The sequence below is a fragment of the Pinus tabuliformis genome, chromosome 9 (genome assembly GCF_031772625.1).
Source record: "Pinus tabuliformis cultivar Carrire ecotype Pingquan chromosome 9, CPIR1, whole genome shotgun sequence".
NCBI classification, from domain to species: Eukaryota; Viridiplantae; Streptophyta; class Pinopsida; order Pinales; family Pinaceae; genus Pinus; species Pinus tabuliformis.
In genome coordinates, this window is record NC_142307.1 from 537,926,625 (window position 1) to 537,998,713 (window position 72,089).

The 72,089-nt window shown below is 36.7% G+C and overlaps 2 pseudogenes; both read left to right on the forward strand.

Moving 5' to 3' along the window:
* Positions 1 to 30,006: 30,006 nt before the first annotated feature.
* LOC149149636 (coatomer subunit alpha-2 pseudogene) lies at positions 30,007 to 32,972 on the forward strand (annotated as a pseudogene).
* A 2,853-nt stretch (positions 32,973 to 35,825) lies between these two features.
* LOC149149637 (coatomer subunit alpha-1 pseudogene) lies at positions 35,826 to 37,221 on the forward strand (annotated as a pseudogene).
* Positions 37,222 to 72,089: the final 34,868 nt, after the last annotated feature.

Here is a 72,089-nt window from a genome sequence, read left to right on the forward strand (position 1 = left end):
TGGTATCGGAGCTATTTGAGGGCCGCGTCCGTTGGTGATCCAAATCTGAAGCCGGTAGAACTGCATGCGGCTGTCGTTTCCTAGATCTGCTGTTTCTGACTGCTTTCGGGTCGAAAGGACTGTTCTGTTGCGTTCGAAGCATCTGTTCCAGTGAGGAACCCCTTTCGTTTCACGCGAAAAGGTTTCCGGTAGCCCTAGCTGCGTCATTTTTCAGATCGGGAGGTATACAGTGTTTTTGCAGTTTACTGTTATTTTCTCTCTGCTTATTTCGGTTTCGGTTTATTTAGCCCTTTTTTTTTAACCGGATCTATACCTTTCATTTCTGCGTATGCTCTTTGCCCTGCGACTCTGTGCGATCTAGGCAAATAAAAAACAGAAAGGAAGGATTTTTCTCATGCGTATGCTCTTTTCCCTGCACCTTAGTGTGATCTCGGAAAATCAGAAACATTGAGAAAAATATTTAGTTTTTCGGCTAAAGCTAACTTTGAGATTTTTTTTTAAAAAATATCTAGTTTTTTGGCTAAAGCTAACTTCGAGCCGCAAGGTTCGTTTTTCTTTGCATATTCGTGTTGGGTTTTGTGTTTTGTGTTTTGTAGGGAAAAAGAGCTTTCTCAAGGCAAGCACGCAAACCAAGCCCCCCCCCCCCCCCTCTCTCTCTCTCTCTCAAATTTTTTGTATAGATCAATTGGTTCAAAGCTATTTTAAGAGAGTAGAGGTCTTGGGTTCAAGTCTCCATTTTGTGGGGGCGGATTTTTTGATTCCCGTACATTCGCGCACTTTGCCGGCAACTTCAACAATTTTTTTTTCAAAAAGCCATAACTTCTTCATCCGGAAGCCTTTTTCAGAGCCGTTTTTTTTAAAACAGCCTAATTTTTCGAGATCTATCCATTGGCACACTTACTTTTAGCATCTTCAGCTTCAGTGTTTTTAAAAAAATGGAAAGTCCATGCCAAGTCATTCTTGACAGCACTAACTATTTCCAATGGGTAGCCTACATGGAAGATTTACTTAGAAGTAAAGGTCTCTACAGAATAGCCACATACCAAGAGAAGAAACCAAAATATGAAGACAAGGCTGCCAAATGGGAAAATAGACAAGATCAAGCACGTGGTTTGATAGGGATGTCTATTTCTCCTGATCTTAGATTCCATATTGCAGAACTTGAGACTCCTCATGAAGCATTGGAAAAAATCGCTAAAGTTTTTGGGATTAAAAATGAAATTAGAGCCCATCAACTTGAAAATGAGTTGCTTACTTTGGATCCTAATAATTTTTCTTGCATTGAAGATTCCTTGTCCAAATTCAAGACCCTTAGATATCTCTTGGAAGGTGTTAAGGTTAAGAAAGAAGATGGTAACCTTATTTATTCCATCCTTACTAAGTTGGGACCAGCCTACTCTGTATTTGTTTCCACTTTCCATTCTACAAGGGAAGCTTTCATTTGTCAAGGAAAAGACTACAAGGCCCCTTCCTTTGACTCCTTTTGTGATTCCTTAATAAGAGAACAAGAAAAACTCTTACACCTTGGTCTTCTTAATCTTGGAAACTCTTCCAAGAAAGCGTTAGCCGCCCAGCAGCAACCAAATTCAAAGAATCCTAAGAAGTCATATCCTAAAAAGAATGGTCCTAAACCAAACAAGGGTCCTAAGCAAACTCAGCCTCAAAATGAAAGATCATTTCAGCAAAATGATAAGACCAATAAAAACAAATGGAAGAAGACTGATAGACATTGTAACTTTTGTAATCGAGATGGCCACTTAGAATCTAAATGCTTTAAGAAGATGGAAGCCTTGGAAGCCACAATGAAGAAACATAACATCCATGTGGAGCATACTTCAACTTCAACTTCTGGAATGGCACTTTCTGCATGTCGTTGTCAATCATCTCAGTCTGGTTATGCATTAAATGTATCTTCTTCTTCTCCTTCTCATGAGTGGCTCATTGATTCTGGAGCCTCTTATCACATGGCCAAAAACCAAGCCATGTTTTCTTCTTTAAATGATTGTAATACCAAAAATATATATGTTGGTGATGATAGATCTCTTAATGTTGTAGGGACTGGAACTGTTCATCTAGACAATGGTCAGTTTAATGATGTATTATGTGTTCCAACCTTATCCTGCAACCTTCTATCTGTATATCAGATAACTCATTCAGGTGAAGGTAAAATTGTTGAATTTTCACCTCTTGAGTTTTAAGAAGTATACCCAAGTGCGTCTGGAGAAATCATCAATGAAAGTTAAGAAATACTTGCAGCGAGAGAATGAAGCAACAGGAAGTGGACCACATAAATCCTTCTCCTATTGTGTCATATTTGTAAATCCTTCAATCCTATCCCAAGTTGTTCTTAAGGGGGGATGTTAGGATATTCCGACACATAGGAAATAGTTAAGTACAACTTGGTCTAGTTTAGAGTTAGGTATAGAGTTAGGTAAACTGTGTTTCTTTACCGTTGTACATTTTGTAACTTACAATCCGATGGTCATGATATGTAGTGATCCGACGGTTCACTCTCTCCTCGGTATTACCGACACTTGATCCGTGGCTTGACACCCGATTGGTCCATGAGTTCTATTTAAAGCGCATGGAGGGTCATTGTTCAGGTAATCCGTGCATGAGAGAAGCTTATGTAAATTTTCATTCTTTGATTAATAAATTTCCTGTAGTACCCACGTTGGGATAGGCCGTGGACTGTTTCCCTCTTTGAGGGTTTTAACCACGTCAAAAATACTGGTGTATTGATCTGTGATCTGGTTGTGAGCGGTGTCCTTTTGGTATTCTTTCTGAGGAACTTACCCTGTAAATTCCTACATCTCTGACCACTCAACTTATGGGGTTTAGGGTTTGATGGTGATACAAGCACCGTTATGAAGTGTTGTGTCTATGTATCAATTTCTGGGCATTATATTTCATAACAGACTCTAAGACGTTACTTATAGTGGACCACTATAAAACAATCAAGTTCCATCTTTATAATTCTCCTCACTGTGTGATCAATTTTCTAATTAGAAACAACCATTTGTGGGTATTATTGGTCTTCTGGATCAAATGTGCATGACCTTGAAGGCTATAATTTTTCAATGGCAATAGGATGAAGTTAAATCGACAAAAATGGAAAACAAAAGTTTTGTACCATTACTTGGGTCAAACTTATCAGTCCATTCATCACTGCAATTACACAATATTAGAAACATCCAAACACCTCAAGTCTCTAAACAAAGAAACTGGTGTAAACTCGTTGACTCCAGATGACAACAATACTAGAGGTGGGCATCAGGAATACCATGTAACATCCAATGGGAAAATATGTTTTATACACGAAATCAAATGCAGTCAGAGTATTTTCTAATGTTAGAACCTTGGAAAATTATGGAAGACGTACTTGTTCATTTTGATTAAAGGTAAATATACTGATTATAACATAGTGCAAGGAAATTCCAAAAATCTCTTAGTTGGAGACAGAATACACTTTCTATTAATATGTGTCCAAAGGTAAACAACTACATTCATACATGAAAGAAGGAATTCTCTGAACTATTCAATACTTCCTAAAAACTATAACCCATTCAAAAAATAAAAAAATGCCATTTCATCTAAGGATACTAAAAAGAAAATGGAATAAATAAGTGAGTGAACTGACAAAAACAATTATATTAGGTTCCCAATAAGATATTCTCAAAGGGAATGCAAGTTCATTCATATTCTCAAAGTAGACAATGCCATGAAAACTTTCTAGTTTGTAACTGAGGAATACCAGAGCACAATGAAGATGCCAAAGAAATATATTTTTAACTTGATATTTATCCAGTTTAAAGTGAATGATGCTAATCAGTACTAAATATAGAAGTGTAGGTTGTGGTAATTGTGTCAAAATTCCTACAGCAAGAGCATCAATCACACTAGTCGTATATCCTGAAAGTGCATGCCAAAAATACTTGCAACCCCTCATAACCGGCAATTTTGTATCATTTCCAAGATCCCTGTTCTTTTAGTAATCAGAACAGAGCACTAAAGCAAGGAACATCCCTGGAATTTCCTGCATTGTGATTTAATATAAAGTTTAAATAATGAGTAGGTGGATGTGAATAAGGTGCTCACTATTTATGAGTCCTCACTTTTAACAAACCGTGACATCCATAGAAATATTGTTCATAAGAACATTTCTGTAAAAAATAAACTAAATAAAGCGTTCAAACAAAATGATATCTTCCCACTAAAAATGCACCAACTACAACAACAACCTGATGATGGTTTAAAAAAACTAAAGAACATGTTAAATAGTTAATACTAACAGAGTTAATGACAGGATAAGAGAAAAGACTTCATTCTGGAGTAACAATGAAGTAAAGTAACTCTCTTTATTGGAGATCTTATACACAAAGTTTGGTGTACCTGAATAGGTATTGAATATCTTATAAATAAAGTTTGGTGTACCCAAACACGCCCAAAATGTATCTCATGTATGCATTTAATCTCTTACAAGCATCCTATGTCCATTGATCAAGTCACTGTAATACTAAAATAGTAAACAGTTATATCATGGCCAAATATGACATGTTAGGTCCCTGAACAAATACTATCTGATAAACAATGCTAGAATACAGTATTATACTGGAATATACTTGATGAAACAGCTAAAATCTGAAACCACCTGGTTGTTACATATTTATAAATTATTCCAAAAAAAATTATAGACAAGAACACAAACAAATAATTGTTTTGAAAATGGCGGAAAACAAAGAGGAAAAGAAACCCTAGCGGAGCTCTGATGGTCGGCGATAATGGAGTTATTGTGGCACTGCTGCTAGGCACCTGATGGTCAGGGTTAACCTCGATGACTCGCCAGACTCCATCCAACCTTACGTCCTTCCCACGAGCTCTCTGGAATTTTTCGTTCCTACGGTCCTCCCACCTTCCTCACAGTCCCTAATCACCATCGACCGTTTTCCTGTCAGTTGCAATGGACATGGACGAGGTGGACTATACTAAGGACCCCAATCCCCATGAGGTCATTTGGTCTCACCATCACGCCGTGTCGGGCTCTGGTCCCTTTGCCGCATCTCTGCGACCTCTATCAACTCCTAGCTCTGCACTGGACCGACCTGGGCCATTTGTGCCCCATCCTCTACCCTCTGTCAACATCGAAGATGCCTCCAACTTGGACTTACCACCACTTTCCCCAATTACCTTGAGCTACCTGCCTACAACCATCACCTACTTTCGACATGCCACTGGCCCATCTACCCCACATCTTTGCCCCGCCCTACAACCCTTCCTCCTCTAGCATCCCCCCTCCTAGGACTACTGCCTACCCTATCCCTGCACTATCCGGTACCACCCTTAACCCTAGTGGCCCATCTCCCAACACCCCTATCCATATTGGATGCTTCAGCTCCCCAGTCCCAAACCCTAAATCGACCCCATCCACCCCACAAACGGTTAACCAGGTCATATGGGGATATCTTTGGGACTATCTGATGGCTCGCAGATCTGACAAGTTAAAGAAAGGAAGGTGCCTAAAAGTGGTTGATAGGGACATCAACCTATCCTTGGGTGAAGACCTATCGATGGGGGAAATTGCTGATATAGCCAAGAAGGTCTTGGTGGGCCAAGTTCGAGGGTGGAACTATATTGTGGAGAGACTTCATCTCTAGACCTCAGAGATTTGGGGTTCTTTACTCAAAGAATTACCCACCATTTGGGTGTTTATGCGAGGATGGTTTCCCCTTCATTTCCATAGGGAAGAGTACATAGACTAGATACTCGCTAGATTCTCTCATATTGAATTAGCCCCTGTTCTACTGAAAATATGGGATCCCTTATATGATCCTGAGAGGGAATAGATGGGAGTTGGGCCAATTTGGGTTCGATTACCAAGCCTTACAATGCAATACTAAACTCCAGTCATTTTTAAGTGCATAGCCAACACACTAGGTACCTATTTGGAACTTGATCAGTCCTAGTCCTATGAAACGTCAGGGAATATGACTATGGTTCACATTCTAGTTCATTTGGACACCAGAGAAGGCCTGGAGGAAAATGTTACCCTACATTGGAGGCATTTCTCTTGCTGACAAAATCTTGATTACGAAGGCATTCCATTCAGGTGTAGACGATGCCATAAGGTTGCACATCTTTTCAAAGAATGCCCACTGCTCATGCCTACTACTCTGGCTGCTACAAAGGGAACCAAACATCACCAAGTGGAACACCCGATTTTGGATGATCATCCCATAGGTCCGGATAGTCCAAAGGATGTGGCTGGGGTCACTGCTTAGCCATCCAGTGCTTCCCAGATGCTGCCAATCTCCCCTCCTATGACTAGATCTCGTCTGCTGCAGAGGTTGCTCCTACAACAGGTACAGTTTCTTCTCCCTTATCCTCTGCACTGAATTTTAATCAATATTTTTTTCTCATTGGCATCATTTGCATCTTCACCTTGTTTGGTTACCTCTCCCATTACCTGTGCACTTGATCTCCCATTGTCTATCTTTTCCACCAACCCCCCAGTTGTCCTTGGACAGGGGCTCCAACACAATCCTATTTCCCCATTTGCTTCGGGTTCACATTCTTACAACCTTTGTTCCTACCACCAGGCAAACCCTAACTCACTTGGATTGGGTATCACACCCTCTAATGTTGAGCATAAACCCACCCGGGGGAGGCCTTCCAAGATGTCCAAAGCCAATAAGATTGTTGGGGATGATGTAGCTCAGGGCAGACAGAACACCATTGAAAGGGTACTTAGAGCACCAGACACCCTTGGAAATGTTCCCCCATGAAGTGGCTCTCCTTCAACTATTGGGGATTAGCTAGTCCCTCTAAAAAATTATCCCTTGAGACTCTTGAGTTGTGATCCTTGTGACATTATTTTTCTTCAAGAAACCCTAGGTAGCTTTGAGCTGATTGTTAAGACCCTTATAACTATCATGCCAGGTGGCACATTCAAGCCTTGTATGTTGCTGGGAGATCTGGGGGTCTAGCTCTCGGGATAAACCCTCAAACCATCAAGGTTACATCGACTTAGGAAGGTCAGGGTTTCTTGGGTATCGATATATTTTCAGCTAAATTGAGCAAAATCTCTGTATTATGAACATTTATGCATCCAATCATAGTATATTGGATTTCTTGCAGAAGCTCCTTGAGAATCCCTTGATAGAACAATCCACTATTCTAGGCGGAGATCTTAATTTCTCCATTGGACATGAAGAATTCTGGGGACACCACTCGTAGCTGGATCCACTCTCAGATCAGCTCGACATCTTCTTGGAGCAACATGGTCTTATTAATGTCCCTATGAACAAGAAGCTGCCACTCTGGCACAATATAAGGACTAGAGATGTAACTCTAGGGAGGAGACTAGACAGGTATCTCATTCATGAAGATCTGCTTACTTCCCTCACAAATTACAGACAGTGGGTGGGCACTAGAGGAATATCATATCATTCCCCTTTTTATCTGGAAGTGGCAGGCTCCTTCAAAAAACCTACGGCTCCTTTTAAGTTTAATTCGACCTGGTTAAAGGACCCTGAATATCTCAGGTTGGTTTCAGAATTTTGGAAGGCCCATCCCTTACCAAATGTCCAGAGGAAGGCTGAGGGTTTCTATAGTAACCTGATCAAACTCAAGTGATTATCCATAGATTGGGCCAGAAGGAAAAAGGCCAAGTAGGAACATACCCTTGGTGACATTGAAAATCAGCTGGCCACTATAACGGATGAACAGGGAAGAGGGTACACCTCTATAGCAACAAAATTACACCTTGTGGACTTGGAAACCTAGAGATCAAAGATTCTGCTGGATCGGGAAGAAACTTGGAGACTCAGAAGTAGGGAAATTTGGTTACAAGCGGGGAATGGCAATACAAAATTCTTCCATAAATTTGCAAATGGAAGGAAAGCCAGCAAAACTATTTAGCAGATGCCTATGGAATAGGGTCTAATTGCTAAAACTTATAATCAGTTGACATGGCTGGGTAACACTCACTTCATGCAGTTGTTCAAATCCCCACCAGGCACACCTCTAGCTGATATCATTCGCATTGCAGGGAATTTTCCTAGATTTGTGGAACCTGACTTGGTGGAGGATCTTATAAAACCTGTTACTATGGGGGAACTGGAGGGCACCCTGAAGTAGTTTAAGAAGGACAAAAGTTCGGGGCCAAATGCTTGGTCTATGGAATTCTATGTTATGTTCTTTGACATTATTTGACTGGATCTACCCGATGTGATCGAGGAATGTCATACATTGGGTAGAATGTGTGAACCTATAAACTCCACCTATATAGCCCTCATTCCCAGGACGGACTCCCCGCCATCCTTCAATGACTTCAGGCCTATATCCCTATGTAACTGCCTATACAAAATTATTGTGAAGATCATTGCTAACCGCATCAAGCTGATCCTATCGGGCACAATTGACAAATCGATGAGGCCATCGACATAGTACAAGAGGCGTTACACTTCATCAAACAGAAGAAGCTTAAAGGGGTGATGCTCAATATTGACCTCTCAAAGGCCTTTAACAGGGTTAGTTGGTTATTCTTAAGGATGATCCTTACTCACCTGGGCTTTCCACTGGTCTTTATCAGATGGATAATGTGTTGCATTACATCTGTATCCTTTGGAACCTTAAGCAATGGATCAGTCTCCCATTCCTTTTAGGCGGAGCGAGGAATCAGGCAGGGGTGTCCTCTCTCCCCATTTTTTTTTCATATTGTGATGGAAGGCTTAAGCAGGCTAATTGTGTCAGAAAAAAGAGCTGGGAGGCTAAAGGGTCTCAAGATCATGCAGCAATGCACTCTAACACATCTACTGTTTGTGGATGACATGCTCATCTTCTTAGATGGAGGCATTCAGGACAACGACACTCTCTCTGAAGTGCTTATTTTTTTTTGTGCCACAACAGGGATGGAAATAAATGGGGCCAAATCCACTATATCTCTCTTAGCTTGTACTCAATAGGAGACCTATCATGTACTCCAAAACTTCCCCTTCCAAAACCTGACAATTGAGGATGGGTTGAAGTACTTGGGTTTCAGGATAAAAGTAGATTGATACAAAATTGCAGATTGGACCTGGTTGATTGCCAAGGTGGAAAGAAGATTAAATATTTCGAGCCATCGTCTACTATCTAGAGCAGGTAGACTGGTGCTCATTAAATCGGTTCTAGAACCAACACCAGTCTTCTGGATGTCTCTGGCCTAGGTCCCCCAAGGTATATTACAAAGGATTCAGTGATTTTTCTACCACTTCTTATGGAAGGGTCACAAGGAGGGAAAACCCTATGCATGGGTCAAATGGAGTAGAATTGCAACACCCAAAAAATAGGGAGGTTGGGGCCTCAAGAACCTCTCTGCCTTTGCTCAAGCAGTTGCGGCCAAATTAGGATGGCTTCTCCTGAAGCACAAGAGCCTTTGGTCAGAGGTGGTTACCTATAAATACATATGGTCACGCACAGTCATGGACTGATTAAGGTAACCTGCTTAGAACAGGAAAGGAATATCAGTGATTTGGAGGGCTGTTATAAATACCCTTCCCATCATAAGAAGGGGTCTTACTTGGCGGATCGAAAAAGGTATGTCTACCTGCATTGGGACTGATCCATGGATTGGTTGCGCAACTCACACCATCTCCCTCTTGGATTTTTTTCCTTCCTAAATCATAATGGAGTGGAAAACATCACACAGATATGGGACTTATACAACACCACTACATATACCAGTGGAGGTCCTGGATATACCAGATCAATGGCATATGGAGTGGAGGAGATATTCTGCGGCTTTAATTGAATCCCATGTGAGAGTAAGGGATGAGGATGATGAACTAATTTGGGGTTTTGCACATAAGGAGATCTATACTCCAAAGGATGGATATCCTATTATCCATGCTAGCCATAAACCTGATTCTTTGGATAGCTGGTGGAGCAGCATATGGAAGCTAAAAGGCCCGCCCGATACTCATCTTTTGATGTGGAACATCATTATGGACAAAACCCTGACTGGAACTAATCTCAGAAAACAATATTTTCAGGGACCTACACGATGTGTATTATGTCGTGAAGAGGAGGAATCAAATCACCATCTATTTCTCTCCTGCCCTACAACACAACAGGTCTGCGTGCAGGTGTTACATACTCTTAATTTATCACTTACTTGGGCTGGCGATGGTATACTAAATGCCTGGAACCAGTGGTGGGCTGAAGCTCCAAACCCAAGATCCCAAAATCTTCCATTAATGGTGTGCTGGCACATATGGATGAGCATGAACAACAACATATTTTGTGGGAAGCATATAGTCTGGCCTTTGATTATTCCTAAGATTTGTAATAGTTATATGGAAATTCCGATTGATGAATAGGTTTCCAAGATTCGAACCATCACCACGGAGGTCACAGAAAAAGCGCACCCTTGGGCCTATTTTGGCGGATCAGCACAGGAACAGGGTTGTGGTGGTGGCATTATCCTCCATATATATGAGACACATTATTTCCACATTTGTATGGGGTTGGGAGATGGCACAAATAACTTTGCGAAACTCCTTACACGTCGTCATATTTTATATTTTGTTATAAACAAAAACTATAGATATTTACAAGTTTATGGGGACTCCAAAATTTTTATTAACTGGTTCAACTGAATTTCTACATGCCATGCATATACACTCATAAGCATATTGGATGATGTTTTGTTTTTAAAAACACATTTTGATCATGTTTCATGTGCTCATATCTACAGGGATCGCAATGAACCCGCGGACTGGCTTTCAAAAGTGGCAACGCATCATCCTAGAGGGGAATGGTTGATCAGGGAGGACACACCAGAACAGATCTACCAGTATTTCCGTAGACCATACATGGATCAAGAACTGCAGAGGGTTGACAAGCCCTAACTTATCTATTTCTGTTATCTATTTTTTTGCTACAGAACAGTAATCACCATGGGTGAAATTTTGAAAAAAATTGAATATGTAAATAATAATGTATATGATCAGATACCATCAACACACCCTTCTCTGGGTTTTTTATATAGATTTCTACAGTACAAAACAATTCTCAGATTGCCACGGTCACTTTTTTGCATATGCCTATGGCATTTACAACATGTAATTTTCCTTGGTAATGAAAATTATGATACTTTTCCCCGGGAAAAAAAAATGTTTTGAAATACCTGAAATCTGAAACAAAATTCTGGATTTTGGAATAAAACATTGAATATTTGATAATAAAGAAGAACAACATTCAAATATTTGTGGAAAACCCTCAAAATATTTTATTAATATGAAAAAGAAAATGCTTCAACATTATATAGGATAAAATGGCTTTTCCTGCCAATGGATGATTGACTCACTAGTGAGGTGAACAAGTGTTTTGTTGTCCACCAGGGTTCCATTCTCACTTTGATCTAAAGGGATTAGATTGGGTGTATGTCCTAAGCAATTTTGGCAAAATAAATACTTGTCAAGTTCACACCTTACGCCATTGAAACTTTGCTCCATGGTGCATGTCCTGAGCAATTTTGGTAGAATAAATACCCCTCAGATTTCACACCTTGAACCAATAAATACCCCACAAAATTCACACCTTACGACAATGAAAGTTTGCTCCATGGCGCAGCCACTTGAGGCACATTTTTTGAAGCATTACCCCAAAATGCTTTCCTAGATAGGTTTAGATGTGAATCCATTCTTGTCCAAGAGGAATATGGACACTACACTTGACCTAGGAATATGTTTCTCACATATTAGCCACATGAAAACATTCCCAAATATACCTTTGTATCAAGCTTAAGAGCCCGTCTGTTAGAAAATTATATATTACAGAGCAATGGAACACATAGAATATTGCATAAATATAAACACAAAAAACGCATAAAACCAGAGAGACACAGATATAGGTGGTTCACCCAGTTTGGGCTATGTCCACCTTGAAAAGCCAGTCCTTCCTTTCTATTATCCAGCAAAATGAAGAGACACAACCTACAACAGATCCACTGTAATATCCTCTGTTTTCTCTCACAGTCTCACCTCTCTGTTTCTCGCTCAGAGAATACACATCTATTACACAGCCTCAATACAATTCCCTCATACAAAGAGGGGGGTTGCCTTCAAGGGCAAAAAACCCTAAACTAAACATAAGTTCTACCGTCAGATCATCCGCCTAATGAATAGCCCAGATTGACTAGAAATTACCATATTTTTACAAGACAATTTTACATATGTTTTTAGCTTCGGGGGCACTGCCCCCGAAACCCCCACTGGGGGACCGCTGGCCCTCGGCCCCCTCAAACCCCCGCGAGGAGGACAAGTCCCCCCCTCACCCCCTCGTGTGGAGGGGTGTACAAACTTCCTAGGGTATACATCCGACTGAAACAAAGACCTCTAAATAATCATGCTCCACACCCAACACCGTCTAAAGCCTTCATGCATGCTCACTTATCTCTTGCATGTGGGATAACCAATTTTACATAATAAACTTTATTTTGTTAAAATTTCAAACTAATACCAGTAAATTTTGTTACCCTAAAGCTGCCATTCAACCTTAAATTTCTCTTTAAACCTAGTTGGCTCTTCTAACTCCAAACTAATTTTTCTTAAATCCATGAAGCTTATAAACATGTGGCATGAATAGTTCAACAACGTGTGAGAATTTGTCAATAGAACCCTAGAAATAACAAAGATGGAGATTTTCCCTCCAGCCTGAGGCAAACTTCTAAAGGAAATGTTAATGGATTCTCACCTTTTATTCGGAATGGGCAAGGCATACATTAGTCCTAGACTTCTCACAGTCTCTATTTTATTCCTCTAATAAGTCTCACATGAAGCAACAAATATTTTTCACCTCTTATTAGAGTCCATTTTAAAAGAAATTACTCTTGTTGTTATATGTCTTAAAGAAGCCAGTGTAACCAGCAGCGTGTGAGAAATGGCATTTTGCTAAGACCTTTGCTTTGATTTGGAACTAGGTACAAGGTATATAGGGTATGTCGATAAGTGTAACTCATGTAGGAACTTCTTACACATGTAAGGTGTGAATGTGTGAGAAGTGGTTCAAGATAACTTTTGGCGACCACCTAGTAAAACTGTGAAATAATACCATCTTGTAATTTCACTTAGTAAATAAAAGTGAAAGATCAATTTCACTAGATCTCCTAACTCTTCAAAATCTATATGAAATATTCTAGATATTTTCAGCATATTAGTGATTTGTATTTGATCTAATTGTTGAGAAAAGGTGGTTGCTATGATTAAAGAGATTAGTTGCTAAGATAGGGGAGATTAATTTTCTCAATTAGAGTCTAAGAGAATAAATAGAACAAGATGAGAGAAGTTGTATGCTAACATTTTTGGACATCAAAAAGACAAGAGATTAGAGAAAGATCAGTTGAGTAGATTCAAAGCACAGGAGAGGAGCCAAGGTCATATCAGAATCCATATTGAACAATGTTGTACAACAATTCAGTAAAGTGTGGGTTTGAGTATCTAGCAAGGAGATAGAGCAGATGTGAGTGTCCAGGAAACTGAAAACCTCAGCTTTGACGTGTCCTTGTAAGTTTTCATCATTAATGATAAGATTATTTGAAGGACAAAATTATGTGTGTACTTGGAAATCTATTCTGAGTCCACTGTTTAGGTTTTCCAGTTATATGTGTCACTATTGCATGTTCATAATTTTATTCAGTTATTAAAGTAATTCAAGATCTGAGTTATTTGAGAAAGAAACATAGGACAGTTGTCCTCTTGAATTAGAAAAATTTTACATGGTATAAGAGGATCATCTCTAATTGAGATCCTCAAGGGTTTATAATAATAGATCAACTACCAGAATCAAAGACCAACAGTTAGAGTGTTTCATTATTGTTGCTTGAAGGAATAACCACTCTTGTGGGTATGTTTTTGTTGTTTTATTTTCATATCTGAAAAGTTTGTAAAATAGATCTCAGAGATGGCAGCATCAAGTCTCAGATTTGAGGAAAAATTAGATGGTGCCTCCAAATAGGTGTCATCAAAAGCCAAGGTAACATTGGTTTTGAAAGAAAATGATCTCTGAGATATTGTCAAGGATGTTATAATTCAGTCTACAGATCTACATGAATTGGCATCACATAAAAATAAGGAAGTGAAGGCCCAAATTACTTTAGGAAAGGGTCCAAACCTTGCCTCAGGAAAAAATGACGAACTCTGCCTCAGGAAGGTCAAACTGCATATACGATTGTAGATGTTTTCATGTACAATTGTTGCAAATGCTGGTGTGGAAGGTGCAGTGGTTGTTGGGAAATTACTGAGCAATATAATCTTGACCTTGGCTACAATGTTGACTAAGGTGAATACATTGATAAGGTGAAGGCAGGGATTATTGATCCCCTGAAAGTGATCAGAGTTATTTTGGTTGATGATGCAAGTGTGTCTTCATTGTTAACCACAACAAAGTGCATCACTGTTATGATTCTGAAGGATAAGAGGGAAGTCCCAGGTATGAGAGACGGTATGGATGGCATGGACTACTAAAGATCATATCTAGACCAGTGTGCCTTCTGCGTGGTGTCCTGTTCCGAAAGTAGGGTTAAAGTTTAGGTTGTCTGGTGTCCTAGTTTTGAAGGTTAAACTTCGGGTCAATTAGTTTGACCCTTGTTATTTTCTCAAGCATTACATTTCCCATTACTAGGAGCAATTTCTTGTGTATTCAATCTAACTTAAAGGAAAATTTGTTGATTGAAGTGCCCTGCAGTTCTACCGCCTATCTTTTCGGTAGGGAAAAAGTGTAATCCTTATCAAGGAGAGACCGGAGAAATGTTTTTTGTTTTCACCTACTGGAGATGATAGTTTATTCAAAGAGATAATTTTTGAGAAGAAGAAAAAAATACATGTTTTAGGAAAAAACTATGGAAGATCGGGCCTTGCAAAATCCATGGAAGATCAGGCCTCACAGAAGGAATGGCTGTAACTACATAGCTTGTAAACATGTCTTATGGTGTGGAAGGGTTATTGCCAGAATCACCTCACCTGTTAATGCTCCACGATACTCCCCGAGGATAGTGGAGTTAATCATCTATCTGTAAATGTGTGCACCAGCTAATGCTCCTTGAATGGTTAATCTGTTTGCTGAAAAGTGTCCCAAAATGCTTCAACACCAAATTATTCCAGAAGCACTTGAAATTTGAAAATTTCTCACCAAATTGTTTGAAAAGTGCCCGATCAACTTTTTATTTATGTAATAATTACATAATTTTAATGTGTTAATTAGGATCTATTGATTTAATATTTATTAATTGTTTTGTTTTGTTTAATTTAATGTGTTAATCAAAATTTATTGATTCAATATATATTAATTATATATATTTAAAAAAAAAATTACCTTCATAATATAAATATATTTTTAGTAAAATATATAAATTAAAAAATTGAGATGTATTTTCAAAATTCTTAGATTTTTGGAGGGAATGAAAGCATTAGCCCAACTTTAAGTGCTTTTATGGGAGTTTGTTGGAGGGAATAATTTATGCTAATATTTATCATTGGATTTAGCATAAGTTGGAAGATGAATCAATCGGTTTGAGAATAGAAATGCACCAATCTAGACCTGTTTTAAACACTTAAACATCCACCATAATTGAGGTAATGTTGAGAGGATTACCGACTAAGTTGAATTTAGAAAGATCATTTCAAGGCTTGAGGTGTAAGTTGGAACAACCATTATAAGTAGAATCTAATGAGCTTATCATGACCTCATTATAAATAGATATGGATTTATTAAATGAGAGCTACCATTTTGGCACATGTTTCTATTTTAAAGAGTTTGTTGGATTGGTTGAAGGAATGTCCCACCTCGAGAGTATGTGGAAAGCACAATTGGTACATTGCACTCTGAGGTCAAAAAATCTATTTGGAGAACACTCCCTTATTCTCAAGGTGACCTTGGAGAGCAAATGAGCTTGTTGATATAGGCTATATGATGAGGGTTTGAAATTATGAATGATAAATAGTTTGGAAAATTAGTGCAAAATATCTCCATTACCTAATGACAAATCTGAATATCAACTTAGAAAAATATATGTTGAAACATATTGCAAGTAGTTTGTACATGTAGTTTTGCTTCCATTACTAACCATTATAGAATTATAGTGCTAGAGAGAGGGTCTCAGTGGACATGCAGGTGGAAAATACTTATCCATCACATAAACAACATAATCATGGGATTTGGTATGTCCAAATATGTATCAACCATTGTTGGAAATACTGGGGGGGTGAATTGATACTTCTTACTATTATTATATTATGTTAGTTAAAATGTTAAGCCAGAACATAAGAATTAGAACAAAAATAATAATTTTATTAAATATAGTGAGGAATTTGATTCTCCTTTATAAATATGGGCTCCAACTTGTAATATAAGTTCTTTAATTCTTCGAGGCACCAACCTTGAATGAGGAAAAAAATCCTCTTAGGCCAATCTAGGCACCGACCTAGTCAATATGAGGACATCAATCCTCTTAGGTTGAAGCCTTTAACTATACATAGGAAAAAAAAAAAACTTTATCAAAATACTTCAAAATCATTCCTTCAATATGTCTACCATATAAACCTCTTGTAAAAGCAGGGAATATTTTACACTCAAGATGCTCATGTCTATTGAACATAGGCTATTTAATGATGATATATGGTTTATGTAATTTGACAAAGACTTTATACAAATAGTGACATCCCCCAAACCATTTTTGGACAATGACATCCAACCATCATCATATAATGTGTTCACTACCTCAATTGTCATCTTCTATGCAAAGAATTTAGATGAATCGTGTAAGGTACAAAGTGTTTCTCCCGGATGCAGGTGTTTGATAGCATAGAGGGTATGAAGGTGGCGTTTCACATGGGCAGGTGTCAGCCCAAGCACGCCACGGGGTACCGCACAAGACGGGCGATCTGGTCTCGCACAAGCTTATTAATGCCGGCTCTTAACTCCTCCACCCGCTTCATGGTTAACTGTGCAATGGCGCTCCATATACTATCCATTCCCGCGGCTCCGTCGCTCACCTCTGCAGCCTTATGGATCACTGTGTTATGTGTCACTCTGAGCTACTCCATTAGCGTGCCTGAGTCCGTCCCCTTTCTAGGTTCAAGAGCGTTCTTCAAACGCTGGGCTCGGGTTCCAGGGGCCTACGATTCAGTGGGAGTTCTGTTTCCATCTCAATTTGGATACTCCCCTCCGTGTTTCTGCTCATTCGATAAACCTCTACACCTTGCAATGTCACAAGAACGGCTCAGGATGATAAGCAGGCGAGGTGGCTCTCGTGGACGTGCCGTCTCTCAGTGGTCAACCCCTATTTCACACTCTTCCTCGGATGTGCTGGAACCTGGGCGAAGCAGTCCCCCTGTCACCAGATCTGGTAGAGGCAGAGGTCGCGGGCATGGTAGGAGGGATGATTGTGAGCATGCGGCCCACCCCACTATTCGCTATCGCATCCCCTGTACTCTTGCTAACTCCACCTTTATTGTCTCAGTCACTATTGAAAAATGCGAAGATCTCAGAGGCCAGGGAGAAGCCCATCCTGAAATACCTGTAGATCAGAGGAGGGCGACTCCAATAGACAGTCAGCGCCCGGCCATGGGAAGCTCCTCTATGGCGAATCAGGTTGTCCCTGCAGGTCCAAGTGAGCCAGCTCAGGGAGAACCAATAGGCTCGGTGGTTCTTCACTCCGACTCGGATGACTCATTACAATTCGGGTGTAGGGTCGTTGAGGAACCTTACACCACTGATGATGATTGACCTTGCCCATTTTTCCGCTCTCGGCAGCTTCAGAAGTAGGAACACTACTCTGTTTTGTATCTTGAATTTTGCTTGTGTCAGGTCTCTGCATGTCTTTGTGTCATTTATGTATAGTTTTGTATCGTCTATGTTCAGCAATGTTTCGGGTCTTATGAGAAGCCAAAATACAGATGGAGGTCTACTGAGAACTGAGAATATGAACATTTGTGCAAATTGCCAACTTCTTGGCAAGATCTTCAAGGCTATGGCCTTGCTGTAACTTTTTGTTTCTTTTTGTATAATATTAGAAGTAGACAGATTGAGAAAAAAAAAGGTACAAAGTGTTTCAAGGAAACTTGAAGCCTCTAAGTCTTGTGATCAACCGTGATGACTAATGCTCCTCTGCCTTCACTAGGTTGGATCAAATACCCACTAGATAAGAGTTCACCATACACATCTTTGAGATTGTGATACCATATGCATACAATCAACACATAGACATACATATGTTTATTATTTATTGATCTACACACATGTTTACACTATTCAACTCTATTAAATTTTTACTATGCAATTGCTTCCTCGCATTATGAGAGCCTTGAAGCTTTTGCTTAGCACAATGTGTGATCCTGAATTCTTTTAGGCAAGGGATTATAGTCAACTTCAGGGGATAGTGAATTCCTTGGTGGCAGTCTTTTAAGGAGGCTCAAACATTTCTCAATCAAGTTTTCTAGACACTATCAGACAAGCTCCTCCAACCTCATAGTAGGGCCCTCTCTCCCCAAGCAACAACCTCCTTTTTCTAGTTCCTTGCCTATGTCTTATTGTGTTTTTGTGTTTTAGTGTCCTTCCATGAATCACTTCCTCCCCCTTGGATATTAGGGACAACCTAATTTTTATCCCAAGACTCTCCTTTTCTCTTTCCTCCTTGATTTTCTCCTTCGTCCCTTCCCTCCCCTCTATTTCCCCTTCTCTCCCTATTACTTTTGTTTCCCTACTACCCTCCTCCTCTTTAGCCTCGCCCTTTGTTACATTTTATGATGCTCTGCTCACCTTTTTGTTTCCCACTTCTTTGACTCGTCAAACATCCCTTTTTTAGACTCCGGTAGAGGGTTGGGGCCTCATAGCAATGATCATTGAAATATCCCCAAGAGGGGGAAAATCCTTTTTTTCAATGGAACATAAACATGCAAATTTTGAAATTTTCTCCATGAATATCTATATATATATATATATATATATCTATATATATATATATATATATATATATATATATATATATATATATATATATATATATATATATATATGTATATGTATATATATATATATATATGTATATGTATATATATATATATATATATATATATATATATATATATATATGTATATATATATATATATATCATTTTTCACTTTAGAGCGTCAAGCGTTGGATCTCTTTCAAAATGAAAATTGTATCCTTCAATTGCAAGTCCTTAGTCAACCATATAAAAAACATAGTTATAAACAGATTAATCAAGTTCACTACTCTCATATTGCCATTATACAATAATCAATGGTGGAGGGGGGAAAGGGGATCCAATTCTATAGAATGCTCTCCCTCATTGGGGAAAAATTTGAAATTCTTCACATGGTTTAATTCAGATTGCACAGTGATTTAGTGATTTGTGAAAATTTGACCAAATTCATAAATTTGGAGGCAATAATTCAAATTAGTAAATTTGGAGGAAATAATTTAGAATCATGATACTCTCCATTTTTCATAAATATAATTTATTTTTCTTTTACTCAAATTGTGGAGATATTGTGGTCACACAAGGAAGGTGCAAGAGAATCTAAAATTTTAAAATTTGAATTTTGGAAATATTATGTGTATTTTCTATTTATTTTTTGAAGTTTTTGACTATTAAAGAGTGCTTTATTTATTATTTATTTATTTTCAAGCTCATTGTCATTTAAGCAAAGATATGTTTTTAGGAAAGTCCATAAGGAAATGGGTTTGAAAGGTTGTATTCTTTGAGGATCGAATAGTTCTAATGGTCATTCATTGAGAAATGAAAACAAGTTTATCACATTAAAACCCAACCCATTATTCGTTACCTCACCTAATTTTACATCTAATTATTTTAAACTATAATCTTGAAGGATTGCAATGTCTAACATTCTCCCATTTAATTTGAAGGAGTTTTTGTTAGCCCAAGCATCAATTTGATCTTTTCGAATTTTTCTCTTCCTAGAGCTTTGGTGAAGATGTATACAATTTTCTTAGTCATAGAATAATGTATTGGATGAATAGTTTTGGCCTCTACATGATATCAAATCAAATGATATTTCATATTGATGTGCTTGGTTCGATCAAAATCGTGGGTTCATGGCAAACTTGATTCCATAAGTATTACCTAAACGTAAAGGAGTTGAGTTCACTTGTATCTCTTGCAAGCCTTCAATTATTTTGCGTGTTTTTCAATATGTAATCAAATTAGGGGTATCGTTTAGTATGCCACGAGCGCACGTGATATGTGAGAGGTTCATTGAGTGAAGCCCCGTGCAGGAGACCATTGTTGATCCAAGACTCATGAGATATCCTAAAGTTGATACTATGTTTTCCTTGTCCCCATTGAAGTATGAATTATATTGTGCAATATGACAAAATTCATCCCGCTTGGTGTACTTAATCCCATAATCTTGAGTCCCCTTTAAGTATCTCATGACTCTTTTTGCAGGTAACCAATGTCCCTTGCATGGTTTATACATAAATCTGAAAAATATGCTCACAAATTTGTAGATGACTCATATAAGGTATGAAGTGATTCAGGTACATTTGAAGCCTCTAAGTCATGTGATCAACAATGATGACTAATGCCCCTCTGCCTTCACAAGGTTGGATCAAATACCCACTAGATAAAAGTTCACCATACATAGATTTGAGATCGTGACACCATATGCATACAATCAATACATACGCATACATTTTTTTCCTCAATAAGCCCTCCAAAATTTCATGAGATTTTGATGGTGGGATCTTGAGATATCGCAAGCCATAGCTCGAAGACCAATTCTTTCCCTTGGTTTCCCTTAGACTAGAAACATCGTTGGTATCCTTGCATTGTCTTTCATTGAAAATTCATTCATTGATCCCTTTCCCCTCCTTAATTAGGTCAAGCATATCATTGGTTGCTAAATCCTATCCCCTTGACTGAACCTCAGGTCCACTTGGTCTCATGTGGTCCCATGCACTATCAAGGTTAATTCTTCAAAGATCACAGGGAACCCAAGTTTCGATAAGAATTATAGGGCTTAGGGATCTCCTTTATAAGGCACGTACTTAAAACCTAACCCTATAAATTTTCCCCAAGCCCTTCACAAATAGCCTTACATCTTGTCTTCCAAGAGAAGCAAGCCACATATTTGAGCCTCTCTTGTGAATAGGTTTCTAGGATCACCCCTCACCCTATTATTGGTCCATCCATTTTGTGATCCTTATCGCAATGGGTCTCCTCCCATCAGTGAAAACTTGTAAAGAGAAGGGAGCCTTAGCCAAGGTGACAATGGGCTATCGGTCCATTGTTGTGCTTAGGCTAGTAGTAACCCTTCAAGGATCCCCTTTTAGGACCCCCAATAGTTTGAGTGGTAACAGGTTACATTACTGTCAGTGGAGATTTAAATTTCTCTTTCGGGGGTTTTTAAGTTTGGGATCCATATGGCCAAGAAGACCCTCTCTTGAAGTTCTTTATAGACCTTTTTGATGACATTGGCCTTTGTGATATCCTCCCTACAAAGCCTATGCCAACTTGCCTAATGATATACAAAGAAATGCTCATATTACAAAGCATCCAGATCATTTTATTTTATTTGAAGGTCTCTTGGACACAAATCTAAAAAATTTCAATTCATGTAGAATTCAATATCTCTAAACATGTGCAATAGAAAATGGTAGAACTCTTATATGGCCTCTTTGATTTGAAGACTAAATTGCAATGATTAAAAATACTTCTCAACATATTAACAACTCAATATTCCTTTCTTTGCATTTCTCCTTTAAATTTCTTGCTTTCAACCAATTTATTTAGAGATTAGGGAGGCTCAAGTAACACCAACTACCTTGCTTCCATTGGATGGAATAAAATGAAATCTCTTTGAAATCCATAATATCTCATTCATGTTGCTTCCTATTTTTCCCATAATATTTTGGCATGTAATCCATGATCATGTTTGTGTCACTCTTAATAACACACTCCTTGGAGGGTGTCATAGAATATTTTATTGGGACTAAACTTGGACACCTCTTCTTTCATGATCTTTGATTCTTCATTCAATCCTACCACCCATTAGCTATTATTTTTCAATTTTTCTTATAATCATTTTGTTGTTGGGAAGGTGTTTTTCGAGTATATTCTCTTTGCACATAGATACACATAAAATATCATTATTGTAATCAAATGGATGGGTTGTTAAAATCACGAATATTTAATTAAATATGCATTGCTATACCCTTGCTCAAGTAAACTTCAATGCAAATTTTAGCACATGTGTGTATAACCTTCCTTGATTGGTTTGTATCTTGTTATACATCCCCAATATATTTATGTTGCCTTTTGAAAGATTGTCTCATACCAAAATAAGTAGGGGGATATTAAAATTCAAATCTAGAGTGGGGTTGAAGAGACAAACATTGAAGATGGATTCAATTTTAGAAACTATCCTTTAAAAAGAGGCTAGCTTTGCTCCAAATTGACAGTCCCTCCTCCAAGACCTTGCCACAACTTCCATAATTGTCAAATTTTACAATAATAGAACCTCTAAAGTACAAGCTTACTATATACTTAGAAGTTAGGTTGGAATTTATTTGATTCTTGAACTCTTTAGATGATGACTAGAGATCATTAAATATATAGATTGAAGCATTTCATTGTAGTTATTGATCAACTTGTTAACCATCCATAGATGAATACTTCCCTCTAACATGTACTTGCGTTTGTCCACAATGAAGGAATCCTACTATGTTTTTGGTATATTCGACAAGACTGCATCTTTAAAGTAATGAATATTCAATTCTTAATGTTTAGAAATCCTTTGAGAGGGAGAGATAATCAAAGTCACATAGGAGGAGGTATTCCCTTTGTTTAGCAAACCTCTATGGAGATAAAACACTAAATGCAAGATTAAACTCTTGTTTATGTGATAATTAGGGAATGTATACCCAATCTCTCAAAGATTAGTCATAGATAATGGGAAAGAATCTCCTATTTATTCTATAACTCTTAACTCTATTTATAGATTACTTTCGAGAGTCACAATAGTCATTTTTTAAGGAAAAAGCTACATCAAAACTTTTTGAATATGCAAATAGATAGCCTCCACACATGAAGATGAAAGCATATTTTAAACATGTTTAAAGCAAATTAAAATATAATAATAGAAAAATCAACAAAAATCTTGATACTATAATAATTCAAATAATTATATTTAAGAAAAATATATTAAAAATCACTATAAATTAACATTAATAAATAATTTATATAAAATCCCAATTTAATAATGAATAATTACCTAATTTATAAATGATTTATGTATAATCTTAATTTATATCAATTTAATGTGAGTTAAAGAATTGAGATAAGCCATTATTATCCCACACACGTTCATTCCTTTGCCCTCTCTCCATTTGTGAAGCCGAGGACTGTCACAATACTTGCAAGAAAGCATTTGACACATCAGCTAGATAGCCACAACAAGTGACAGAGCAAAGCTATCTGTGTAAATAATTGCTCATAGATTCTCTCACATTTGATTCAGATCAAACAATTCCGCAGGGGGTGAAATGGGAGGAAACCGAAGACGCAGCAGAAGCGACATTCCCAGGAGGAGCCGAAGCCCTCCTCATAGAAGATGTTACAAGGATTGCAGGGAGAGTGATCAATACATGGAGCAAGAAGAGTTCAGAGACATGCGCTCCACTTTGCCCACTATCCTTCTGGTCTAAAATATTTCTTTAGACGCGAGGTTCGTATATTCATGTTTTCTTCTTAGTTTGAGGTTTCATACCCAATATTTTTAATGAATTTGTCTTAAGTCAACCATTCCTAGCTATACATTTTAGTCATCGAATGATGTATTGGGCCCTCAATCTTATTTTTTAAGTAAAAAGACTATTCTGGAATAGACTATGGTTTTCCATGTGTTTTTTTCGGGGGTCTCATTAAAATCATCTGGGTCTAATAAATTTAGGGTTTGCAGTTTTTTGGTTTATTTTAAGCTTTGACAATGACAATGTCATTCTGTATGAAACCCCATGACGAAGAATAAGTTTCCATGTTGAGTAGATAGGGTCGCTTAACTGTCATTTTGTAGTGGTACTTTAATTAGATTGAATAACTTGGAAACTGGCCCCTGAACTTGGGGGTTTGCAAGGGTAAATAATTTTCTTAAAGAACCTCAGGGAGCGACTTCAAGGGAAATGTTTTTCTTAAAGAACCTTGGGAGCTATTTTAAGAGAATAATAAAATTTGCAGGATTTAAGACGAAAATTACATAACATCATGCAAAATGGATGGTTTCTTATAGAACCTATCTCATTTTACTAATTCAAATGACACTATTTGAAATAATCCTAAAATTTCCTTCGAGTATAAAACGACCATAACTAGCGTTTGCTAATTTTTTATTAAGCTTTTATTTTCAATTTCAGCAGGGGTTTCTTCTATTTCATTTCCAAAGTGGCTTAAGAGCATTGTCAAGACATGAATGGCTGGTAGGATCAATATGGTCCAAACTTTGAAGGGTTGGCAAAAATTTAGTAGGTTTTAGCTTTTTGTTATCCAGAGGGCTATCAAAAATACATTATCTTTTACCTTCTGTTGCTAGTTATCTAGATGCATTTCTGAACAACATTTTGTTTCCAAAGGGTTGTAAATGAATTTGAGGTTTTAACTGTGTTGTTAGTTATTTTGATATATTCTTGTACATTCGTCAACACTTATCTTATAGCAAAAATGTTGAGGATTTTGTGTATTATTTGACACTTGTTCCCACCGAAATAAAAGAGATCATTGTATGCTACTCACCAAGGAATTGATTGTTAGTTTCTTTCTTCAAGTGTTCCATCTTAGCAACAAAATAATGAGAAACCAAATGATAAACTAGCATGAAATATTGTAACAGGATTTGGGTTATTTTTAAGGGTTTACTATTAATGTGAAAGTTAAAAATCCCATCACTATACCCCAAATAAGTCAAAATCAAAATAATCAAGGAACTGAAGGAACTGAAGGAAATCAGAAGTAGGAAATGTTAAGCAATGAATTTCTGTAAATGGGTAGGGTAACAGTCCAAAAAGTGCCAGAAACTTGGGGTAGACTTTTATGAAACTGCATGAAATAGGGAAAATGACAAGAAGTTAATTCCAACAACTTCTGCAATTTCGACTTGCCCACCAGATTTTTCTGGAACTTCGACCTGCCCAACACATTCTTCTGAAATTTCGACATGCCCAAAAAACTCTTCTACAACTTTGACTTGCCCAACAAATCCTTCTGCAACTTCGACTTCCCCAAAAAATTCTTTTTCCCATAAAATGTAGAAACCCTAACACGAGAGAGAGAGAGGCCCAAAAACTTAGATCTAGTTCTTCGCCTTCCTTTTCGTCCTTTTACGAACTTCTATCTTGAGAAGATCGAACTTTCTTTTGGTGAGCCACAATGAGGTTGAGTTCCTTCTTATTTATAGGCTTGTGAGGGGTACAAATTGCTCTCTTTAGGCCGACTTGCCCCTTCATGTAGGTCAACTTGATCTTTGTGCATGGAGGATCTTTTGATTCTATTTTGAGGGCCTCTCAGGGATTCTTTTGAGAATCACTTTTTCAAAATCATCAAGAATGTGGTAGATGATTGGGGGTGAGAAGAAAAATTTATGTGATTAGTAGTTAATGGAATTATTACCGTCTTGGAGGTCAACAAAGCATATGACTAGGTTGCCTAATAAGAGGAGGCAACTTCAATTTTCAAAATCCATAGGCAAATTCGGTACATAAATCTATTTTCTCTCATGGAAGCTATGGGATATTTAAAATTCAGCATAGAAATCTAATTACTTTGGAATAATTGGTGAGAAACAAAAAAAAAGAGTGAGTTCTAAATGTTCAAATCCAAAATTGAGATTGCTATGGTCTTGTATTTCATTTGTATTTGTTCAATATCCAGAGAAAACTGGGAAGTGTTAATTAATGAGAAATGATCACGTTATGATCAACAAAGTAAAATTAGTTGTTGGGAGTAGGTTGCTTGAGCAATATTTTAGCCTTTTAGCTAAATAGGTCACAATGTTTACCATTATGAACATTAATGTAGGAAACATGCACCTTTTTGGTTATGCAAAAAAATAGATTTATAATTCAAAACCATAGAAATTTTATCATGTATATTGAGAATATTTATATTTAGATTTAATAACAAGGTTCCAAGTCATTATGACAAAAAAAATTCCAATTATTCAAGACAAACTCAATTAATTATGAATTTAATAATAAAAAATAATTTCCATTTTTTTTCTTATTACTTTATAAAAGGGATATTGTGTCCTTATTCAGTTTGTGGAAGGCAGGGAATATGATTCTCAATACGACTTAAATGAGCATTTTTCTATTGAATATGGCACTGAATGAGCTATAATTCCTTGTGATTTCCATTGTTTTTGTTGCAAACTCCAAAATTCCTACAAAGGTGGACGTTAAAGCTTTTTTCAAGAGATTTTTCATCATCCAGAAAAGGTAAAGGGTCTGCTGGAGCTAGGTGTATCAACCACTGGTATCAGGGTTAGGGATGAGATCCTGCCATTCATTTAGCTCTAGTTCATTATCTATTGCTTGTTGCTTCAATTCATTGTCCCAACCTGAAATAATCTAATGAGCCCGTGGGTGTGCATTAGTCTGATAAGGCTGAGTTTCTTCTAAGATTAAATCATTGTTATTTCTATGACCTCGATTTTGGGTGGTTTGAGGTTGAGCTTGAGTTCTTCCACAACCACAACCCTGGCCTTGGCTACGACCTTGACCACCCCTTGCATTTCTCCCTTGGGATGAAAGAGTGAGGAGAAATAACATTAGGGAAAATATTGGACTTGAGGGATGCACTTTGGAGGGAAAGTAAATATGATAGATGCACTAACAACCCAACAGACTACAGACTCAAAGAATTAGAGACCAAACGAACCATGAGATACTAAATGAAAATTCATTGTATGGCAATATTCCTAAATGTCTTTGTGTTAAGGGGAGAAAGCTCCTTGAGAATTAAACAAAATATACTGCCAGTGATGCCCTGCCAAAGGCTATCGAAATAAAGCATAGGAGTTTGTTGGCAAGGAAACATAACGCAAAGAGGTAAAGGGACTAGGCTAGGGGGGATTGGTCCTTCAACTTGCTTGGTTGTTATTGGGCAATATGCAAAACGTTTTCCCCTTCATGATTTGATAGTTCCATGCTCTTTAGCACAAATCAATAACAACAGAAAGAACATTCCCAAACACCTCCTAATATTCCCATAGAATACATCAGGATCAACACTATAATCAATGACATCATCAATTTTCTTCAGTGCTTTCATTATGGAGTGAATGCGAAGATATGATTGTATGCTCGAATGAAGGTTTACGCAAAGCTAATTCAATGCCATTTGCAAACTCTCCTTGATTTGATGAATTCAGTGATGCGTCGTGTAAGCCAACCTCAGTTGGATACAACTACCCAACTTTTTGAGCCTCTTCACTCGTGCCCAACATAACAGTGTGAAAGTATCACAATCTAAAAATTTGAAAATATGTATAGTCTACTATAAGGGGGGATTCTAATGCCCCCACAAGTTGCCACGACGGGGTCTCTTAATGCCCCGAAAAGTTAGTACGAGGGGGGACCCCAACGTCCCTAAACATTGCTACAAGGCAGTTTTAGACCACCCTAATAAGTTGCTACAAGGGGGGTTGTAGGCCACCCTTGTAGGTTGCTACGAGGGGGGGTTTTAAATTTCCCCCATAGGTCAATTTTCAAGGGGGTTTCAAATCACCCCCAAAAGTGAATCTTTGGAGGTGATTTACAACCAACCTTGAAAGATGACTTTTGAGGGCTATTGCAATCACCACTAAAAGTCACTTTTTGGGGCTGGTTCATATTTCTTAAAAGACCTTTTTGTTTGTCCTCACAACGCCCATAGGCTAGCCCGCCTGAAGGACCCTCATACCCAATTGACCCAACTTTTGAGCTTGACCCTGACGAAGCCAAGGAGAATTGAACCAACGTCTCATAAAATAGGGCCAATGACTTGGCAGGGGAGCTTCAACCAACCATTTGGGCTACCCATTAATGCTATCTCTTCAAATACCTTCCCTAAAAGGCTTGACATTTAGAGGTGATGCTTTGAAGGGAGGGGGGGTCTAAAAAATTGCACCCAAAAGTCACTTTTAAAGTTTGGAACCCCCTTTGAAAAGTGACACATTTGGGGGCAATTCATCTCTCTTAAAAAACTGCCCCTAAAATGCTTGACTTTTAGAGGTGATGCTTTTAGGGGCCGCCGGGGGGGGTGAGTGAGGGTTTAAAAAACTGCAACTAATGCTAAAACCGCTTCTAATTCCCACTTTTGGAGGCAGCGTACAACCCCCCCAAAAGTCTTTTTTGTAGTACTGGTAGTTATCATTTTTGTCTCTAGAAGTCATTCTTTTTTAATGATTAACTATGCTTTGCTTCTTTCTAGGATCTCCTCTCAAGAACATGTTTCAACCAATTCTCAAGTTTGTTCTTCAAATTACTTTTAATTTTTTTTTTTAGATTTATACTTCTCTAATCTTTTATAAGAAAAGGACTTTCATTTTATACTGTCAAGGTGATTCCTTGAGTTAGAGGAAAGGAATATCCTTCCCTCACTAGTAAAGGGATTTCCCTGTAGAAAAGGAAAATGATTTCCTTTATCGAGAGAGCTATAGAATTTTCCTTATCAATGTTGATTGCATTACCAACATATGCATCGTCAACATAAATAACACATAAATGATCATAACTTAAAGAGTTTCTTTTAATTCACTTAACTCAAGTTTCTATGAAGAGGAACTATCAAGGCAAGTGAGAGAACCCAACCTTAAGTTATCTTAAGAAACAATAATCCCCTAATTGACAAGCCAATCTAGAAAGTCTTCCTGCCCAAATAATAAAGGTCTCTATCTTTTCTTGATTAACCATGATGCATGTTGATGTAGTGACGATATCAAGACATTGTGTCATTCCCTCCACTAAACGACTAAATGAGCTTTGTAGTGAGAGCAAGGCCATCTATAAAATTCACATTAAGCAATTTCTCCCCATAAAGGAGGGGAATGCCTCAAAACATTTGTTATAAATAAGAATCTTAAAGGAGAAATAATAATGCATCACTACAATACCACATAAATATGGGGCAAATGGTTTGGATCATTCATGACATTGCATGTGGGGTTTGGTCTAGGGTTTGTACTGGTTATGTATGTTGATTCAACCCCTTTTATGGTATATAGGCTAGAAGATCATTTGTTATGTCGACCAAATTCGAGTCCTGGAGTAATTGGGTAAAGGGGTTGAGCTTTTATATGAAAAGGTTGTGGTTCTTGTCCAGTCTTCACAGTGGGGTTATTCAGTTATGGCATTATCAGATGGGAACATTGATAGATTTGATGATCATGATGGGTCGGTCAGAGGAGTACATTTTCACAAGGCTCAGCCGTGTTTGTGTCTATAGGTAAGCCAACTGGCTTGGATATTTATTGCATGTTTTATGGTCAATGTGAACCTCTTTTTTTTATGTATTTAAGAGATTGAGCTGCACTTTGAAAATGATCACCAAGGTTCATTTTTCAGTAGTTCCATCAATTCGACGATTGATATGGGTTTTAATGGATACATTTTTATATCCTGGAATTGTGGGTGTTTAACACCTTGGTGACATGGAGAGGGTCTTGAACACATTGGTGTTGTGTGATTCCCTCATGTATTTTGATAAAATTTTCATGGATCAAATAGGAGATTACCTTTACTTACTTTGTATTGTAAAATGTCTGGAAATCACACACGTCTAGTGGCAAGTTTTGTAGTGGTGTCAATTGGGTCTAGCTTGGGTGGTTGGGAGGAAAATGTTATCTTTCCCTGTTTGTGAGTCAATTGTTGTTTGGATCTCTTCTTCATGAGATATGAGGAATAAAGTCAATTGTTGTTTGGAGCTATGAGGAATATCTCAGTCTCACTACTAGATGGAGGGTGGGGTGAGAAATTACACGCAAGGAAAAATGTCTCAAGGTAATCAAACTAGTATACCTAGTTTAAAACCTTCTAAATGGGTGGGGATTAGGCCAGATGACAAGTCCTTGGTGATTTTGGCAGGCTTAGAAATTCCTCTCATAGTGTAGCCACTTAGCCAAAGGAGAGCTGCGAGAAAAAATCCCACCCTTTGCCATCCAAGGAACAAAGTTATTTTAGAATTGGTAGGTTTAGCGAAGCTTCCTAGCCATGTAGCTTCTTATGTAGACTTTGTGTGTGTATATTTAGGACATCTAAAGAGTAGTTTCTTCAATTGTAAATGATATTAACTACAAGTCATCTGACATAACTGTCAAAAATACAATTATGAAAAGTTGTTATAACTCCAATTTACTTGTTAATGTTACAAGGAATGTCTTTAAGATCAATATATGGAACTACAATATGCACCACTGCCTATATCCGGAGAGTTAAGTTCCACAATGAGTATCCTTAGATTGTCAGTGCCAATGATGAACAAACAATAACGATATGGAACTGGAAATATTGAACTTGTATCTGACATTACTAGTGACATTTTTTGTGTAATGTGTGTTTTTTTTCATCCTAAGGAAGATTCGGTCATTTGAAGCTCCTTGGATCAGACTGATTGTGTATGGGATATTTGTGCTCCAAGGAGGAAAACCGTCTACTGATGATATTAAGGTTAACACAAATGAACACAGGTATTTTTGGAGAGGGTGATGCTGTTGTCAAATATGTTTTGGAATCTCATGATCGTGGAGTGAACTGGGTTGCTGCTTTTCATCCCAGCTTGCCATTGATTGTGTCAGGAGCAGATGGTCACCAAGTAGATCGAATGGCATGCAGATTCAATTTCTTGGTGAAGTATATCTATTTCATTATAGATATATTAACTTCTTCTTCTTCTTCTTCTTTTATCTGTTACTCCTCTTTCTTGAGTAGCATCTCAGTTTGCATGTAATTCATTTGTGAAAAGTTAGTTTGTTTTGTTCTCGAATACCAAGGCCTAGCAAGTTGGATAATTTAAGAGGGCATGTGAAAAGTTTGTAGATAATTCGTTTGTGAAAAGTTAGTTTTGTTCTCAGAGATCAAGGCCTGGGAATTTGAATACTTTAGAGGGCACGTGAAAAATTGTAGATAATTCATTTCTGAAAAGTTAGTATTTTTTTTGTTCTCAGGTACCAAGCTTGGGAAGTTGGATATTTTAACTTTTAAGAGGGCATGTGAACTATGTCTCGTGTGATGTTCCATCCACACCATGAAATTATTATTAACATTTAGAGGAAAAAAGTATCTGAATTTGAGATGTATCCAAGTATTGTGGAGGTGTCCAAACATTTCGTAGAGACCATGATTGCTTCTGGATCCTTGTTACACATCTTGATATGAATCTTCTTGCTGCTAGGCATGACTGTGGGATGATTGTTTTCAAGTTAGAAAGAGAAATATCTGCTTTTGTTGTTTATGAGGGCACCCTATATTGCAAAAATGACCATTTTCTGTTTTCTCATCAATTTGCAACTCAATAATCCTCTCAACTTATACAGATAAGAAGGGTTGGATCCATGAAGTGGATCAAGGATGATGATAATTATTGTTTAGCCCCATGGAGAATGTTGTCCTAATACGTTTGGATGTTGATGGTGGGTGATATGAACTTATTCTTGGGCTAGATGATAGTGTTGGGACTTGGGAGAAGTGACACAATGCAAGAAGAAAAGACAACGACTTGGAGGACCTGCTACCTTTTTTGCTTGCAATCAATCGATAGTCACTGACATGAGTCATAACCAAGTGATAAAAATCACTGAAATAAGGTGATCAAGAAGTCTAGTTATCCAATAACTGTGGATACAATTTTTTGTGCAAGAACATAAAACCTTCTTCTTGGGCCAGAAGATAGTGTTGGGACAGAAGAGTGACACAATGCAGGAAGAAAAGACAACAACCTTGGTTTGCAACAGAGGATTGTACCTGGGGACCTCCATATTCCATTTGTTAAATACATTTAGTTAGATGACATGGAAAATGTAGCCTTGCTAAGCAAGCATGCAATCATCATTGGAAGCAAGGAGCTTGTACATTGTTCTCTGCATAAGATTATTTGTGTTAAAACTTAAGAGTGGTGCTCGAGGTGACAATTGTGCTTTGTTGTCTTCCAAACAGAAACGGTGGCCTTATTGGAACACTTGATGTTCAAGTATGTATAATGAAGGTGTCTGAGAATTTTGTCAATTGCATGAATGAGTTGGAAATAATCGTGTCATACAGATTGATGCATGAGTATATATTCAAGTTGGCACTGATAAAAATGAAGTATGACAATGTTATGAGCATGATTAGGAACTGATTTGTGGACAGGCAGTGATTGCTTAGCTACATCTGAAGGGCTCCCTGGAAGCGGATCTTCTCTTTTTCAAAGATGAGAAGGCATGATTTAACTTAGCAGTGTAGGGTGAAACTACTCCAATTGATGTTGCTTCTGCAAAACAGAGAGATGTTAAGGTCACTGGTATACACTTGGAACTGAGGCCCTTTGGTAAAGAAATGCTGCCATTATTGAACATGCTTACCAAAGATTAAAGAATTTTGAAAGGCTTTCATTTTGTATCTTGTCATGGACAATATTGATAAGTTTTTGAATAAATATAAAATGATGTTATTGGTCAGTTTCACAATGCCCATATGTGAGTGCAGCAATTCATGGGCTTACAGAGATTGCTGATATGCTTTTACTTAATAGTTAGGCGACAATCTACCCAATCTACCATCTAGAAAGAAATCATCACTTATTGTGCCTCCTCCATCAATTTATCACAATCGTGAATGGCTTTTATTGAGGGTTACCAAAGGCCTTTTTGAGGTTGGGTTGCATAATGCAGGGGTTACAGTTCATGAAGAAGAGGATGAAGGAGTTGCAGCCAATAGGGGTTAAGACCTTGACACTTCTGGTGGGTTGGATAATGTAGGGGGTGCAGTCCATGAAGAAGAGGATGAAGGAGCTGCAGCGAATAGGGGTTAAAACCTTGACACTTCTGGAAACAATGTAAACTTTGAAACGAGAAGTATAAACTCAAAACGAGAACTTTGCCCAAAAGACCCCGAAAAAACATGAAAAATAGTGCTAGAAACAAAAAGTGTGTATACTAGAATGATGGTTTTTTTTAGGGTCAATTTTGAACATGTTTTAAAAATGGCAATGAGAACGAATTTTTTATGCAAAAATTGTGCAAAGAAAAGCCTGAAAGTGAAAAATGCTAATAATGGAACGATGGACTTTTTTTTAGGGTCAATTTCCAACATTTAAAAAAAATACCAGTAAATTTGAGTTTTTATGTGCAAAAATTGTGCAAAAAACACCCTCAAAACAAAAAGTGTTGATGCTGGAATAACACTTTTTTTTTAAGGTAAATTTTCAACATTTTGAAATAATTGTGTAAAATATTTTGTTATGACGCCGAAAAACATTAAAATTTCAAAAAAATAATGAAAAAATAAAATTAAAAATAAAAACAAAAATAAAAACAATGAAAAAAACACAAAAAAAAAGTTTTAAAAAAATACCAAAACATAAATAAAAATATATATTAAAAAAAAAGAGTAGTGCAAAAAAAAGAAAAACAAAATTAACCTATAAAATATAAAAACTTAAAAAAAATTAAAGAAATAAATAATAAGAAAAACATATTTAAAAAAAAAAACATTTTTTTTAATATGGTAAACCATAAAAAAAAATTGAAAAAATTAAAAATTAAAAATATTATAAAATTAAGTAAAAATAGGAAATTTTAAAAAAGCATTAAGAAAAACTAAAAAAATTAAATTAAATTAAAAACAAACTAGATTAAAAAAATAAAAAAATAACACAAAAAAAGACTACAAAAATTAAGATTAAAAACATTTTCAAAAAACCCTAAAAAACAAAAGTATGCTGAAATTAAAAATAAAATAAAAATTGGAAAAACAATTAAAAAAAATACATATTTTCAAATTAAAAAATAAAATCAGAAAACATTAAAAAAAACAATATATTTTGATTTTAAAAAAATAATAAAAAATAAAAAATAAAATTTATATTAAAAAATTTAAAATTTGGATTTGACAATGATTCAAAATTTGGATTTAAAAAAAAAAAAAAAAGTAAAAACAAAAAGCTATTAAAATTAAAAAAAGCTAAATATATTTTTGATATTTTTTAAAATAACATTTAAAATATATATATTTTAGAAATATATATAAAATTAAAAAAAACATTTAACATATATATATAACAAAATTTATTTTTTATTTAAAAAACCAATTTTATCGGCCACCGCCCTCACGAGTGGCTGGGCAGTGGCTATTTGATTCCGAGAATCGAATAGCCATCGCTCGGATGCCCGTGGGGGTGGCTATCCAATTCTCGGAATCGAATAGCCATCGCCCGGTTGCCCATGGGGGTGGTTATCCAATTCTCGGAATCGGATAGCCACTGCCCAGCCACTCGTGGGGGTGGCTGGGCGGTGGCTATTTGATTCTTAGAATCAGGTGGCCACTGCTCGGCCACCCGTGGGGGTGGCTGGGTGGTGGCTATCCAATTCCGAGAATCGAATAGCCACTCCCATGGGCAGTAGGGCGGTGGTTATCTGATTCCGAGAATTGGATAGCCACCGCCTGACCGCCCATGGGGGTGGTTATCCGATTCTCGAAATCGGATAGCCACCGCCCGACCACCCGTGGGGGCGTGGCGCTAGGTGGTGGAACTACATGCAGATATATTTTTTAAAGTTTTAATCATAAATATATGTTTTTAAAGTTTTAAATGTTTTTTATTTTTTAAAAATTGAAAATATATGTTTTTTTTTTTTAATTTTTAAATGGTTTTTTGTTTTTAAATCATATATATATATATATATAAAATTTAAAATGTTTTTATTTATTTTTTATTTATATATATAGTTTAAATTTTAATTGTTTTTTTGTTTTTAGTATATTTTGTTTTTAAGTTTTTTTTTTTTAAATGTTTTTAATCTTGATTTTAATAGTTTTTTAGATTTTTTTTTGTTTTTTTTTTTTTTTAATCTAGTTTGTTTTTTATTTTTAATTTTTTTTTGTTAATGCTTTTTAAAATTTTTCTATTTTTAGTTACTTAATTTTATAGTTTTTTTTTATTTTTTTTTGCCACCCTTTTTTATGGTTTACACACACGCATATATATATATATATATATATATATATATATATATATATATATATATAAACACACACACACACACACACACATATATATATATATATATATAATGTTTTTTTTGTCCTTTTTTTAATATATTTTTATATTTGTTTTGTTTTGTTTTGTTTTTTATAAAAAAATTAAAGTGTCAAAATTTGTTAAATTTAAAAAATAATTATTTACATTTCATTAAAGTCAAAAAATAGGTCTTTTAAAAAAGGGGAATGATGCAGAATCACCACCTTTTTAAATTAGCATGCATATTACTAACATAAAACGTAATGTACATAAAAAAATTTAAAGTGCCAAAAACTATGCTCTAAAAAAAATATGTGTGTTCTGCATCCCCCCTTTTCAAAATCGGGTCACTCTTTTGCTATCTCTATGAAACGGGTAACATTATCAGTTCTCGTTCCAAAGTTTACATTGCAAGAGTTGAAAAACAAAATGGTGAGGTTGTAGTGGTTGATGATAGAGAAGTGAGAGGAGACACTGACGATGGGGTAGGATGGGCTGTAGAAGATTTGAAGCTCGCTACAAATGTCTAAGCTGCAAATGTTGCAGGTACAACTCATAATGTCATTAGTTACGCCGTCACCACGTATGCTAGTAATTCAAATATGGATACATAAAATCTTTTCTTACAGGTGAGAATGCAGCTGCCAGTAACATTAATATGGCGATGTAGCTCTCAAGTCAATAACTTGGTATTAAGAATTTCACTCCATTAAAATTTAAAACCTTTGCTTTTGGATCTTTACATGGGTAGCCATACATACCTCCCTACATTTGTCTCTGCACTGTGGTCTTCTTAGCAATAGAGGGACGCTGGAGTGAGACTGCTAGCTCAAATGTCAGAGATCCATGAGCTTTGGTATTTAATATTTTTCTGTTAGATAAGAAACTTAGACTAGCTTACAAAGCCACAACAAATGGGAAGTTAGATTACAAAGCCACAGCAAATGGGAAGTTTAGTGAAGAATTAAGGTTATTTCTTACAATCTTGCACACAATTCCAGTTATTGATGTAGATTCCATTTAGGAGGTTGAGAAGGTGAAGAAATTGAATGGAATTGCTAAATAATGTGTTCTGGGTCTTCAAATGGGGGTCAAGAGGAATTTAAGGATCATACTGTAGAACAACAAGAGCTTGCAGCATATTTTACTCATTGCAACATTTAAAAAGTCCATTTGAGGTTGGCTTGGCTAAACACCATAGGTGTTTGCTAGGGAAATTCAGTACAACTGCTAACTTGGCTTAATAACTGCTGGCAAATGAGCTCGCTGCAAACCATGCAACAAAGGCCCAACAAGTTCTGCAGGCATGTGGGAGGCAGTTGCAGGATGCTAAAAACACTGAATTATGACTTCAGAAATACTTTTGTTGTTTTTAGAGCAACTTTTACACCTCTATACCATGGTCAGAAGCATGTGTCTTGTCCACATTGTACATCACACTTTATTCCAATCATAAAGGGAAATCTATGTGTTATATGTGAGCTTGTAGTTGCGTTCTGGGTCTTTAGATGTAGTTCAAGGGAAAGGAAGTTAAGGATGATACTGTTCAACAGAAAGAGCTTGCAGTTTACTTTAGTCATAGCAACCTTCAAAAATCCCATTTGAGGTTGGCTTTGCTGAATACCATGGGTGTTTGTTATAAGGGATGGAGCTTTAGTATAACAACTAACTTTTCTTGATGACTATTGGAAAGTGAACCCCTGCAAACCATTCAACAAAGGTACAATAAGTTCTACAAGCATGCGAAAGGCAGCTGCAGGATGCCAAAGAATTGAATTTTGATTCAGAAAGCCTTTTGTTGGTGGTGCAACAAATTTTACACCTATATACCATGGTCAATCAGAAGGATGTGTCCTGTCCATATTGTACAACATGCTTTGTTCCAATCACACAAGGAAATATCTGCCCTATATGTGAGCTTTCCATTGTAGGTTCTGATGCTTTTGGGTGCTGAATGTGCATCTTTATTTCAAGAAATTTCATTACCCATGCATATTTCCATATCAATATTTCACTCTCTACCTTTGACAGCTGCGTTGAGAGATATGGCAGGACAATCACTAACAAGTCTTGGAAAGACTTGAGGGTCTTCTTAAGAGGCTGAAGGAGGTTGTTTATTGATCACTGAAGTGACAGTAGAAGTAAAACTTTCCATGTTTATTCATTGTTTACAATTTGAAATTTTAGTCTGTGTTTTTGCTTCCCTTTCTCAGTCTTAGACAATGAAAAGTGCCAGTAATTTAGCTTTAGGCCTGGAGAATATTTTATAGACTCCCCTGGGTGTTTATCCTATCTTTATCATGCGTGTTCTAGTGGTTTGTCTGAATAGAAACAGGCACTAGGGTCTTATTATTCAACATCAAAAAGCAATGCAATTGTTTGAATGCTTTTTCATATGTAGGTCCTGTCAAAATCAAAACTTGTCAAATAGCCCTGTTGGACTAGGCATGGTATTGAACTAGCCTGCTAACTAGACTGGTACCTAACTAGTACAAACTAGCCCTAATTGGCTGGACAAGAGACTTAAATTTTTATGAAATTTCTGAATGAATTTTCTTGTACATGCACAACAGAGTTGGTTTATTCTTTTGATAATGACTGTAGATGCAAAGTAAACATTTGTGAATTTTTCTTAATGCCTGGAAATAACAATCCTCTCTTAATTATGACTCAAAATTTATAACTCTGAAGTTGTTATGTGTTTGAATGAAAACTATTTTACAAAATGATTAAAATAATTGGTTTGCATCTACATAACATTATTCATGTCTATACTTGTATGTTGGCCATAGGGCTTTAGATTTGGGTTTCTATATTTGTTTACATGGGTATTCTAAGTTCAAAACATAACCATCACTTTTACACTAGAAAGGCTTGGAGATTCTATAGCCAACTGTTTGTGCTACATGCACTTGAAAAGGTGTCATTTATTTGCTAAAACCAAGGCATCTTTTAATGCAATTGACTCATAGCAGGAAGGAAAGCTATGACACAATTTAGATTTGCATTATTTGTATATTTACCTGTCTATATGCTGAAAATTTAGTAGGGTATATTTTATTCACGCTACCTAGGAAACTTACACCATGTGGCTTCATTCCTAATCTCAAACTAAACCTCGCAGCCAAACACTGCTTCATATCATGAACAAATTATAAGGCCTTTAGGGCTTCAACATCTAGGATTCTTTGGTCTTCTTCTTTCTTTGGAGGTAAGGTCGTTTGAAACTCAACGCATGTTATATTAGGATCTAAGGGACCAAACTTGGCATATAAAGAAAAAGCACTACTTTCTACACATGTTTTTATTACCAAACTAGGTGCACCAAACCATTTTTAAATCTCGAACACTAGTAGCAAAATTGTAGAATTTCATAGTAAACCGTCTTCTGTAGCTAATATCAGAGGAAGAGATTGCTGCAGTAGTAGAAGGAGAGATTACCATGGGAAGCAGAGGGTTTCAAGAAACAAAGAACTGATAAGGGGAGTAGGTCATTTTTCTAGATCGAAAATGTATCACAAAAGGGGTATTTGGGCCCTCAAGGAAAAGAACGGGGGGCAGTTTTTCCCAGCATGCCAAACAATAAAAAATGTATCACAAAAGAGGTATTTGGGCCCTCAAGGAAAAGAACGGGGCAATTTTCCCCAGCATGCCAAACAACCAAAGGTGCCCAAATCCGATGAAAACCCTCCCAAATTCTATCCTGCAGAATATGTGCTTGATTAGACCCATTTCCTTTTCACACAGTAAATCAATAGTTTGTTGAGTAGCAACATACCCAAAAATAGAGATTGCTAAACCTATCAATCGAAATTCTAAAAAAGAGTAATGGGAAATTGGGAATCCAAGGCTTAGGATGAAAAAAACCTTAACCTTATGCTTGGCACCTACATCAGAGCTATATGATAGTGAAGACAGAGGTAATCAATGGGGAGAAGAGGAGCTTAGGTCTTTCAATGTTGTACAATTCTTACACATCCACACTCATTAGGTAAAAGTTGTAAACACGATAGAGCTATAAAATTTGGCATGCATAAAAAAGGAGCTAGAAAATCCAAAAAAGAGCGGAACCTCATTGCATAGATGGTAGCTTCAACATTTCCCATTGCTTCACTCAATTAAGCATCACCCTGTTCTTGGCACTATCCACATTGCAGACACCAACCCTGATATTGAATCCTTTGGATAAGAGTTAGGTTACAATCCGTTTTCTGTTGTTTTCTATGGCACCTGCAATTAATACCCTATGCCCAGTGCAATAAATCAATGCCCAAGGTATGGTATGGCGGACGATGATAGACTAACCAATGAGAAGGAGAAGGGTATTGTTAAATTGGCAACTAGGGAAAAACTACATGTGGGTCTACTTATTCATGGTAACTGATATTTTTCCTAGATTCCTCTCATCGAGAGGTGTAGGATTGATCTAAAAAACATCCGATTCCGACATGTATTCATGGAGATATGAATTTCATTGTGTTATGTGACAATTCGTCAAGGTCAGTGAACAACTAAATTAACCCATCTATCTTCAACATTTTACTATAAATAGAAGAGATTTGCAAGTCATTTGAGACACATACTTACAGCTCTTGTGATCTCTTCCTCCCCACTTGTTTGGGTTTTAGTGGAAGGAAGAGTTCCTAAGAGAGTACGATCCCTTAGCTCCTAACGCTGGCATGGAGATGAAGGCTAGAAAATTTATGAAGATAGGCTTCTAACGCTGCCCTAAAGTCCTGAGCCCTAGCTTCACACACAACGATGTGAAGGAGGGAAGTGAAGTGTAAGCCCTCATAAAAGAGGCTTACACTCAACTGAAGGATAAGCCTAAATGCCCTAGCCGCTGGTCACAATTTGCTGTTACAAGAGACCCTCAAAACGTAGTAAAAGAGAGCCTTAATTTGATGTCTGAACAACTCCTAATGTCTGCTATCATAATGGAGACAATATCCACTGAATTGAGATCCATAAGTTGACCTAATGATAGGGAATACATAGTCACCTTAACGTTGTCCTTGAGTGCCCTAAACATTGTGGTTGCAGTCAAGGAGGATGCATATACTTAGCCTTCTATATGCTACTCATACGTTGCCCTAAGCTGCAGGAAGGAGGCCTAGAAGAGGCCTTAATCTCAGGCCTGAAGAAGACTTAATTCACTGTCACAAATACAACTAACATTGCAAAGGAAGCCTAGCAACAACAATGTTAATTACAACTGTTCTAAGGCATAGGTAAGTTGTGGGCAACTGTCTCTATATTAGAAGTATGAGGGTATCGCTTCCATTTAAGAACTTTGTAGCTAGCTTCTTTGCTAAGCTACAAGCCATAACAAGCAGGTAAGGTTGTTCCATGACAATATTGATGAAAGTGCAACATGAATGGTACAACATCGTGCAACATGAATGGTGCAGCATAGTGATGATGAAGTGCAGCATGATGGGTGCAACATAGTGATGTTGAATGGTGCAGCATAATGATGATGAATGGTGCATCATAGTGCAACATGACAATGGTGCAACATAATAATAATGAATGGTGCAACACAATGCTACATAGTGCAACATAGTGATGATGAAGTGCAGCATGATGGGTGCAGCACAATGATGATTGTATGTAGTATGATGAGTGCAACATAGTGTAATGAAGTGCAACACAGTGATGGGTGCAACTCAGTGATGGGAGAAACACAGTGATGAGAACAACTCAGTGATGGGTGCAGCACAGTGATGGGTGCAGCACAGTGATGGGTGCAACATTGTGATGGGTGCAGCATGGTGATGGAATCACCTTGGAGAATTAGTTGAAGCAATATGCCTTCACCTGAGTTCAAATCAGCTACCTCATGTGATATCTTCTTAGTGAAGATCTCTGTTGAACTATTGAAGAACATAAGAAGAATTGATCAAGGGTTTCCCCACATTGGGGTTTGTCCCTGGTTGGCGCCACATCTTGTGTCCTCTTGTCTTGGCTTGTTTTCTGCGATTTATGTTTATGTTATATCCGCATTTTACTATCATGCTAAATGTGATTGCTAATCTAGAATTGATATTGAGCTAATATGGAAAATTAAAGTAAATTTTCTCTCAGCATAGAACATACCTAAAATTAACAGGTACAACTTGCCAGAGAGGAGTAGAAGGTTTCAAAATAGGGCGGAGGATGCCATAAAGAGCTGTAGAAACACGCGGGTAGGAGAAAACATGCCGAAAGAAATTTGGACAAATGGAAAATTTCCATTGGTTAGAAGGGCAAAATTTAAGCTTTCCCATTGGCTGGGGGTGAACAATGTTTGCCCACCCCAAGCCAACAAAGAGAATGCCTATCAGCATAATTATGTAAGAAAATGTACAATGTTATTTTCAAAATTACTAATTCTAGATGTAAATTAAAATGTATGGTTTCTATTTTTTGATGGCTCTAAGTTGATTTCATGAGAAAGGTCTAGATGCACTCGTAGAGATCTTAAAGGATACAAATATTTGATGTCCTGTCGCTTGTATTTCCCATGCACAAATAATGTCACTAAGTATGAGGCTTTGATACAATGCCTTAAAAAAGTGATAGATTTGGATGTTAAATAGCTCCAACTAATAAGGATTTACAAATAGTTATCAAACATTTAGGAAATTCAATTCATTGTATTTTAATTGCCTTAAGAATTATAGAGATGAAGCATGGTTTATTAATTCTAATTTTGAAGCATTCAATATTAATTATGTACGTTGAAGTCAAAATGCAAATGCAAATTTACTTTCAAAACTCCTATATTTATACCATTGAGAAACTTTTCTATGGACATGTTTTCTAATGAACAATTTTCCAAACCTTCTATACCAAACAATATTACAAACTAGATATTTTTTGATGATGATGCCCTTATTTTAGAATTCCTCACATAGGGAGATACTTTTAGGGGATCAACCATTGATCAAAATTGACATTGTGATCAACAAATTAATACATTTCCTCTAGATGCAAAACCAAAGAGTGAGAACTTATTTCTTAAATACGTGGTTCGAATCTCTGTAACAAATAATACCCACAAAATATTAATCTAGGTATTGGATATGTGCCTATTGAGAGGGCTACATTTTTTCATTTCCGTAAGGAATTATAAAGACTTTTTTCTCGTAGAATTACACTGATTCAAAGACCCATGACACTAAAATCATTCAGGATGTGATATCATTCAATAAATATATAATCCTATTCAACAAACATTATTAGATATGTATTCAACAATATAATAACAAATGAAAATGAATATAAGAGGAAAAATATTTTTTATCATTCACCATTCCTTATGGGTATCCAATATGGTCCCTGTTAGGAATAAGAATGGAGAAATCAAGATTTTTATTGATTTCAAAATTATCAATAAAGCATTAGATAAATATAACTACCTTGTTCCAACCATGGAACACATCCTCTAGTGTATTTTAGGTTCTAAAATTTTTCTATGTTGGATGATTTTTCTAACACCCCAATTCCAACCCCTCGATTGTAAATAACATATACATGCAAAGATTAGGCTAGTGGGGGTATCATGCCCATGTGTATGTATGTGTATATGTTTTGGGACCAGAGTATCGATGTACATATGCTTTTATATGTTTTGAGGCTAAAAAGTCTGGTGTTGCAGATATGATATTTCATGCATACTAATAAACGCATTAGCACTGCAGACCAAATAAGATGAAAAGAGAATGGGGGGTAAGACCCCATGTGCATACAAAGTGGGGTTTCATATAACTTAATAATTATGATAAAAGTGCATTGGATTCTCAAAAAAGTTCATGAAATGACTTGAGGGGTGTTAGGTAGTTGGAAATTTGGTTGTTTGTGCTAGAAGGAAATATGCTAGAATTCCTTGACCTTGCAATGTTGTTATTGGAATTTTGCATGTGATTGTATTAAAAGGAAATTTAGCACACGCTAGATTTCTTTTATTGCAATATTGTTATTGGCAATATGTTTCAGTTTGTGCTAGAAGTAAATTTAGTGTGTGTTATATTTCTTTAACCCTACAATGTTATTATGTTCTTGTGTTTGTGCTAGAAGGAAATCTAGCATGGGTTATATTTCTTTCATCCTGTAATGTGCTTGTGTTTGTGTTAGAAAGAAATCTATCGGCCGTGTAATGTTGTTGTTGTCAACATGGTTGTGTTTGTGCTAGAAGTAAATCTAGCGCGAGCTAGAATTATTTCACCTTACAATGTTTGTGTTTGCATGTGTTTATACTAGAAGAAAATCTAAAACACATATTTTTTTCACCTTGCAATGTTGTTATTGGCAATGTTCTTATCTTTGGGCTAGAAGGAAACTTTGCATGCACTAGATTTATTTCACAATGCAATGTTTTTGGAAATATGGTTGCTTGTGCTAGAAGCAATGTTTTAAAACTCCGACTCTGGTTCAGAAACGGCTGAGGGTCAGCTCCAACTTTGACTCCGACTCGGTATCGACTCAACTAGTTTGATTTCAATGACTCGGTAGTTGTAAAAAATACATTAAATATTGTTTTTTATGAAAAAAACATAACTTTAAAGATTTTCATTCATGTTTCCAAACGCAAAGATTTAGAATATAGAGAGAAGACAACATATGATCAAAGTAGGCTCATGAATATATCCATTATATCAAAATGGCACCCAGTGAATTGTCCAATACAAAGTTTATACTTAGCCACCACTGCTAGGATTCTTTTCTTCCTCAACCTAAGGAAAATCACTAGACTACAACAACAATAATACCAATTCTCTGCCCCTAATGAAGTCTCAAAACCCTTGATTTAATTTTGGTCAAGCTCCAGAACAATCATAGGTAAATATGTATTTATTATTCCATTTCCAGAACGTTTGCCTTTTTAAAAACATTGTATGGCTCAATGCATTGTTTCAGTTTTCTAATTCATGCCACTAGGGTAACCATACTTCGGCCTTGTTATTTTCAAAACTTTCTCACAATGATAGATCACTTTAGGGCTATAAATATGCAATAAACAACAACCCAACCTTTGATATGTAGGAGGGGGAACAACTTTTGACAAATGTGCTTCAGGTTTTTTGTCAAAGAGGCTAGCCAACCGAGTTGTTACCGAGCCGGCCGAGTCATTACCGAGTCGACAAAGTTGTTATCGAGTTGACCGAGTCAATGACTAGCTCGATAACAACCCGATCAGCCATTCCATTTCGGCCACCAAACTGACCCAATGAGGCATTGGCTCGGTCCGACTCGGCCGAGTCGGAGTCGACTCGGTCGTTTTTTAAAACAATGGCTCGAAGGAATCTAGCATGTGTTTTGTTTCCTTCAGCTTGCAATCTACTTGTGTTTGTGATGGAAATGAATCTAGCATGCACTAGACTTCTTTATTCTTACAATGTTGTTATGTGCTTTTGTTTGTGCTAGAAGGAAATATAACATGCGTTAGATTTCTTTCAAATTGAAATGTGCTGGAATTTTTTTTAGCATAGGCTATATTTCTTATACTCTACAATGTTTTTGTTAGCAACATGCTTGTATTTGTGGTAGACATAAATCTAGCAATTGCTAGATTTTCCACTCTACATTGTTGCTATGTACTTGTGTTTGTGCTAACAGGAAATCTAACACATGTTAGATGGATTTTCTTTTACCTTGCAATGTTGTTATTACTAACATGTTTTTGTTTGGGCTAAAAGGAAATCTAGCTTGTGCTAGATTTGTTTTGTCCTGTAATGTTGTCATTGGAAATATTTATATGCTTGTTTCAGAAGTAAATATAACGCAGACTAAATTTTTCTCACCCTACAATGTTGTTATGTGATTATGTTTGCATTAGAAGGAAATATACTATGCATTATATTTCTTTCACCTTGTAATGTTGTTATTCGCAACGTGCTTGTGTTTTTGATAGGAGGAAATGTGTTATATTTGTTTTCTCTGGTAATGTTGTTGTTGGCAATATGTTTGTGAATTTTTACTAGAAGGAAATCTAGTACTTGTTATATTTTTTTCACAATGCAATATTATTTTTGACAATATAGTTATTTGTGCTAGAAGGAAATCAAATTCCTTTCATTGTTTTTATTTTGCAATGTGTTTCTGTCAATGCTAGAAGGAAATTTAGCATGCAATAGATTTCTTTTTTTCTTGCAGTGTTGTTGTTGACAATATACTTGTGCTTGTGATAGAAGTAAATCTAACACATACTAGATTTCTGACACCTTGCAATGTTGTTATGTGCTTGTGTTTATGATAGAATGAAATATAACATACATTAGATTTCTTTCACCTTACAATGTTCTTATTCACAATGTGTTTTTGTTTGTGCTAGAAGAAAATATTGTGGGTACTAGATTCCTTTTTCCTTACAATGATGTTATTGGTAATATGCCTGTGTTTGTGCTAGAAGTAAATCCAACATGTATTAGGTTTCTTTAGCCATAAAATAATGTTGTTTAATTATGTTTGTGCTAGAAGGAAATATATCATGTGCTAGATTTTATTTTACCTTGCTGTAATGTTGTTGTTGACAACATATTTGTGTTTATGCTAGAAGTAAATCTAGCATAGGTTAGATTTCTTTCACCTACCAATGTTGATATGAGTTTTTCTTTTTTTTCTTATGCTTAAATTTCTTTCCCCTTCTAATGTTGTTATTGGAAATATGCTTTTGTCTGTACTAGAAATAAATCTAGCATGTGCTCCATTTAATTTTCTTTGCAATATTGTCGTTGGAAACATGTTTGTATTTTTGCTAAATGTAATTCTAGCACATGCTAGATTTATTTCACCCTATAATGTTTTTATGTGTTTGTTTTTATGTTGTTAAAATTGGAAACTAGGGCCAAACTCCATGTGGGTCATCTTATTAATGGCAGTTGATATTTTTCTTGGATCCCTCTCATTGAAAGGTGTAGGATTGATCTAAAGATCATCTGATTCCAATAAGTATTCATGGAGATCTGAATTTATTTGTGTTATGGGACAATTCATCAAGGTCGGCCAACAACCAAATAAACCCCACTTGTGCCCAACGTTTTAGTATAATTAGAGGTGGCCTTCAAGTCATTTCTACACACACTTGGGATCTCTTCCTCTCTACTTGTCTTTGGGTTTTAGTAGGAGGAGAGATCCTAAGGAATAACACTACCCTATGGAGAAGCCCTAACGCTTCCCTATTGAGAAGCCCTAATGCTGCCCTATTGAGAAGCCTTAACACTGCCCTATGGAGAAGCCCTAACATAGCCTATGAAGAAGCCTATACATTGTCCTAAGGATGGTATGGATCTACCCTAGCCACAACAAGCCTATAAGAGAACAACAAGGAGTTAGGAGGCTATTCCAAGAGGCCGAGGAGTTGTTGAAGAAGGCCGCAGCCCACATCTTGATGTTGAGAGGTAGGGGGTTGTTTTGGGGTGGTTAGGTGAAGGAATATCCCTTAGAAGGGCTTCTGCAACTAAGGGACAACTTGCTATAGCAAGCCACAATAGATAAGAGGAGGCCGAAGGATGGAATAGGGGTTGGAACAATCAAGCAATGAAGCCAAGGCTTTCCTCCCCTCTCAGAAAGGAAACCACAGTTTTGGAAGGCTATTCTAGCCACATTTTAAAGGTTGTTAGGACTACTGTTAGAATGCCCTAACAAGTTCTAAGTGATCTATACAAAAGCATTTATCGACTTTTATTTTCCTATCATGAGGTTTAATATAAATGTATAAATGTGGCATTTTTTTTGAAATAAAATTCCATGTAAAATTAAATGTTTTTCCTAACAACACATGGAATAATTATTTGGTAGTGAATGTTAAGTAGATTGTTCAAGCTCATTCAAGATACATGCCATAAATAAATGTAATTAAACTCTCTGCAACATAGGACATTTGATTTTCCCACCCCTAACATTTGGTAAATTTCAATTCTTAAATAAATTATTTGTAATTGAATAATCCGACAGAAGACAATAAGACATGTAATAAATTCTATTTAGTATATATGTATGTATACATGCAATTTGTTTTTGAAATAAAGTTCTTAATGTAAGTAAAAATATATTTTTTAGAAAATTAATAATTCAAAATCAATCTTTGATGAGTTCTAACTAATTTATTCTATTTTGAATTGACAACTTTTTCTAACCATGCATTCTTAAATCAATTATCTCTATATGTAATCATGTCATATAAGTCAATAAGTTAAGAAACCATTAATTAATTTTTATTTATCATGTGGTTTAATATGAATGTATAAATGTTACATTGTTATTTCTAGAATAAAAATCCATGTAAAAAATGCATTTTCTAATAAAACATGGATTAATTGTTGGAAATAATACTGAGAGGGGGGGGTGAATCAGTATCAATAATCTTTTCTTTTCTTACTCAATTTCATATATGCTACTTCAATGAAGGTAACCCGCATGTGCATGCAACTGTGTTTAAAGAAACAAGCATATACCCAGTAAACTCATGATTCAATTAATTATCATATGTTGATCTTTAATTTGAGCATCACGACTTTAAACATTAAACAGTAACCATGTGTATTTAATAACAGAAAGAACCATCACACATAAGCAACACACATGAACACCAAGATGTAAGGTGGAAACCCAATGTGGGTAAAAACCACCTGTTGATGTCATCTCTGTCTTATTTTAATAATAAGAAAAACTATTTACAATATTGTATTAGCACAGACTTATACCAGTATGCAGGCTTCTACCTGCAAAAGGATACCACCTTCTCTTGTTCTCTAGCTTCTACTGGAAGGGAGCTACAACCCCCTTGCTCTTGTATTGGCTAATATGTTTACCGGTATGTAGGTGCCAGCCTACTGAAGGCTACAACCTTCTCACTTCCTCCAGGGACCGCGTTTCATAAATTTTCATACTGGATACTCCTAGAACACAACATCAAAATCTGAAGGCCACATTTCATCCAATTTTCATACTGGACCCATCAACAACATTGAAGCACAAATCAATCACTACTGCAATACAGCCATCAACTACACCTGCATCATCAATCTCTAGAACACTGCATCATCATTCAGAATCTGTTGTAACCTCAAAACCAAACTTCAGAGTGTATACGCTATTTGGCAGAATCCAACCTGCGTGTATACGCAGCTTCCCTGAAGCAAATCAATGTGTAGATCTGCAAACACTTTGCTGCACTTCTAGACTTCAGACATAACTACACATTGAGGATAAAACATGTGTTGGTGATCAGATCTCGCCCATCCATTATCAGATCACATAATGATAAGTCATTATGATCCTAATCCATCATTAGATTTCATCCATCAACTTGAAGCTAATCTCAATCAACCAGTCTGAATATGCAGAATATTGTCACCAGAAAACAGTCACGAGAACACAATGAAAAACCCAGAGATCTACATCAACAACTAGAACCAAATGCAACTTCTAAAATCATGGTTCACAAAGTATACACTACTTCAATGTGTTGAACCTACGTGTGTATGCACTTTTACCAAGGTCAACCAACATATACATCTGTAAATATTCAGTCATAATTTTGCAACTATTCTAGACCTCAGTTATAACTAGATCATAATATTTACAGATCAACACATGCATCAGTATACAGATCTAGAATAAACATGATCAAACCATATAAAGATTATTCATTCCAAGCCTTAAGATCCTGATCCATCGTTAGATCTTATCCTCCATCAAGCTCTAAGGTTCATCCTTGGTTTAGATCCAGCGATGCACCATAACCCAATAACCTATATACTATATCTTGCTCTTCAGTAGATATACAATACTTGAGTGCATTTGCCTAATGATCTTCTCCTCCTTTTATAGTCTTAGGCCTTACTCAATACCATGGTCCAAAACCACTTAGAATCAATACCTTCGACCAAATACCTGGATCACAATACCATGGAGCAAAACCAAGTTTTCAAACATGTACGTGCCTTTCCTTTCGTGAAAGTGCGTGTGTACTCTATACATGCCTTTTGGTCTTCTAACCCACGTGTATACACGGCTTGGTCAATGCAGAACCTACATATACCCTTCTTTCTTCATTCTGTGTAGCCTGAACTGTAAATAATCACATCTATAAATGCTATTGTTATGCATTCTGTCACATCTGATATCTCTTCTGTAGATTCATCTAGTTACCATATACAAGAGAGGATTTTTGCTACAAGTGGGTTGCCATCAAGTACAACACATACATCATAATGCCAACAATATCCCCCTTTGGACTTGATGGCAACCATGTTGGTGTTGATTACTGAAATATGTAGAAACTGTTAGAGATAACATGCAACACCAAAATACTCTCCCCCTTTGACTTCAAGGGAAAAGGGCGGACCAAGATATTCTCCCCCTTTGATATCAAGGGCATAGGGCTGAATTTTCTGATTAAACTCCCCCTTTTTTCATGCTTATATGTACTATATCATCCATGCTCCCCCTGAGCACATGTTGAATTCTCTGATATGGTGAAGTGTATTGTCCATGCTCCCCTCGACTGTAAGAAAGGTTTGCAAAAAGATGTTCTACAAGAAGAACATGACTCTATACATCATACATGACTTTCCTATCACTAAAGACTCATACATACATCCATCTCCCAACCAAGTGGGGATATACCAAGATTGACTCATCCACCCAACCAAGTGGGGATATACCAAATGTTTATACATGACAGAATAAGAACATTACATCATCCATCCCATGCATAGTGGGAATAGGTCGTTTCATGACCTTGACATTAAAAAGATATACATGACATAGAGACCAAATATCTAAAACAAAACCATGATAGTCTTCAACAACTATCATACACCATGTATGATCTGCTCCATAAGCATCTGTCAACAACATCCAGACTAGCAACCTGTATATGTCCATCATTAGTTCCCTGTGACAAAGAATGTCTTCATATAGATATCAACTCATCTTCTTGATCTCATCAAGATCAACTTGCTTCGTTTTCATAACCTTAAGCAAATGTCATATCTCCAAGTGGTAGCACCAAGTCATTCACATCATATCATATGTATGTGAAAATACCATAGTCATCATCCATGATCATAACATCATTATCAAGAACTGCATGATCTTTCTACAAGAACCTTCAATATATCAATCATGTATCATCACTAGAGATCATCCCACATCTGATACGCATCAACCATGATAATCAACATATGTGAGTATCAACCTATCATCATAAGGTAAGAACTCATCATCATTAAGTGATTAAGTAAGCCATGTCTTCGAATAGCTATGTCTACACCATTCTCTTGGCCAACCAACAATATGCAACTTAAGTAATTATCTATGTATCCATCATACTGTATATCCATCAAAGAGATATCAATATGTATCTATCAAGTCATGATCTTATGGTCATTTGTCAAGATTTCTTGATATCATCAATAGCAATAATCCTCAACCATGTGAGAACCAAGAACCATAGGAATCTTGTATCATAACTGTACCATATGATCTTTAGAAGGCATGATGACAGCAGCATGAAAGAAATGAGTGGCTCATCATTAAATAATGAAGATGTGTACTCAAGATTTGTACTTCTCCTTGTCCTTATGAGGATCATCATGTAAGCAATATATATGACTATATGCATCATCAATGAATCATCCACAACCATCCATGAATCTGATCTGAAACCCAACTATATGACCCCCAAGAATCATATGAGATTTTATCATGGGCAACTCATAACCGTAACATAGCAAGATGTATCATTTAGCCATATAAACATCATCCTCATTGATTAGGTACCAAAGACTTCTAAACATAATGCCAACAATGCTTTATTAGAAGCATAGCATGTTCTCCCCCTAAACTTGTTCCATCTGTTCACTGTCAGATCTGATCATGCACATATCAGCAAGAAGTATCAAGGCATCATCAACAATCAGATATACATCAAGTTAACTTGTGAGGATCAAAAACAACATCTTATGAGTATCAATATATTTCCACACATTATCAGCAGATTGTAACCATCATCAAATAGAAATAATTGACTGAACCATATCAGATCCTTTTTCCTGAGTCTGTCCTGTTAGCGCTTGAGATTTCACCCTAGGCTGAGAAAAGTAAATCTTCAAGGCTACATCAAACCATTTCACCTCGTAGCTAGCCCTACGAGGTATGAGAAGGCTCTCTCGGGTCAGATTCGGTAGATTTTTCAATATGATAAGCTGACCAATTAGGAATAAAGATTTTAGGCTAGTAAATTGATAAGGGGGGTTGATTTAAAGTTTTTGGGGTTTTGGTGGCAATTGGAGGGAGTGCAATTCAGGGTGCGGGGATTGGGCTCAGTTTTTGCAGGGGGTTCTTTGGGGCAAGGTAGGAACTTGTGTTGATGCCTTTGGCTTGGATGAGTGATCAGGGAAGAAAGAGAGGAGGTTAAAGAGGGCAAACAAGGACTTTGAATCCTCTTTAAACAGTGGAAAACATAGATATTGAACAGGATTAAAAGCTGAGCATGGCATGCATGAATTCAAACTTTATCACTTCATCTTGTTCAATTAGCAGCAAAGAAAGAGAGATGTAACACATAAACAAACTTACAGTAACAATTAGAAGACACACCATCAACACAATGATCCACAAGAATCCACAATGAAGTCTGCAAAACCCTGGCTTTCCTTTCCTTAAATTGCAGAAATAGATGTACAATACACAATAATGTTTCTCCCACAAGAGTCCAACCCTGAAAATGAGAAAGAGAAGGCATAATATAGAAGGTCAAACCTCTTCCCCCACCTCTAGGGGTCGAGCTCAGCTTCCTAGGAGCTGTTACAACTAATTCTAAATCAGTCACTAGATAATAGGCCAGCACAACAACTTGCCTCTAAAAGTTAGGAAGCCTATCCATGCATTAAATATTAACTTTTTACATCAAAGAAGCTTCTAGAAGAGGTAAAGAAGAGTAAAAGTATCTAATGCCATGAAATTTACACAAGAATCCATCAATTACATGCCTAAATAATCAACCCAAGTGAAAACTGTGCTTAGCTGGCCGAACTGGTCAAAAACTGGCAAATTTTGCTCGACTGGTCGCACCTCTGGCTTGACTAGTCGCACCTTTTGGAAGCGCTGTTTGAGGGCCTTCCCGGAGTCCAAATAAAGTGCAGGATAGCTCGTTGGAAAGGTCTGGAAGTCTACTTTCCAACCCAACCATAATTTCTGAATTTGGAGTTGATTTGACCCCTAAAAAATCAAATCTCCCAAGACTGCTTTCTGCAACTCAAAAAAGGGGAAGAAAGTCAAAATTTGGCTGTATTTTGAGCTTTTGGCTGCCCAAATCTTCACAAAATTTGAAACCCTTCCATAGGAAAGTGTACTTTTACAATACAAATCCAACCATGTAGAGTTTTCCCCGTTCTGAGCTGTATCGACGACTCGTCTCGTACGGGGTGAGACGAGTCGAGTGGCCAAAACCTGTAAAATTCCAAAAAAATGCCAAAAATGCCTCAAAATCCTCAAAATTTCTTGGTTTTTCTGCTAGAAGAAGGCTAGTTAGTATCATGGTGAGTAAGAGAGGCCTCAGCCAAGATACGGAGCGGGTTGGTCTTTTTCCTCCTCTTGCGGGCCTCGGACAACTTCCTTTGGAGTATCTTCATTTTTGCCTTGCAAACGTGCAACCTTGCCTAGTAATGGTTCTTCATGTTTCGTAGCAGCCTTTTGTCCCGGTTGGCTTTCTCTAACAGCCTCTCCAAGTGGGCATTCACCTGAATGAGCATGGACTCCCGGTCAGCAGGTAATGGGTCCCCAGGCCTCCTACGGTTCAAGCCTCTATTACCACGGATCCTCCATAGCTCGTCAAGTTCTTTCTCCGCCTCTAATTGTCTGTTGCGCTGCTCCAGATAAGTGATGGTCCATTGAGCCATTTCGAGCTTCTGCTGCAACACGAGGTTCTCCTCCTCTCTCTGTCTGATAAGCTCATAAAAAATAGAAGAAGGAGAATGAGCATCAAAATCAATGAAATCATGACGTGTATCGCCAGCTCTCTCATCCTCAATCATGGGCTGCTTGCCCCTCTCTGCTACCTGCGCTGCTGTCGGCAACAAGGCCCCTTCCACCTGGTGTGGAGATAACACTCACTGATCTGATGATGACAACGAGACCCCTTCCACCTGATGTGGAGAAAATACTCGTCGAGCTGCTGCAAACAAGGTCCTATGACCCCTCTGATATGTACACTGTAGTGGGGAAACAACATGTGTAGGCACAATAATCTCTGCCTGGCGTGATGGACCTCCCTCCTCATGAATGATCTGTGGCTCTGGCTGACCTCTCTGTGGCTCTGGCTGACCTCTCTGTGGCTCTGGCTGTGGCCGTGATGTCGCTGTAAAAACCTCATGAGAAATGAAGTCTGCCCATGAAATGCCCTGCTGCCTCAACTGATGGGAAACAATGAGCTGAATGAGACCATGATGGCACAGACTCCTATGCTGCTGGGCTGGGGTCCGCCTCTGAAATACGGATGACATCCTCTGAAAGTCCTGGCAGAAGAAAACCGGGATGTTCATCATCCTCACCCTGGTAAAGTGCATCAACATGCGAATATGACAAGTGGAGACCAGTGAAAATCTTCCGTCACATGTAAAGTATTGCATGATAAGCTTCATGATCGAAACATACTCCGCCCGGAGGAATCTGGAAGGAAAGATTCCTGACAAGTGGCTCACAAATGAGGGCCTCACATATGGCTCAAAAGAGATAAAGTCCAGCAGTTTGCGCTTGGGCCACACTTCCCCTACATTCGGTATCCCGGTAGCCTCTGAAATCATCTCTGGAGATAACACAAAATTCACCCCTGCAAGAGTGACCTGCCCATCATGAAGGTGCAAAACAAATAAACGTGCCAACTCACTATGATGCTGAATGTGAGCAAGCCTCTCACAGAACTGAAAACATGACATGTACCGAAAACCGTTCATTGCCAAAGGACAAGCCTGCAATGCTGCCAAAGAAGTAGGTTCCTGTCTCCTATGATGACCACCCCTCTTAGGAACCCTCTGCTGTACCACCACTTCTGTAGCTGATGAATGGTCATCACTAGGCTCATAACTCTCGGTGTCTGACATGGTTTTGGAACCAGATGAGCAAGCTGAAAGGTAAATAGAACTGCTGCCTCTGCCTGCAAAATGCTGAGAAGTATGCTGTTTTCAAGGGGAAAAATCATAAGGGAACTGTTAGGGGAGGGATTTTTAATAAGGAATGGGAAATAAAAACAGGGATTTTTAGGGAAAATTCACAAAATGTAACACATACCATCTTATCATTTTTAAGAAATCATTTGCAACGAAACCATGTATGATAGGGACCAAGGGAAAGAACATATATGACAGGGGGTATGGGGCAGCATTATCCATTTGATTTTTATCCTTTAATGAAGCAAACTCTGCTATCTGGATGAGATTCATATGCATTTAGTGATAAGGGAAAGAGAGCTTCACTTGTATTTTTATCAAAAGGAGATTTGACAACTTCAAGGGAATGATAAAAAAGGGAAAACAGAGTTTATTTTGGGCAGCACAGCAACACGATTTTATAGACCAAAAACACAGCAATATGTCCATTATGAATATGTACACAGCTGCAAACTTTGATTTTTCTTTTTATAAATTTCATAACAGCAGCTTGCCTCTTTTTTATACCCAATAATATCTTTGTTTTTCATATTTGGGTCATTTTGGCATTTTATTTTTATTTTTCTTTTCATATCAATTTTTATATATATATATTTTTTTATATTCTTTTTGTTTTATTTTCTTGCTGCAGGTCCATGTAATTTGCTTGCTGTGGGGAAGGAGAAGGGCAATTTAGGGTTTGTGGGAACATGAAGGATATTAGGGTTTAGCGAAGAAATTTGGGAAGGGAAAGATTTTGAAGGAATATGGGATGGAAACCTTGTATTTCTGGCAAACGATATAAATGAAATAATAAGATAAACATGCAGCAACATTTGTGAATTTAATTGCCAAGGGAACAAGGATGGGATAAGAGGGATTTTTACCTTGAAAAACAAACAAAACCCTAGCAGATTTGCCTACATTGACAACATTTAAATTCACCATTTATCTTGCAAATTTTTGAAGAAGAAAACCATGAGACATGTCATCATTCACTTATTCCTTGTTATCACAGATGAATTTGGAGCTTACCTGGTCGATTTAGCAATTTGGGAGGGCGATTTGGGTGATTTGGCACGTTTCTTGGCAAACCCAGCTCGACTAGTCGCACCCCTCTGACTCGTCGCTCCAGTTCAAAAATTACACTGTGAGAGCAGCTCTGACTCGTCGCACCTGCCCAACTAGTCGCACCTCCAACTCAACTAGTCGCTCCTCCAGAAATGACTAAAATCGCAGCCAAATCACCTTTCTTTGCTTCTCTTTGTGTCTTGCAAGTTTGTCAATGCATAATGAGCCCATGAAGAGGGCTTTTTGGTCTTTATAGGTCCACATTTAAAAAAAAATTAAAACATCAAACCCACTTTCAAATGTTGCATGTTTTGGCATTTAATTTAACACTGTTTTTTAAGTTGCACTTTGCCTGAAATTGATTTTTTGAGTGTTTTCACTTGGTTCTTTTTGCAGGTTGATTCTCTGATGGATTCTGAGGAAGAAACCAGGGTTGTTGCTGGCATTCTGAAGATTTTTGAAAATTTCCTTTATTGTTGCCATTTTCACATGACCTTGGGTTTAAAAACAGAGTTTTTAAAACCAAGGTAAAAATAAGCTGTAGCAGATGAAAACTATCAATAAAACGTAATTACAAACCTCCTTCTGGCTTGCTGAAGACCATCAGACTTTTGACTCATGACCTGGCAATGATTTTGACTGAAACCCTATACCTAGACTTGGAATTTCAAGACAAAAATGAAACAAGTGTGACACAAGGTTTTTTCAAATGGTATGACCTGATTCCAGCAAAGCCAAGAAGGGAACAAAGACCAGCCCTCCATTCAGTTTTATGGCATGCCTAGCGGGATGCAAAACTGACACTAATGAGACACCTACCTATGCATATGCAAAGAGCTATTGATCACCGATGGAGGGCTCAAGACCGACACTAACATGTCCCACAACTTTTCCTCAAACTAACATATACGTGACTGTGCAGTGTCTAACTCACGTATACACTGAAGTTTCACACTTTCAGCTCCCTCTGAGGTTGTAATGTCTGTACATTGTGCTGTGCCATATCTTTCTGACTGTACATCCTTCTTCTTCCATATCTTCGAGTGTGATGATGTTTTCGCCTTTCGGTATGGTTCTCGTACTTTGTTCCTGCGTTCCTTAGCTATATGTCCAAGCTTGTTACATGCATAACATCTCATATGTTTCATATTCCTTCTATAGAAGTCAATGGATTTGTGACCAAACATATTGCAAGCAAAAAAATATCCCTTAAAGTACCTGGAATGTGATGATCTTTCTGTGTGATGGTCTTGAACCATTCTACTTCTGCATCTGGCTGCAACATGTCCAAAATTATGACATACATAGCATTCAACATTATTCATTTGAGGAAATAACCGACTATCACTTCCATAGTTAGGAGTAATAGATTTTCTTTGAAGAATTTCTTCCCTTATTTGTTGATGGGATTGACCTCTCATCTCCTTGTTGAGCATTTCAGATTTTGTATTAGAGTTCCTTGCCTTACTAGATTCACCTTCAACATATTCATGAAAACCAAGACCAGTTTTGATAGCAGGAGACCTTTGACTACTAAGAATATCATCCAAGATCTTAGTACTATCTTGAAATCATAAGAGCTTATCCTTTTCTTCTAATTTATATTTTAGAAAATTTACCTCAACCTGATGTTTCTCTTCCTTTTCAAGATACTACTTCTTCATGATCCCTTCAGCTTTTCTTCCTTCTTGCAACTAATGTCTTAATTCAAGAACTTTTTTTTCTTGTTTTTCAAGAGCTTGAAGTAGTTCTTTATTATTCTTATTTGTTTCTTCAAGATATTCTTTTAGTGAGAGGATCTTAGCTTCAAGACTTTCATAGTAATTGGATCTATCTCTGAGTTTCTTGATTGTTGTTCTCCTTTCATTTACTTCATTTCTTAATGATCTCACTTCATCCTGTAGCTTTGGACATTGACCTTCCTTTTCCTTGAATTACTTCCTTGCCTTGTTTCCTTCCACTAGTTGAGCTTTTAGTCTGGTAGCTTCTTCTTTTAAGGCACATTCCCTTTTGTCCAATAGATATTGTTGATCTCTAATTTTGTATGTAAGCCTTTTAAATTCTGCCTCTATTTGATATCTTTCTTCCTCACCCATAAGCGAAAATTCATTTGTTTCGCTATCACTTTCATCATCTTCAAATGGATGGAGAAATGCATCACCAGAATTCATACCTAATAGTTCTTTTGCTTGTTCATCTTCATTCTAAGGTGATTATGAATCTGAAGAGTTGTTTCCACATATTCCCCAATCAATTCTCCCACTATCATAGTTCCTTTGAGATGTCTTCTTCTTCTTAGGAGCTTTCTTCTTTACCTTCTTTCCCATTATTCTACGGATCTCCTTCAAGCGATCAAGCTTCTACCAAAGGACCTACTCTGATACCAATTGTTGGAAATAATACTGAGAGGGGGGGTGAATCAATATCAATAATCTTTTCTTTTCATACTCAATTTCATATACGCTACTTCAATGAAGGTAACCCGCGTGTGCACGCAACTGTGTTTAAAGAAACAAGTGTATACCTAGTAAACTCATGATTCGGTTAATTATCATATGTTGATCTTTAATTTGAGCATTAGGACTTTAAACATTAAACAGTAACCATGTGTAGTTAATAACAGAAAGAACCATCACACATAAGCTACACACATGAACACCAAGATGTAAGGTGGAAACTCAATGTGGGTAAAAATCACCTGCTGTTGTCATCTCTGTATTCTTTTAATAATAAGAAAAACTATTTACAATATTGTACTAGCGCAGAAATATACCAGTATGCAGGCTTCTACCTGCAAAAGGCTACCACCTTGTCTCATTCTCCAGCTTCTACTGGAAGGGAGCTACAACCCCCATTGCTCTTGTACTAGCTGATATGTTTACCAGTATGTAGGTGCCAGCCTACTGAAGGATACAACCTTCTCACTTCCTCCAGGGACCGCGTTTCATTAATTTTCATACGAGATACTCCTGGAACACAACATCAAAATCTGAAGGCCACGTTTCATCCAATTTTCATACTGGACCCATCAACAACATGGAATCACAAATCAATCACTATTGCAATACAGCCATCAATTACACCTGCATCATCAATCTCCATAACACTGCATCATCATTCAGAATCTGCTGTAACCTCAAAACCAAACTTCAAAGTGTATATGATATTTGGCAGAATCCAACCTGTGTGTATACGCAACTTCCCTGAAGCAAACCAGCGTGTAGATCTGCAACACTTTGCTACACTTCTAGACTTCAGACATAATTACACATTAAGGATAAAACATGTGTTGGTGATCAGATCTAGCCCATCCATTATCAGATCACATAATGATAAGTCATTATGATCCTAATCCATCATTAGATTTCATCCATCAACACTGAAGCTAATCTCAATCAACCAATCTGAATATGCAGAATACTGTCACTAGAAAAACAGTCACGAGAACACAATGAAAAACCCAGATATTTGCATCAACGGCCAGAACCAAATGAAAATTCAAAAATCATGGTTCATAAATTATACAATATTCGATGTGTTGAACCTATGTGTATACGTGCTTTTACCAAGGTCAACCAGCGTATACATCTGTAAATATTCATTCATAATTTTGCAACTATTCTAGACCTCAGTTATAGCCAGATCATAATATTTACATATCAACACATGCATCAGTATACAGATCTAGAATAAACATGATCAAACCATATAAAGATTATTCATTCCAAACCTTAATATCCTGATCCATCATTAGATCTTATCCTCCATCAAGCACTAAGGTTCATCCTTGGTTCAGATCCAGCTATGCACCATAACCCAATAACTTGTATATTATATCTTGCTCTTCATTAGATATACGATACTTGAGTGCATTTGCCTAATGATCTTCTCCTCCTTTTATAGTCTTAGGCCTTACTCAATACCATGGTCCAAAACCACTTAGAATTAATACCTTCGACCAAATACCTGGATCACAATACCATGGACCAAATACCACAGACCAAAGCCAAGTTTTTGAACATGTATGCACCTTTCCTTTCATGAAAGTGAATGTGTACTCTATACATGCCTTTTGGTCTTCTAACCCGTGTGTATACACGGCTTGGTCAATGTAGAACCTGTGTATACCCTTCTTTCTTCATTCTGTGTAGCTTGAACTATAAATCATCACAATTATAAACGCTATTGTTATGCATTCTGTCACATCTGATATGTCTTCTATAGATTCATCTAGTTACCATATACAAGAGAGTTGTTCTGCTACAAGTGGGTTGTCATCAAGTACAACACATACATCATAATGCCAACATTAATGAATTCACAATGAGCATTAAGTAGACTATTTAAGCTCATTCAACAGATGAGCCATAAATGAATGTCTTTAAACTTTTTGCACCATATGACATGATTTTCCCATCAAGATAAACATTTTGTAAATTTCAATTCTTAAAGAAACTATTTGTATGTAAAATAATCTCATAGAATCCAAAAAGACTTAGAAGCTATTTATTCAATTCCATTTACTTATATGTATTGATATACGTTTATAAATGTAATTTATTTTTGAAATAAATCTCTTAACGTAAGTAAATATATATCTTTTACAAAACTAATTAGGATTAATTTATAATGAACTTTAAGTGGTTTATTCAGACTATATCAAAAATCAAGTGTCATAGATGAATGCCTTTTAATACATATTTAATCTTCAAACTCAATATCTTAACGATAATTTATTTGTATTTACATTAAGTATTTAACAATTAAAGAACATGAGGAATTATATAAATTTCAACTAAAATTCATGAGTTATGTTTCACAATTATTTCTTCCCCATTAAAAATTCTTATCATTTTCTCCTCTTAGTGAAAGTAATGGTCAATCATGGTTTTCCATACAATTGAGACTATTATTTACATACATTGAACTATTATTGGTTTTGACAATGTTTACAAGGAGATATCAATATCCACACTACCATCAACTTTACTAATATTTGAAAACCCTTGCGTCCACTACTTACAAGAACACTAATTCTTGTTTACTTCAATTTGTTACATTGTCCATCACAATGGAATGACTTGAATACCCATTTAAGAACTCTCATTTGATGTACTTGGATTTTTAGTGGAGATAGACCAAAGGTGCCTAACCTTCTTAAAATACCTAAATCAATAATGGCCATCTTTTATAAAGGATACTTGGGTGTTATGAAGATGAATGATCACCCCCTCATTAGTGCTTCATAAAGGCATGAAGGGACCGTAGGAAATTGAGCACAAAAACATTTTACTAATTTTTTTGTAGAATAGTTTCAATTCAACACAAGGGACACACATCCTTTCCATTTACACTAAGATCCTAAAATTGCCATTATTCAATCAATAAATCCCTCGTAGGTTCTGGGAAAGGGGGTTAGAGTCATCAGACACAAAATTCAAACATCAAGGAATCTAGTATGTTATCCATAACTAAAATATCTTTATTGAATGTTAGACATACTAATATGATTTATCTTAAATTGATTGCTTCTAAGAGTTTGATTTCACACTCCTATTGTGTATTGATACTATTGTAAATAATAACTCCGTGTTTGACCTATTCATGATCTCTACTTGGTTTGAAATTACTAAAATTATTTTTATATTGAATTAATTTAATATGGAGATTTACAAAAGAATGAATGTTGTTGAAGGCCTTGTAATAGAATACTTCCAAATTTAATGAAATATGTGTTCTTTGTATTGATTTCATACTATTTCTTTCCTGCAGTATATGTGGGAAAGGAGTTTGGATATTGATATCCACTTTCAACGATTTCCCATACATCATCTCCTAGCACTTGCAAGTATGCTCTCATCCTAACTTTCCAAAAGAAAAAGTTAGTTACATTAAATAAAGGTGTCCTGATAGTAAATACTCCTTCTTGACTACTCATCTTGACGGATCTCCTTTAAGCGATCAAGCTTCTTCTAAAGGACCTACTATGATTCCAATTGTTGGGAAGAATACTGAGGGGGTGGGAAAGTGAATCAATATTTTAAAACTCACTTAAATTTTTTTTTTCTTATTCATATTTAAGTATGTGACTAAAATAATACATGTGTATGTACGTGACTGTTATGCAGACATCTAGCATATATCCAGTTAGCTTAGTTTTCAGTTAATTCATCATATGTTCAACTTGAATCAATGTATCAATACTTCAATAGGAATTAATTAAATAGTAACCACGTGCAGTAAGAATAGAGTAAACCATCACACATAAGAAACACATGAACACCAAGATTTTTAGTTGGAAACCGAATGTGGGAGAAAACTAGAGTTCTTTTCATCTTTTTCTTCTTTTTATTATAAAGAAATACTTCTTACAATATTGTATTGGCGTAGACTCATACTTGCACGCACGCACCCATATACAGAAGGATACAACCTTCACTCATTCTCTATCACCCACTGGAAGGGAGCTTCAACCCCCTGATCAAATTTACTAGCTACTACTGGAAGGAAGCTTTGACCTTGTCACTAAAGGCTGCAACCCTCAACACCTCTATGGACCAAATTTCATAATTTTCATATTGGATCCACCTGAACCAAAAAAATCAAATTTGTAGGCCACGTTTCATCAAATTTTCAAACTGAATCCACTACCATAATTTAAGCTCAATATCAAGCAATAAAATTGAAACAAATCATCATATCAAATAATTTTATCAATGTACCAACTGAGACCCAAATCAATCTCAAACAACCAAATAAGTTAGATCGTTGTAAATCCATTTGCCAAAATATCAATCCACATATTGTTCATCATAGAAACCAGATTTTGTCACTACAAACCCTGATCAACCATATATAAAAAGATATATGCTAATGTTCTTAAATATATTTGTGTATATACCCGCTTTCCATGAAGCATACCCACGTACAACTCTCAAAACACTGAAACTTGAAATTGAATCACTTTCATACTGAAATGCTTGCAGAACTAATCATAAATCTTTGAACCACATATAGATAGCAACATCATTACTATTCAACAAATCATTCCACAATTAATTCAACCTCAACCATTACTATTAAACCCAGATCATCATGAAAGACTTCATTGACAAACAACAACAAACACAAAAAAACTTATCAAGCTTATCAAACATTATATTTAGAAAAACACTAGGATATGTATGTGACCCTTGCAAAACACTTCCACGTATGAACACACATTTCATATTTTATACTTGTGTATAAATGTATCTATATACACTACCTCTTATAATTTTATTCATGTGTGTACGCACTTTTTCCAGAAACAAACCTGCGTACAGATCTGTAATTATCGATTGATTCCTTCACTTCACAATAGAACTTCATTCAAACCCATACATAGTAACAAACACACATCAAAACATTATCATCATAGATCAAACCAACCCATAAGCAGATTATTCAATGTATATTCATTTCAGATCTATTAGATCTAATCCATCATCATACTCCCTAGTGCATACTTATTTTAGATCAAACTATTCATCAATAGCCCATTACTTGCACACTAAACACTTTGATCTCCATCTCCTTATATATCTTAGGCCTTAGCCAATACCATGGGTCAAACCCTTAGTTATGCCGATGGTATTCCTGGACGGGATCAAAAATTCATCGTCACACTCATTACTATGGGCCAATACAATGGCAAAGACCCATAGTATTTAGAATACCATTATGCAGAAATTGTACGTAAATTTTCTTCACCATACCTGTGTATGTACACGGATTTGCTTCACAGAACCGATGTATACTTCCTCAAATTTTACCTCCATCATTCCTCTGTTTTTGTATTGATATTTCTTTGTTTGATCTCTTTGTCACATTTGTACTCATCCTGCTACCATCATGTTGACATCTTTTACCAAGTAAGTTTCCATCAAGGATAACTCATATGCATCCTACTACAAGTAGTTTTGTTAGGTCCCTATAATACTAATGATGCCCCCATTACTATTGTAGTTGTATCCTTTATTAATATCATTGTGACCCTATTGTACCCATATTGTTATTATTGTGCCCTATAGAATCCCTCTATTGTTATTTTTGTGCCTTTATATTATTATTGTTAGGTCGGCTTGGTTATATTGTGACTCCTTAGACTCCTATATATAGAAAGGAGGTTTTGTCATTTGAATCATCCAAGAATTGTTCATTTATGTAATGTAAATGAGGTTTCCCCCTCAAAGAGGCTGAATTCTAAGGCATTGATCTATCTTTTCTATCTTTTTGTAAGCTTGTTTCGTAACATTTGGTATTAGATCTTTGGATTCTAGGGTTTCACTACTCCAAATAGGTCACCGTCGCATTTTTCGCTATAACTCTTTTTCTGCGATGTTTCAGAAGCGAAAAAAAAACCCGTTTGAGATGAAATTGCGTTGAACCTCGGGTCCGAATTTCAGAGCTTTTCACGCTATATTTGCAGAGATATGATCTGAGGAAGTTGATCTTTTTGCAAACCCCTGAATTACATTCCAACCATGTGACCTTGGAAAAATCATCATAACTTTTGTTCTGAGAATCAGATTACAATTTCGTAAGAAGTTACAGAAATAGGACAAATTGTAGTTTCCTTTATATATTTTTTTAGACCTGAAGGTCAAAATAGTGACATGTGGCACCTCATACAAGTTCGCTCTTCTGAAAAGCTATATAATCAGGTCATCTTGGGAGATTGTGCATAACTCTTTCTTGGAGAATCTAAATTCGATTAGACTAGTGGAATTGGAAAGAGGACATAGAGGGCTACTATAGGTTGTAATTTCAGAACTGAAAGATCCAAAATTACAGAGATTCATCATATTCAATATCGAGTGCCTAAAAAGTGAAAAAAAGGTCTGTAATTTTTTTTTTTTATTTGCATAAGCTTGGTTTGAAAAATTAGTTTGAAGGAATTAAAAGGGAATAGTGAAGAATTATTATGGGTAATTGATGCCCCGAAGAAAGAAAATGGAAACACCTAGTAAACAACCTAAAATATCTAGCATGACTCATGAAGAAGATGAAGAAATGCTACATGATATATCAAAATTACAAGACCAAGTGCAACAAATGTCACTCTCACAAAAGCTAACAGAAGCTAAGATAAATGGCGTGGAATCTAAGATAAATGGCGTGGAAGCTAAGATGAATGGCATGGAAGCTAAGATGAATGGGATGGATGCTAAGATGGATGGCATGGATGATAAGATGGAAGAATTGAAGATAAATTTGAATAAGTTGCTACAAGAAATGGTCACTAATGATGAAAGGGTGTTGGGTCCCTATAATACTAGTGATTACCCCATTACTATTGTAGTTATACCCCTTATTTATATTGTTGTGCCCCTATTACCCCCATGTTGTTATTTCTGTGCCCCATAGAATCCCTCTATTGTTATTTTTGTGGCTTTATATTATTATTGTTAGGTCGGCTGGATTATATTGTGACTCCTTAGACTCCTATATATAGAAAGGAGGTTTTGTCATTTGTATCATCAAAGAATTGTTCATTTATGTAATGTAAAGGAGGTTTCCCCCTCGAAGAGGCTGAATTCTAAGGCGTTGATCTATCTTTTCTTGAGCTGGTTTCATAACATTTGGTATCAGAGCTTTGGATTCTAGGGTTTCGCTGCTCCAAACAGGTCATCGTGGCATTTTCGCTATAACTTTTTTCTGTGACGTTTCAGAAATCGAAAAAAAACCCATTTGAGAAGAAATCGCGCTGAACCTTGGGTCCGAATTTCAGAGCTTTTCGCGCGATATTTGTGGAGATATGATCTGAGGAAGTTGGTCTTTTTGCAGACTTTTGAATTACATTCAAAACAGGTGACCTGGGGAAAATCGTCATAACTTTCTCTCTAGGGATCGGATTGAAATTTTGTAAGAAGGTACAGAAAGAGGACAGACTGTAGTTTCTTGTATGTGTCATTTAGATTCAAAGGTTGAAACAGTGACTTGTGGCACGTCGTACAAGTTCGCTCTACTGAACTAGTCTAAAAGCAAGTCACTGTGGGAGATTTCACATAACTCTTCCTTGGAGAATCCAATTTGGGTCAGACTTGTGGCATTGGAAAGAGGACGCAGAAGGCTACTACAGGTCATAATTTCAGAACTGGATGATATGAAATTACAGAGATACATCAGATTCAATATCAGGCTTCTATAAAGTGAAAAAAGGTGTGTAGTTTTTTTTAAATTTTTGTGTAAGCTTGGTTTAACAGAATTCAAAGGGCATAGTAAAGCATTATTATCGGTAACTGATGCCCCGAGGAAAGAAAATGCAAACACCTAGTAAGGAACCTGAAAGCTCTAGCATGACTCATGAAGAAGAGGAAGAAATGCTACATGATATATCAAAATTACAAGAACAAGTGCAACAAATGTCACGCTCACAAAAGCTAACAGAAGCTAAGATAAGTGGCGTGGAATCTAAGATAAATGGCGTGGAATCTAAGATAAATGGTGTGGAATCTAAGATAACTGGCATGGAAGCTAAGATGGATGAATTGAAGACATATTTGAGGACAGATTTGAAGACAAACATGGCAGATTTGAAGACAGATTTGACAAATTTTCTACAATAAATACTTACTAATGGTGAAAAGGTTGTAAAGGAAACTCATGATGTGAACAAAAGTAATGTTAATCATGATTCCATAGACTCTAATGTTGGATCGAAGACCCACCATATTCCAAAAATCGATATGAGGAAGTTTGATGGTAAGGATCCCGCCACATGGATATTACAGATGGAGCAGTTCTTCGATCTCAATAATGTGCAAAACACACAAAAGGTACGTATGGCAACTGTATATTTGGAACCAAATCAGTTTGTATGGTATCAATGGCTTTGCTCTCGTAAAAAATTTATCACTTGGGCAATTTTTACGGAAGAATTGATAGCACATTATGAAGATACAAAAAGCAACACTTTTTTTAGCCAATTGATAAGTCTCAAACAAAAGGGTTCAATAATGGAGCACATTGAGGAGTTCCAAAAATTGAACATAAGGGTAAAAGATATTCCAGAGGAGCATAGGATTGATGTGTTCATAGGGTCTTTAAAGGATAATATCCAACATGATGTTCGCCTTTGGGAACCTGATTCATTAGAGAAGGCATTCAGGTTAGCAAGAAAAATGGAAAGCAAAATTATGGCAACCAGGAAGCATACCACTCACAACTATAAAGACGGAAGTGTTGTTGCCCCTAGTCTTCCACAACCTATAAGGTTGACACCACAACAATTGGAAGAAAAAAGAGCAAAAGGGCTTTGTTACAGTTGTGATAGCAAATACACTAAAGGTCATAAGTGTGCTGAGAAGAAATTATTCTACATAGATTGTGAAGAGGAAGAAGAAAAGGAGCAAGAAAGGTCAAAAGAAGAAGATATACTCCAGGAACAAAGCCTAGATGAAGAACAAATAAATCCGACCATATCTTGTAATGCATTGGCGGGAATTACCACTCCTCAAACCATCAAGATAGAAGGACAAATCAAGAAGAAAAAGGTAATAGTGTTGATTGATTCAGGAAGCACCCACAATTTTATTCATTGTAGGGTAGCAAAAGAATTGAATTGCTTCCTATATCCAGCACCAGAGTGTCAAGTGATGATTGCAAATGGAGGAACAATAAATTGCTCTGGAAAGTGCCATAATATCAAGCTATCCATGGGAGAATATGTATTGACTAGCCCAATGCTTTCCATTCCAATGGGAGGTGCTGATGTTGTACTAGGAGTCCAATGGCTACAATCCTTGGGTACAATAGCTTTTAATTTTCAAGAACTTTTCATCAAATTTTCTACGGAAGGAAAGGAAGTTGAATTAAGGGGTATTGCAGGGAAACCAGGAAAGATAATCAGCTCTAATGGTATGACAAAGCTTCTAAAAAAGGAGCAAAGAGGTGTAATTGCACAATTATGTTCGCTAGATGTTTCCACATTGGAATCATCTATTTCTCCAGATCTCCAAAAAGTCCTGGACAATCATTCCAAGGTATTTGAGACTCCCAAAGGTCTCCCACCTATGCGTGATCATGATCATGCTATTCATCTGATTCCAGGAAGTGTTCCTCCAAACATCAGGCCGTACAGATATCCCTATGTCCAAAAAAGTGAAATTGAACGTATGGTTGCAGAAATGCTAGAGGCTGGTATAATTCAACCGAGTCAAAGTTCTTTCTCTGCTCCAGTAGTATTGGTGCACAAGAAGGATGGATCATGGCGCATGTGTCCGGATTATAGGGAGCTCAACAAGCTCACTATTAAAGATAAGTTCCCCATTCCTGTCATTGATGAATTACTGGATGAATTGCATGGATCAATTTACTTCACCAAGTTGGATCTTCGTTCGGGATATCATCAAATCAGAATGAAGATTGAAGACATTCCGAAAACGGCATTTAGAACTCATGAGGGTCATTATGAATTTTTGGTCATGCCTTTTGGCCTTACCAATGCACCTTCAACATTTCAAGGTTTGATGAATTCAATTTTCAAACCATTCCTTAGAAAATTTGTGTTAGTATTTTTTGATGATATACTAATCTACAACAAGTCTTGGAAGGATCATGTTGAACATGTTGACAGGGTGCTACAACTATTGGAGGAGAAACAATTATATGCAAAAAGATCCAAATGTTTCTTTGGAGTCCAGGAGGTGGAATATTTGGGTCATATTGTATCTCATGAAGGAGTTAAGGTAGACCCTAGCAAAATTAAAGCCATTAAGGAATGGAAAATCCCCACATCCATAAAGCATCTGCGAGGATTTCTTGGGTTGACAGGGTATTATCGCAAGTTTGTTAAGAATTATGGGAGAATAGCAGCACCTCTAACAACATTATTGAAGAAAGATGCATTTTCATGGACTCCGGAAGCAACAAAGGCCTTTGAACATCTTAAAGAGGCAATGTGCCAAGCACCGGTCTTAGCTACACCGGACTTCACAAAAACCTTTATTGTGGAATGTGATGCTTCAGGAAATGGAATTGGTGTTGTTCTAATGCAAGATGAAAGACCCATTGCTTTTGAAAGTCGTCCAATCAAGGGAAAGTTTTTAAGCAAAGCTATTTATGAGAAGGAAATGTTGGCAATACTCCATGCACTTAAGAAATGGCGACCCTACCTAATGGGAAGACACTTCAAGGTAAAAACGGATCATGATAGCCTTAAATACTTTTTAGAACAAAGATTATCCTCTGAAGAGCAACAAAAGTGGGTCACAAAGATGTTGGGTTATGACTTTGAAATCATCTACAAAAAAGGGAAGCAAAATGTGGTGGCAGATGCACTCTCAAGAAAGGATGAGGATGTGGAAGCATTGTTGTGCGCCATTTCTATTATCCAACCAGATTGGATAAACGAAGCAAGGGAGGAATGGAAGAATGACGAAGAAGTGTGGGCACTTATTCGAAAGCTACAACAAGATTCCAGTACGTCTGATACATTTAGCTGGAAAAATGATTCGTTATGGTACAAAGATCGCTTATACCTCTGTAAGAATTCCCAGCTAAAACAAAAGATTCTTATGGAATTGCACACTTCTCCCTTAGGAGGGCACTCAGGATTTTTAAAAACTTACCACAGGGTTAAGAAGGAATTTTTTTGGGATGGCCTTAAATCAGATATTCAAAAGTTTGTGGCGGAATGTTTGGTTTGCCAACAAAATAAAGTTGAAACAATTAAGACACCGGGTCTATTACAACCTTTATCCATTCCAAGCCAACGTTGGGAGGAGGTTTCAATGGATTTTATCACAGGTTTACCCAAGTCTGAGGGAAAGAGTGTCATCATGGTGGTAGTTGACAGACTTACCAAGTATGCACACTTTTGTGCATTATCACATCCATTTAAAGCCAGTACAGTTTCTACTGCATTTATGGAAACAATTCAAAAGCTACATGGAAACCCAAAGATTATTGTAAGTGACAGAGATCCCATTTTCACTGGAAATTTTTGGACAAATTATTTTCTTGTCTTGGTACTCAGTTAGCTCATAGCTCATCTTATCATCCTCAATCTGATGGGCAAACTGAGATAGTAAACAAATGTTTGGAAGGATATCTTCGTTGCTTTGTATCTGATAAACAGACACAATGGGTCAAATGGTTGCCTCTGGCTGAATGGTGGTATAACACTTCCTTCCATACAGCAACAAAAATGACCCCATTTATGGCACTTTATGGGTATCAACCACCATCCATCACATCATATTTAAGAGAAAATTCTAAGGTTCAGGCAGTGGAACATCACATCGAACATCAACAACAAGTCCTCCAACTCTTAAAGGATAACCTCGTGTTGGCACAAAATAGAATGAAACAACAGGCAGATCAACATCGCAGTGAAAGAAGTTTTGATGTAGGTGATTGGGTATTCCTACGGCTACAACCATATAAGCAAATGTCCCTAAAGCAAGCTAAGAAGGATAATAAATTATCACCAAAGTATTATGGTCCGTACAAGGTGTTGCAAAAGATTGGTACTATGGCATACAAATTGGAGCTTCCTGCAGCTTCTCGATTGCACCCAGTTTTCCATGTTTCATGTTTAAAGAAGGTTATAGGCGACAAGCTCCCAGTTCAAACAATATTGCCAGAACTTGACGAGGAAGGAAAAATTATATTGGAACCGGAAGCAGTCACAGAAACAAGAACTCGACAGCTACGAAATCGATCAATTTCAGAGTATCTTATCAAGTGGAAGAACTTATCCGCTGAAGATTCCACATGGGAGGATGAGAATTTTATGCAGAAGTATCCAGAACTACTCAAGCGTTGAGGACAACACTTTTTTGAAGGAGAGGGGCATGTTGGGTCCCTATAATACTAGTGATTACCCCATTACTATTGTAGTTATACCCCTTATTTATATTGTTGTGCCCCTATTACCCCCATATTGTTATTTCTGTGCCCCATAGAATCCCTCTATTGTTATTTTTGTGGCTTTATATTATTATTGTTAGGTCGGCTGGATTATATTGTGACTCCTTAGACTCCTATATATAGAAAGGAGGTTTTGTCATTTGTATCATCAAAGAATTGTTCATTTATGTAATGTAAAGGAGGTTTCCCCCTCGAAGAGGCTGAATTCTAAGGCGTTGATCTATCTTTTCTATCTTTTCTTGAGTTGGTTTCATAACAAAGGGTAGTAAAGGAAACTCATGATGAGAACAAAAGAAATGTTAATCATGATTTCATAGACTATAATGTTGGATCAAAGATCCACCATATTCCAAAAATCGATATAAGGAAGTTTGATGGCAAGGATCCCACAACATGGATACTATAGATAGAGCAATTTTTCGATCTCAATAATGTTCAAAACACACAAAAGGTACGTATTGCAACTTTTTATTTGGAACCAAATCAGTTTATATGGTATCAATGGCTTTGCTCTCGTAAACAAATTATCACTTGGGCAATTTTTACGGAAGAAATGATAGCACATTATGAGGATACAAAAAACAACACCTTTTTTAGCCAATTGATAAGTCTCAAACAAAAGGGTTCAATGATCGAGCACATTGAGGAATTCCAAAAATTGAACATAAGGGTAAAAAATATTCCAAAGGAGCATAGGATTGATGTGTTCATAGGGACATTAAAGGAGAATATCCAACATGATGTTCGCCTTTGGGAACTTGATTCATTGGAGAAGGCATTCAGGTTCGCAAGAAAAATGGAAAGCAAAATTATGGCAACCAGGAAACCTACCACTCACAACTACAAATATGGAAGTGTTGCTGCCCCTAGCCTTCCACAACCTATAAGGTTGACACCACAACAATTGGAAGAAAAAAGAGTAAAAGGGATTTGTTACAGTTGTGATAGCAAATACACTAAAGGTCATAAGTGTGCTGAGAAGAAATTATTCTACATAGATTGTGAAGAGGAACAAGAAAGGTCAAAAGAAGAGGATATACTCCAGGAACAAAGCCTAGATAAATAAGAAATGAATCCCACCAAATCTCATAATGCATTGGCTGGAATTACTACTCCCCAAACCATCAAGATAGAAGGACATATCAAGAAGAAAAAGGTAATAGTGTTGATTGATTCAGGAAGTACCCACAATTTTATTCATTGTAAGATATCAAAAGAATTGAATTGCTTCCTATATCCAACACCAGAGTGTCAAGTGATGGTTGCAAGTGGAGGAATGATAAATTGCTCTGGAAAGTGCCATAATATCAATCTAACCATGCGAGAATATGTCTTGAATAGCCCAATGATTTCCATTCCAATGGGAGGTGCTGATGTTGTACTAGGAGTTCAATGGCTACAATCCTTGGGTACAATAGCTTTTAACTTTCAAGAACTTTTCATGAAATTTTATGCAGAAGGAAAGGAAATTGAATTAAGGGGCATTATAGGGAAACCGGGAAATATAATCAGCTCTAATGGTATGACAAAGTTTCTAAAAATGGAACAACGAGGTGTAATTGCACAATTATGTTCGCTAGATGTTTCCACGTCGAAATCATCTATTTCTCTATATCTCCAAAAAGTCTTGGACAATCATTCCAAGGTATTTGAGACTCCCAAAGGTCTCCCTCCTATTCGTGATCACGATCATGCTATT